This window comes from Triplophysa dalaica, chromosome 5, assembly GCF_015846415.1.
Source record: "Triplophysa dalaica isolate WHDGS20190420 chromosome 5, ASM1584641v1, whole genome shotgun sequence".
Taxonomy (NCBI): Eukaryota; Metazoa; Chordata; class Actinopteri; order Cypriniformes; family Nemacheilidae; genus Triplophysa; species Triplophysa dalaica.
The window spans coordinates 23,957,761-24,029,849 of record NC_079546.1 but is presented as its reverse complement, the minus strand read 5'-3'; the positions used below and the strand labels follow the sequence as shown (position 1 = coordinate 24,029,849).

The window sequence follows — 72,089 nt, the reverse complement described above, 5'->3', positions numbered from 1 at the left end:
TCGTCTGTATCCAGTTAACTCTAGCACGTGTACAACATTTTTACCTGTTCTGTCATTTTGCAGAAAATATGGAATACTTTTACAAAATATGGCCAAAGGTTCAGAGGATGACATATTATTTACATTGTCTTCTATTGACAAATCACTTCACTGTTTTATTTCCTTTATCATCTCTGGAAGTGGTTTTGGATAAAAGCATCTGTTAAATGTAAATGTTATTTGTGCAGTTGTGTACTGAATTGTGTTTCATGACCAGTTCTTATTGTTCTTTGGTTTTTAAACTTTTCTCGTCTTGTAAGATTATCTTCATCTACTTTACAGTAGTGTAATGTTTTACTTTTATTTCTTCCTAAAGCTCTTTCACTTTACTCTATCTGCACTCTTTTATGTCATATACTGTAATAGACACAGAGCTGTCAAATGACTCCATTCTTCAATCAAGAAAAGCTTTTAGTAACAGTGTTTTAAATTGATCTCACAGGTGTCTGGGAATGTGTTGTAGTGTGAAAATTGTATCTTGAGGGAACTGGGTGAGAAGTTATAGATTTGTGTTAAGAGTTCAGAGAAAAGGAGCCATAAAATGTGTTTAAGCAATCGAGAAATTGTAATTACTTATATAAATTAAGTAATATAAGTTTAGATAACAGTTCATCTGCTTATTATGAATGATAAACATTGAATAATTAAATAATAATACGACTTAATCAGAGAAAAGAAATTGTGATCTCCTGTTTCTGACCATTTGTAGGTCAGTTCAAGCTTCTCTGAATAAGTCATATTCAGTGTTTAATTATTCAATATTTATCATTCATAATAAGTAGATGAACTGTTGTCGGTTATATAAATTAATATTACTCCAATTTTATAAGTAATTAATATTGAGCAATATTAGGTAGACTTTATCTAATTTCTGTTTGTCTTTAGTGTGTCTTTTAGTGTGTAATATTACTAACACTCTTTTCAGTGTATGACATCGCGTATTGCTCCCTGAACTCACTATAAGTATCTTTGGATAAAAGCGTCTGCTAAATGACTGAATGTAAATCTATTATTTTCGACACAAATGGACGCATATTAAATGTATTAAAATTAAGGTTGAAATAAGGTTTATAATGCCTGCCTGGTTATAAAGTATTTTAAATATATTATAAATAGTTAACTAGCACTTGTGCCTAATGCCAAGCCCTTAACCCAAGATTCAGGTCTGTTGAGTATAGCCAGGGATTGAGAAAGGTGAGATGATTAAACCACAGACTTACTTTCCCCTTGGAAATCACAGCAACCAACCTGTGGCCTGAAATGGTTCTGTGGTTCAGCTCCAGTAGGTCAGTCCTCATAGTTGAGATGACTGTACCTTGGCAAAAGGCCATTAACAGGCTTGTATAATTATTGTATTATAATTATACAAGTATTCCAGCTTGGCAGCGGAGGCTGAACAGCGAAAGTGTTCTTAATTCAACTACAAGGCTGCTAAAGGAGGTGGGGATCAGAGGACAGGCCCAATGGACGGATGTTACTCCATATGGGACCGCCGGCACTGACCTTGCATTTACAATGGTAATGTGTTGTAAGTTTGTGGAAATTAACAAATTACTTTTACTTGAGTTGGTTTTTTGTGTACTTGTTCTTCTTCAAGTAGTTTTTAAAATATGTAATTTTACTTATGATATGTGTTCTGTATGGTACTTTGTTATATTTAAAATCACATCTGTTATTGAGTAAAAAGCAGTTTCACCGGAAATGACTCCATTGAATGATGGGCACGAGTATGAGTTATTTGGCAATACCAGAGGAGTGATGGAGACTCTAGTGAATCTGACTTAAAGGTGAAAGTCCATTGAACTCTGACAGATGAAGACAATGAAGTAAACCCCTGGCCATATTTAAGCAACCATTTCAGCTTCAAGACAGGATCTGCACCACATTTACACAGTGTGTATGGATCTGAACTGAACAACTTCTGCTTTAATAACTTTTTTAAATTATGTCATATGTCTCTTCTGGAAGAAAGTCGCATGAAAATATGATTGCAATTTTACACGTTTTGAAAAGCCTCACCAGTCCTGCTAGCAATAGGACAGTGTTTAAAAGAACAACAACAATGACAAGCCCAAAAAAACCTTACAAATCAGGTTGCCTGGTTGGCTCAAAAATGTTTTGACAGCACAAACATCTTCACGTCACCCAAGAAATGTGGCAGTTAGTTCCTAATTTTCTTTATGTAAAATCAACAAATGACATCAACTAAAACTAATAAGAGGAACTTAGAATTGTAAGGCGATGGTGAACAGACAAGTTGTATTCGTGTGCATATGAGCAAAACAAACAAACTTGGAGATGGTGGTCTAGTGGGTTAAACCACTGAACTGGTAAATCAAAGGTTGCTAGTTCGCTCCCAGCAGCCATCACCAGTGTGTCCTTGAGCAAGACACTTTACTCCATGTTGCTCCAGGGGGATTGTCCCTGTAATAAGTGCACTGTACGTCGCTTTGGATAAAAGCGTCTGCCAAATGACTAAATGTAAAATGTAAATGTAAACTTGACTGTTTGAAGACACAGCATTAAAGAATCTATAACCTGAGTGAAGTCACACAGAACATCAAGTGTAAATAAGATCTGAAGATCTCACCAGAGGAGAATAAAACACAAACATCATTCACATCTTCATTCTTTGACCCTTGACTTTCTTTTGCATTGTTTCCTTTTTCCTCTTACAGTAAGTGCATCCGTGTTTTGTAATGTCACTTACGCAATGATGTTGAAAGGAAATGAAGTTACATAAATGCAGCTTTATGCTCTTATGCTGAAGTTAGAAATGAGTTAATCAACAAAAAACTATTGTGGCATTTTTATTTTTTAAGTGTGAGAACAGCTGTTATAATGGAAAGATTTCAGAGATGTCAGAACTTTGTCTATTGAGACACACTTGACATTCTCCATGATGTGGAGAGTTTTAAAGGTTGTGGGGACGTTATGTGGTGGATCTTCACTGAACATCAGGACGTTCTCTGACTGTATAAAGGACCTTTACTATAGAACATTCTCATAACATTTCAGGGGATCAAAACTACAATATTGCCTTCCTACAAATGAAAACCAGCTCTGATATTTATTTCTCCTTTTGGTAATTATATGACTTAACATCTGGAAATGTAAATGACAGATAGACAATCAATATCAGATTAACACCTGAAGTTCATGTTAAAAACTGAAAGAACTTATTGTGATCAGTGTTTGCTTTAGTTGAGCAAAGCCTACCAAAAACACATGAAATTAATCAAATCAGCACAGTCACTGACTGAAGCCTAATATTGTGTGTTGATGTTGTTGTCTAGTCGTGTGATCTGTGTTATTATGTGTGTTTGTGTTTTATTTGCGAGTGGTTTTGTTCAGGGAGGTGCAAAGCTCTCTTCAGGCGTCTTCAGGCTCAGTTTTTCCTCCTCTGATGGCGGCATAAGTCACATCACCAGCAGACTGAACCTGAATGAACATTACAGAAACCATCACGCATGTTTTAACCCACAGATTTGATCATAGCAAGATGTGACAAGTACACATTTATGAGACTGTATATCATGAAGATAACGCAGTGCTTTAAATCATGTGTGTAGTTGGAGAGCTTAAGATGGAGGGCGGATGTGAATGTTGTAGTTTCTACTCACATTGCTGTTCTTCAGTTGTTTTTTACTGACAACAGTCACCTCAGAATAAACCACATCATCTTTCTGCTCCTAAACATCAACACAGATATAAATGTCTGAACAACTCTCCATCACTGTTTGTTAGACAGAATATACTGAGATAATACAGCTGATGTAGTGGTGACTTTTGAAATCATTGTGTTTTATAACTCCAGAGAACAAAGTCTTCAAGGATGGGTTTTAAAGATATGTTTAGAGAACTGTAAAGATAGAATAACACAAATCTGGTGAGGAGGTTTGGTGATAATGATACAGGCATGACTACGTGTGGACCGGAGAAAAATTCATCACGGTGACTGTAAATATTCACAAATCTCATGAACCTTTGGGTTTACTTACATTTGTGCTAGGAGTAGGAGGACCGATGTTGATGGTGTCGAATGTTCCATTATTGTCATTCTTACATGCAACCTAAAGGCAAAGGAATGTACAACAACACAATATATCCAACATGACTAAGACGCCAGTCCCAATGATGACATCTAACAGTTCTAGACGTTACTATACTCACCACAGGGTCATCAGACAATCTTCGATCTGAAAAATAAACAGGCCTTGTTTTATTTTAATCATTAAATAGGTCAGCAGAACAGAATGTTTTTAAGGCGAATATAGTATACATGGCCAGTCAGTGATTGAAATATTTCATCAGTAACAGCAGAATGTGATTGTAGATGAAGCACAATAAGTGAAAGTCATCAGCATAACAGTGTCAGACTATGACAGCAGATAATGTTACCGATGGGCAGCATGCATGTATGTAGAAGAGAAGTGGGCCAAGAACAGAACTCTGAGGAACACCTCATGTGAGAGAAGAAACTGAAGCATTGAAGCATTGAAGTTGTGCATTTGTAGCTGCTGTAATTAATCTGTCTTTTTTATTGTCATTTTTATTGTCCTTTTACTTTGTTCTTTATGATTTATTGTACTTTATTGTAATTTTCTCTGGATTTTATTTTTGAACTTCACAAAATGTTGTTCCTTGATTGTTAAAGTTGGTTAAGGTAACAGAACCTTTGTTTGGGAGAGAGAATTATCAGTGGAACACATTTGGGTTTTCTCCGTGTGCACCTCGCGACAGCCTCGGTCTATATGTTAGCGAGGCTGCAGAGCATGTACACTGGTTCACTCCTCCCATGAATAACTCTGTGTGTACCAGAGAGGGAGGAGTGTTTGCCACGGTCATCCACTGATCATTTCTCCTTGTTACATATTAAATACTAAATTCTGACATTGAGTGGTCGTGTGGTCCTTCTACATGTAAGAGTTCAGTCCAGACATGCTAGACATAGTAATGAAGAAAATTCTATCAGTGAGATGTAAACCATGAGAGACAGTGCCAGAGACACAAATACATCAGGGACGAGAAATGAGAAAGTGATAATAAAAACTCTGCTTAGGTTCAGTGCTGTGAGGAAAAGTAAGCTGCTATTAAGATTCTTTTTAATGATGCTCTGAAGAGAACAAAGCCAGATGTTAAAAATATAGTTTTTCCCCTTTCAAGTAGGATTTGATAGGACTGTGGTCTAGCTGAAACTAAAATAGCTGCCCGGAGGCGTTGCAAACATGGCCATCAAGCATCATCACTTCCCTAAATGCACTTTGGTCCTTCACAGCAGCAGAACTGCTGAGATTAAAGATAAACATTATCTGATGGAAGGAGAGCGACTGAAGACCAGTCTTTTTCTCAGATTCTTACAATCTCGATGGCCTTGTGAAAACTTTAAACTGTTACTGTAAGTGGGATATATAAACTCACCTGATCTTTTTCTATAAATCACACAAAGAACAGCAGCAGTAAGTAGAAGAAGTAATGAAGCGATCACAGCAAAAGTCACTGTATGAGAGCTGGTCACTGAGAAAGAAAAATAAGACAAATGACACATGAAAGGCAGTAAAAAGTGAACCATGACTTAACAACACGCAGAAAAACAGCTTTAATTTACAGAATATTTCTTTGGTGTAGAAGTACGGAGCCCTTTTAGGGACATGGTGGTGGGAAAAATATGAGAGGAAAGAGAAAAAGTATTTGTATAGCTTTTGCGTTCCCCCGAGAAACATTGCGTTATCTCGCAAACATATTTGCGTCATCACGCTAAACATTCAAATGTACTGTTATTCGCTCCGTACATTAACGATGCTGTGTTTCATACTAGATTCCCGAACCAATAACTTGTGAGCTAAACGTTCACTGTTAGATGTTTCTGTAGATTTAGCAGCACATTACTGTAAAAATCAACAGTTAAATACTGTATTTGTATATTACAGTAAGATACTGCAGTTCATAATACATTCTGGGTCATTTTGATTGAGCGGGAAACTTTTACAGTATATTTTGGTCTGGCTGTAACCTCGCTGTAGCCTTGCTGTAATGTGCAAGGCAAAAAGTGCGCCACAACGTCAAATCACACAGAGCACAACTCCTGGCTGCAGCAAGAGGAGGATATTCAATTTGATTTCGGGAAGTTCAGTAAGTTTGCAGTCTGGTTTATTTGATGTGTTTCATGCAAAGCTATTATTTAGTTTTAGCATTTTGCACAACAGTTTGTCACAATGTTATTTTAAACGTTGACTGAGAGAGAAAAGGTCGCCGTTGCAGTCTCTCTCAGAAATTAAACTAGATGTCCACCCACTGCTTCATCCCGATATACACAACGCACTTAATTAATCATGAGGGTTTTGTCTATCGAATTGTTTAAGTTCGTTTACAATGGCAAGGTAGGAAATGACTTGTATTTGGCAATAGATAAACTCCCGTTAACCAATTTACTCCCGTTAACAAATAACTAAGACTCCTCGCGAGCTCGGTCTTGGTGTCCCAGATTAGGGTCGCTTATCTTGGCTTTTCTCTGTTCGTTCACAGGCAGGGAGAAGCAGCAGCAGTATTCAGTTCGACCGTATGATAGGCCGACTCGTGAATTAGCTGTGCATGTGCTAAAACAACATTTTCATATCAACTCATCGCAATTTACGTCTTCTTTTAAATGTAAGAATACTGTTTGGATAAATGAATATCAACATTGTTTGTCTGTTAATAGATCAGACTCGACAGGTTCTATCTCACGCTCTCAACGGCCCAAATCGCATGTGAAGTAACAAAGACACTGTAAGTAGCCTACACAGCACCAAACTGCTCCACACGAAGTGAAACTTAATATTTTACTGAGATGAGTGCGATCTATACAGATTACTGCTGTTTTCATTAAGGTACTATGTGAATAAATGGATTTGCGGTGTTATTACTGCTTACGGTATATCAGTAAAAAGTAGAGATTATGTTCTTTCGAGTGATTTACATTCAGTCGGCCAATAAGTATTATACGCATATTATATATGGATATTTGCAGAAATTTTGCTTACAACACTTAAAACAAGTTTTCAAAGACTCAAATCATTGCACGTACTTTGGTAATGAGCGATACTGGCTCCGCCTTTACGTAATGACACTTTACGTCGGAGAGAGGAGCGCAATCAGCTTGAAAATGCATTTTCAAAACCACATTGAATTTCTCTACACCCATACTATTTCGGTATGTGACCAAAAATGCAACCCCAAATATCTAAACTCTTAATATAAATGCATAAAGGGGAAACATTTAAAATGATCATTTTGCTTCATTTTTGCTCGGCTATTTTAAATGTATTTAATGAACAGAATGGTTTCAAAATTTCAGCAGGTAACATATTTTTTTACTTGTCTTACAGCTCTAACGTGACAGTTTGGTACACTTTTGAATCCTGGGTTTATGGGTTTTCTGTAAGTATTGACCATAATAATATAACTTTTAATTCAAATTTGTTTTTGGTTTTACTAATGACTTTTTAGTAACACTTACAATAAGGTTACATAGGATGTTAATACATTTTAAAATTTGGCAATACACTTTTAAATCAATCAATTTATCTCTGTTCACATTAATAATATTTGATAATGCATTATGAATTAATTAATGTTGAAAAAGATATTGTTCATTGATAGTTCATATTAGCTGAACCATTAATACATGTTATGGAACAAAACCTTAAAGTAAAGTGTTACTGTATTCTCTTTCACCATTTAGTTCACAATTTGTACTTATTTCTATGGTTTACAGATTTTGTCATTTGTTTCTTTTTGTGTTACAGTCTCACCATTGATATTGTGGCTGGATTTGGTCATTTTTGAAACAGGAAAGTCATCCCAGGATGTCCAGTTACAACTGCAAGTCATGTAGTTTCTCGACTACAATATCAAATGCTTTTTACGTGTAGAAGTACACAGAAATGTGGCTAATCATCGCTTTATATGTGGCATACCTGAGTGCCCTTGCACTTTTGCGTAGTTTCAATCTTTTAAGTATGATATGTATCAATAAAGAATATGTTTGATGCAAACATTGCTTGTATTGTCTTTTGAAATATATTGTCAAGTATAGCAGTTTTGTAATATGAATAACTATAGATTTATATCTAAACTAGCTATGATGTATAATATTTTTGGAATTAAATAATAATAATGGGGCAATATAGGTATTACAGCAAATTACAGTATAATACAAATACATTAAAAATAGACTAAATTACAAAATATTGTAAAAATACAGTAAAATACTGTTTTGTAGCTATATAGTAATATGTTTTGTACTGTTATAACATATTACAGTACAGTACTGTACTGTCAAATTACAGTAATTTACTGGCGTCTGTGCTGCCAGTAACTTACTGTAAAAATACAAGGAAATCGTTAACAGTGTTGTTATAACACAAACAACACATTATTCCTTAGACAACCTAGTCTTCCTCAAAACAAGAATATAAATGTATCTCTATATGAGCAGGCGACATGGAGTAGTCCAAAGAGACCGTCTACAAAGTGACTGTAGATCCTAAAAAGCATTATGAAAAAAATTGTCATTAATAACATGTTACACACTGTAGTCTCACCAAATTCAGATTACACATTAATGGCCTCCTGCTGAATCTACACTGGTTTTGGTTATACTACATTATGTAGCACTGAAGTTTATTTCCGGGAATCTGCATCTATAAACCAATGTTTATGGAGCTAGTCTCAAACTCAGCCAGCAGAACATTAAACATGAAGTGTTTGTCCGAATTCAAAATGGTTTTGCGAGATAACGCAAATATGTTTGCGAGAGAACGCAAATGTTTGGCACTCCACTGTCCAGTGTCTGTTTGTGTTCCTAAATGTTACTTAATAAAAGAAAATAAATAAATAAATATTCTATGAAGTTTATAGATGTTGTATGCACTTATTTATATTTTATATATGTGTCTTATATTTTTAAATATATAAAGGTTTTGGGGGGAAAATGACCACAGACCGGCGAGGAACCATACATGGGAACTTTATTGACCTTGATTTTTGTAGTAACCCTCCAGCTTTGAAATTTTGAATTTCTAAGCATTTCAATTTGTGCCCTATAATTAAAATAGCCATCATCTTGCAGCTTGATTCACTGTTCTGATCGGGATTGGGTACTGAAAGAATGTTGTGACGTCAGGGAATTTACTTGCATTTTGATGTTTAAAAATATTTGTGAAAACAGGCTGTGACTTACAGACATGAAGAATCAGTGCATAAACCTCAATAATGCTGACCACTGACAAAAGACACATTTTTGAGGAATGTTTGTCTCCATTGTTGAGATTCATACACCAATTATTGATGTGTGTGTGTGTGTGTATGTGTGTATGATCCCAAACTCTGTCAAGGAAACATGACGCATGAGAGTCAAGAGCCCAACTCAAGGAAACACTGATCTCTATGATGGTGACGTCCCAATGAATTACTTGCAACAAAATAAACATTAAAGGGATAGTTCCCCCAAAAATTAAAGTTCTGTCATCATTTACTCAAACTCATGTCATTTCAGACCTTTAAAAAAAAGTTTGTTCTGATGAACACGGAGAAAGATATTTGTAAGAATGTTAGCAATTTTCAATTCTGTTTTCATCATTTTGGGTGAACTATCCCTTTAATTGTGATCCCGCCCATGGGCCATCTGCATGTTAAGTGTTTACATTCAATTTAGTATTTTGTCACTAGTATTTTGTAGTATTAAATACTGCCTATCCCTGTCATTAACTGTGAAATCACAGTACAGTATTGCTTTTACTTGTACTGTCAAATTAATATAACTAGTAGCCAGTTATATCCTGTAAAATCACACAGTATTTTTTAATGTGGGTTAGCGTACTGTCCCTACTGTAAAACCGAACAGTGAATTTCATGTAAATAAAGTAATTTTACTTATTTGGTTAATTTATTTACTTCATTATGACTTGGTTTGTAGTAACTTTGAGTTTTGTGGATACCATTGTTCAGAAGAGTGGTACATGTGCTTAGGATGTGGGATGTTCCGGCGCTGCAGTATTGCAAATACTAATGCTAATACCAATTCTAATAAATCTAGTTAAAAGTGGGGTGTCCAAATTCTCTTAGCCGATGTTGATGTTCAAATCACCAAAACAAACACAGCACTACCCCATCTCCCACTTTCATCAGCGCTCGGCTCAACTAATATCCGTCCTGTGAACCTTACTGCTGATTGGCTACAAGGTTGTTTTGGTACTAGGTCTGTCTAAACAAGTGTAATTCGGAAATCGGACACCCCGTCTTTGATGTGAAGTTACAGATACAATTTGGAAATTTAAACTTGAGTCAGTAAAGTAAGGCTTGCTCTAATTCTTTAATAAGTTAAACTTAAAATGGAGTTAATTCAATTTAGCTCAGCTTACTTGATTAAAGAACATTCAGGACTTCTTCTGAACATATAAGGGACCCCAGACAGCAAGCTAACAGATATAAACCATTGAATCAATGCTAACAATAGTTGATTTCTTAATGTTAATTAATGTTAAAATATTTTTGAATTTCAACAAACCATCATAACTGTGATCAGTGTTTGCTTTAGTTGGACTCTTGACTGGATTTCCATTGTTACAATTTAATTTTCTCTTTCAATGTGTATAATGTGTTTTTATGTGAACACTTGAATGTTGTCAAAGGATGAAATTATAAGACATGAAATCATAACACAGATCATGATAAAGGAACATCTCTTTCTTTGATGTTGAAAAGGGTTCTTCCTGAAACACCACCACATGCATGGAAAGAGGAACATTGACACAATGATATTAAAGAGTGAAGAGCTCAACTGAAGCAAACACTGATCACAATAATGCAGCTTTGATGACATTTCTTTCAGTTTTTAACATGAACTGCAGGTGTAAATCTGATATTGATTGTCTATTTGTCATTTCCATTTCCAGATGGTAAGTCATATAATTACCAAAAGGAGAAATAAATAACAGAACTGGTTTTCATTTGTTGGCAGGCAATATTGTAGTTTGATCCCCAGAAATGTTATAAGAATGTTCTATAGTAAAGGTCCTCTATACAGTCAGAGAACGTCCTGATGTTCAGTGAAGATCCACCACATAACGTCCCCACACCCTTTAAAACTGTCCACATCATGACCATATCAGAACATTCAGGGAATGTATTCAACACCAGCAGGTTGTTTTGAGTTCAGGACACTCCTGTCATAGTGATGTCTTACCTGTAAATCTGACAGTATATGTGACTGAGGTCTTGATGTCATTCTTGTGTTTGAGCACACATCTCAACTCTGTGTTGTCGTCTTCATTCACGAGTGTTGTAGTCAGAGAGATGATACAGAGTTTATCTGATCTAATCTGATATCTGGAGTCTGTCTGTAGATCAACATCAGCCTGATTCATCCACACCAGCTGATATCTATCATCACTGAACATATGATCACAGTTATATGAAAACAGCCGACAGGAGAGAGTGACAGATGTGTTTGCTCTTATCTCAGTCTGTGATGATGATGATGATGATGATGAAGACACTGAAACACAAATCACACAACACACTCTCAGTACTCATGAGTTTCAGTGAAAACACAAGAGATAAAGAGAACTGTGATCTGAAGTTAAACATGTGTTCATATAAATGAAGAGAAACACTGACCATGAAGAACATGTAGTGAAACACGTGAATAAGATCCATGTTGATGTCCATTCACATATTGTGTGCAGGTGTAAAGTCCACAATCATGTTGTGTTGTGTTACAGATCTTGAGAGAGCAGTCAGATGTCAGACTCAGTCTCTCAGATCTCTCTGTGTTATTCTTATTTATTCCTCCAGTAAACACTTCTACTGTAGATGATGTTGTATATTTACTGTAGGTCCATGTAGTTGAGGAGCATTGATGAAGAGCATCATTACAGGACAGAAACACACTTTCACCAGAACTGATGAACACATCAGAGTCTTCTGCTCCACTCTCACCTGAAACAGCAGATGACATCATTCATATTAATACATTACAATATAATCAAACAGTTTAATATTTATCTCTCAGTGACAGATAGAGTTTGATTATATTAACATCTCATAAATCAGAAGATTTGACAGAAGATCATGTGATCTAGTTCCTCTATCATTGACTATCAGACTGTTGAATGTGAGAATAAGACACATGTGGACACAATGTTCAGGTTTTCTAGTCTTGTGTCAAGATGGTGGCCATGCGAGGCTGCATGAACAGACAGAGACTTTGAGTTTAATTGCGTCAAACTAAATATATGCGATCCAAATGAAACCTGATGAAATAAATGTGTTGTATAGTTTACCTGTGAATAGTGAAGAGAGAAGGATCAGTCCCAGCAGACATATATCACTCTTCTCAGTCATGTTGTGTTTCTCTTACTGAGTCTCTTCTCATCATCTACTTCTTCTTCTTGAGAATATTTGTAGCTCTTCCTGTGGTTTCTCATTTCCTCTATTTTCATGACACTATTATAGACTAGAACACATTCTGTAGTTTAATGGTGATATTTTTAAATGACTTCTGTTGTCTTAAAATAATTGGACACAGTGCTCAGTGATGACTTTTGTTATCAGAGACTTTAACAGGACTAACATGATGAAGGTTTTCTCCAAATTCATTCAACACAAGACTTTCCTGCTCGAGCAGACGCACAGCCTTCATTACAGCTGATCACACCTCCGTTGTTCTTTTGTCTCCACACACACAAGCAGAACATGAGTGAGGTCATCTTCACACCTCTAAACCACAGATCGGAAGATTACCCATGATGCACTGAAAAAAATAATTTCTTACTTAATATGTTTGTCTTGTAATGAGTGAGTGTGTGTGCCCTGCGATGGGTTGGCACTCCATCCAGGGTGTATCCTGCCTTGATGCCCGATGACTCCTGAGATAGGCGCAGGCTCCCCGTGACCCGAGATAGTTCGGATAAAGCGGTAGAAAATGGATGGATGGATGGATGGATGTTTGTCTTGTTTTGCAGTTAAAATGTCAAAAAATTGTGGAATCAAGATGTATTTTCTTGATGCACAAAACAACCCAAGAAAATAAATGTTTCTTTTAGAAAAAAAAAATTGTATATATTTGAATTTCTACTTTTTTTGTAAGTTTAAATTTTTCTTAGTCATTAAATTCAATATTTTGTTTTTCTTAACCCATCGACATTTTTTTGTGCTTGTTTTAAGCACAAATTCACGGAAATTTCATACTTTTGTTCTAAAAACAAGACTTATTTTCTTAGGTCGTTTTGCTCATTTGCTAGAGAGGTTTAATGTCAAACAGTAAGACTATAAATCTTTGGTTGTCATCATTAAAAGAAAATGATGCATGTGCATTCCATCATGAAAAGACAGGTAACTGACAAAAGACATTCATGTTACATACAGATGGATAAATTAGGGCCATATCATTTTTACATTACTTAAATTTGTTTTGTTGATGTAGGGCACTATAATTTACAACAGCAAATTGTCACCATTTGGCCACCAGAGGTCGCCTGGGGGTCGTGTTCACCTTTGATATGATTATTGTTTGCACCTGTGCCTTGTTTTTTGAGGGTATTTATACACCCAGTTATTCCTCTAGACCCTCTCTCTAAGTTTGTATCTTGTTGCTCATTCCTTGTTACAGTGAGCTCAGATGGTCTCGTGTTATTTTGAGATTACCTCCTGTGGATTTATCCTTCTGTGGATTATATTTGGAACTGATTTTTGCTTGATGGATTATCTTTTTGTTTGACCATAAAAACTCTACGCAAGCATCGTTGTGTCTGCCTCACCTTTTGGGTTCAAACACATTCCATTGGCTCAGTCAGGAAAGTAACCACTTTCCACGCCGATGACCTGAGTTTGAAACCGGGCCCTGACAGCAAGTACTATACTTAAGTATTTTTCGTCACAGCGTTCAATTTAACAGGACTTTTATTTGACAGGTTTTTGGGAAGACAATTGTGTTTGTGATTGCTAATAGATTCACTCAACCAAACGCTCGTAAAATAAATTCATGTTTCTGCTGTGAATTGATTGGAAGAATAAAAACAGGATGTTCTCGTATTTTTACGGTAGTTTACTGGCAACTACAGCTGCCGGTATTTTTCCGTAAAAACTACGGAAATGTTCTTTTCTTTTCCTTTCTCTTTTCTTTTCTGATAAGAAATGTGTTGTGGGTCAGCACTATGCTGAAGAGTGGAGTCTGTTGTTAAGTCAAGGCCATGCACTGAGTTACTGATGTTATGTGCGTGTTGCTTTGTTTAACAGGGACTTTGATGTTTATTAATGATGAATTGCAAAGAAATAAAAGTAAATCTAATGTTTTCACTTTTATGCATTATGTCCATGTTTGCATTTTATAAAGCTGTTAAAAGTTCAAACACAGCTTGATGGTTTTGCCCTGAAATTTTAAACTGCAAAGCTGTTTACGTGCTTTTCCCGTATTTCTTACAGAATTCAAACACAGCTGCCGGTATTTTTCCATAAAAAGAGAGGAACATTTTTCAGTGTAGTTCTCCACTCCACATCAAGTGTCGCGTCCTGCAGGTTTATTGTGGCTTGTTTTATATGTATATAAACTTGTGCTTCTTATAAAAATAGTTTCGTTCAGTTTTTTTTTTTGTGGTGTGTACATGTCATTTATCGTGCTATCTCTACTGCATTAGTCTTAAGCGAGCACCCAGTTCATAAAAAAGCAGAAATCAAAAAAGCTAATCAGAAATACATTTGGAGTTTGAAGTTGTTAACCGCTGTAGTCCTGTTACTCCAATAGGACCACAAATAACACTTGTTTTCTTTCTCCTTATTCTAGAATTCCAGAAGAAAGTCCTTGAAATGCTTATTGATGTAAGAGATACAGTAGATATTGCTCTGAGAACCACTGATAGGACTGCATTTCATTTGAAGCCATCCAATAGTAAGGTGGAATTCCAAAAATAGAGACGTTTTGAAGACCAAAATGAAAGCACACACTTGGTAAGTTTTAGATCATCATTACAATTAATTGTAGTTTAAACAACAAATTACTATTCACAAATTTTATAAAGTTCTATCGTTGATGTATTTAACGCATTTTACCATTATCACTATGGTGAGCATTTAGTTGAAGCTGGAGGGTTAACAAGGTGAACACCTTTTATACATGCATATATACACCTTTAACATCTATCTATGCTAGTGTCCATGCTCATTTCACATTCAGATTGATTTCAAAATTTGTTGTGTACTTTTTGAATTATAAAAAAATGACATTAAAGAACAATATATTCAGTGTTAGTGGCAGTTTTTTAAAGATATTGATTTAGGCACCGGTACCGTTTTAAAAGTATAGATTTGGCACCAGTATCGAAAAAAACAAACCCTACCCAAAATGTCCCTTTGACTTGACCATAGTCATTTTTATTCCAACTATGGAAAGTCAATGGGGACTATTTTTTGGGGTGAACTATTACTTCAAAATCACTGCAAGCTTCAGCTAGACGGTCATGACAGAAATGTCTTAGGTTTGATAATCTGGCATGAAGAGCAGCCTGAAAAGCCATTTACTGTGTCCGACTTCTGTTGGTTCATGTAAATCTTTTTTTCAAGCAAGCATAACAGAAAAGACTTTGAGTTGTTGATAATGTTGATGTGGTGAAAAAAAAAATGTCTGCGTGAGTACACCAGATTTTAAATTCTTATACATAACTATTTTACTACTTTTGTTTACATAAGATACACACTGGTAAACAACCATCCATAACTTTCCTCAACTCTGGTAAATGCACGTATACTAATAATATTGATTAGCATTAATAAATACATAACATTGATTCCAGGTGTAAAACTAGAAATCAGACATTACTTAACACCTATTATTGAAGGTAATTATTACACTGCTCATTTGAATGCTTGATTCTGATTGGCCAGTCGCGACATTCAAAGGGTTGTTATTTTCAAATAACAACCGCTAAAAACTAATGCAACCCGGGTGCTGCAAATCATTTAAGGAGCACTTTAATATTACACAAAAAATAATTATAAATATGTCTGTAAATAACATGACATTATATTTACAAATGATTAAACCAATTTAATCATTATTACACAGGCAAATAATTTGCCTGTTTGTGACCTTTGAACAAAATTAAATGGCTTTTCCTCGCTGAAGGTCTGCATTCAGTAAAAATGAGCTGATAAAATAATTCACATTTCATGTCCATTTTTTTTTTCTCATGTGGCAAGTAGTCGTGTAATAAGGCTATTACTCCACTTTGTGTTGGGTCCTGATCACACTGTCGGGCTTATCCCTTACTAAATGTGTAAAAGCAGGCAACAATTGATTCTTTTGAAAATGTGATTATCCTGTAATATACATAAATATAAAATAAAAATAATTGCATTTTTATAGATTTATTAACAGTGATGAAAATGAAATGTGAAGATGAACGAAACGTGTCTGGAGTTTTCCTGTTTTACTCAGTGTTTAGGCAATGCATGTTTATTTATAAAGCGCATTTCATACACAAGAGCAATTCAAAGTGATTTACATAAAATAATTTACAGAGAAATAAGACGTATCTTTAAAATGCAAATGATTTAAGATCACAAATACAACTTTTGAGAAACAATAAAACGGCAATAAAATGGATATTAAAATGTGAGTGTGTGTGTGTGTATATATCAAAAGAATAAGAAATGAAAAAGAAATTGGAAATAGAAGTGCAGTTGATGTAAACCAGCACAGTGCTCAGGCTGTGAATGCAATGAAGTGTTTTTAATTTGGATTTAGAAGTATCTTCTGTTGGTGAACGTCTGATGTCTTCTGGAAGCAGATTCCAGCTACGGGTGGTGTGATGGCTAAACGCTGACTCGCCCTGTTTTGAGTGAACCCTTGTTATCTCTAACTGACTTGATCCTGATGATCTGAGAAGTCTGTTTGGTTTATATTCAATGAGCATATCTGAGATGTATTTAGGTCCTAGACCATTAAGTGATTTATAGACAATTAATAATACTTTGAAGTTGATTCTAAAAGTAACTGGTAACCAGTGTAAGGACCTGAGGATTGGAGTGATATGCTCAGAGTTTTTGGTTCTGGTCAGAATCCTGGCAGCAGCGTTCTGTATGAGCTGCAGTTGTCTGATGGTCTTTTTGGGAAGACCTGTAAGGAGCCCATTACAGTAATCCACCCTGCTGGTGATGAAAGCATGGACTAGTTTCTCTAAATCTTAGCTTGAGACAAAACATCTGATTCTGGCTATGTTTCTGAGATGGTAGTAGGCTGATTTGTTTATTGCTTTGACATGACTGCTGAAACTAAGGTAAGACTCCAAAATGACACCAAGATGTTTTACCTTACTTTGTGTCTTTAGACCTCTTAAGTCAAGGTGTGTGTTTACCTTGTTAGTTTCATCCTTGTTACCAAATTTGAGGATCAGTAAGCACGTCATGGTAAGGATTGGAGATGTATTTCATTGATGTTTTCTCAGACGTCTGCAGGCGGCAGTGGGGCTTCAGTCGGAGGATTCGGCTGATCGCTGATTATCAAATCTGGACAAAATAAAAGCGATTCATCACCAACACCCAGCCTGTACTGCCACAGATAAAAACTCTTGTGTGGCTTCAGCTCCAGTGTCAGTTCCTCTTCCACTTCAGTCACCTCGTCCCAGGTTTCCTTCACAGTGTTCACTTGTGATCCTCCATAATCTGCTGACAGAGAGAACTGGACCTTAGCGATTAATGCAGAGAGATCTCCAGATTCAATCGTGGCTAATGCTCCAAACTTCCAGTTGTTTGTGATCTGTGTCATCTTCTCCTTGTTGTATCCCACTTTCTTGATGATTTTCTTCCGCCAAGTCACTGGTGTGTCACTGTCGTTACTTATAGTTTTAATAGTCTCCCACCGGCCAAAGGCTGGACCTTGAGTTATGGACAGACCACCGGGCAGAAAGTTCACAACATCAGGGTGAACAGAATAGACTTGACCATCAGGTTTATCAGGATCTTTGCATGTGTAGTATTCCACTCCCCACTCTGAGACCGGCTTCAGGAAACAGCAGTCAGCTCCCAGACCCCAGTGATACAGGCCATTACTGTACTCGGGATGCAGCTTGAATTGTAATTTATACAAGTTGTAACTAAGATCTATTGCCATTGTATAAGTTCCCTTTGCTTGGAAGATGATGAGAAAACCGGTACTAAATGAGAGATAGTGATCTGCACCCTGAAAGTCGGGATGAAGGTCTTTTACTTCAGCATCAGCATCTGTTGACAGGTCTGAGACTCTGCGGTATGATTTACCCTTAATGATGTAAAATCCTCCAGGTGAAACAGCAAGATAATGGTCTCCATGTTGGCAGGAGGGATGCAGCTTGAACATAGTGAGGTCTGAACCTCCATGTAAATCACTCGCCCTCATATAACAGCCCAGATCAGAGCGGATTATATACGTGAAGCTCTCATCTCCACAGAAATCAACACCTTTAATTTTGTTCTTGGGGATAATGTCTCTCATTGTGCCTCTTTACCTGCAACACAGAAGTATTCACAGCTCATTATTTATGTATTTATGTACATGGAGAAGTGTGGATCACGGCAGTGAGAGTAAGTCAAAGGTGCCCCAAAACTGTTTGTGACTGCATGGTAGTTGATGATGTCAAGAAACTCAACATTTCTAACATTCTTACAAATATCTTTGGTTGTACTTTGATATAATTTAATTATTTCTAAATGTTGCTTTGATCAGAAGGCATTACATTGGTAGTGCACATGCATTGATTGGCTGTAGTTTTTATGACAACTTTGAGCATTGATCATAATTGAAACCTTGAGAAAAATGTATTACATTGCGTGTAACAACATAAGCTAAAGCTTCAGTTGGGTTTTAATAGTAAATGTTAGTGAAATGTTAAGATATTTCAAAACGAAAAGAAATGGCGTATGGTCTTCATAATTAATAGAGATGCAACGATTCACTCAGCTCACGATGCGATGTGATTCATCATACTGATCTCACGATATAGGATTTATTTTACCAAATTAGTTGGGACAAATTAGAATTGAACAACTGTCCTTTTATCATTTCTCCTAACGCAGCAAGTTTCTATTTCTATTCTCTATTTTTTGTCAAATAATAGAACTAAATTTCAATTTTAAAAACAAATTCCAAGTAAAAAAAAAATGAATAATACAAAGGTATCTTTGTAAAAAAAACAAAGAAAAGTCTTTTGTTATTCAAGAAACATCATCTTATCCATGTTTTCCAAGTTAGCTGTAAGCATGGCGACTCCTGCTGTTCAATACATGTATTGCAATTCATTTTACATTTCAACCGACTTGAATCATCGATGTTCAACTGGCTCAGGGAGAATCATTACATCTCTAATAATAAATCATACTTTTTACCTTTTTGACTTTGATGAAATATATGTTTTGATTAAAACTACATAAAAAAAAAACCCATGTCTCTATGATGTTCTGATGCACAGATATAGGTGTTGCGAAATGGTTGCTAGGCTAACATGTTTGGTTAATATGGGCGTTGCTTGGCATCTGAAATTGATATTACTCTAACCTATGAGTGAGTGAAACAAACCAACGGCCATGTATCTACGATGTTCTGATGCAGATAAATATGTAACCGGATCTACCTGCACCGCTCTAAGCGGGCCTCGGCATGGGAGTCGGGTGCTCTTACCAGGAGGCTAAAGACTGCAGTCTCTAGCTTCTGTCGCTAGAGCGTCCTTGAGTCCAGGGAGTGAGGTTTACATACTGCACAGCACTTTACAAGCTTGCCTCTTTACATATTTACAACATACGTTACAAATAAGTATTGCTAAATGGTTGCTACACAGCATATTGGCCTGTGCTAAATGAACACTGCTGGGTGTCTATATGTGACAACACTATAGGGTGTTCAAAGTAACACTGAAAATGTGTTGAAGAATATGAGAAAATTAAGTGATTAATTTAGAGCTGATTTATCATTAATGATGAACACCTGCTGATAACAATCACAATCAATAACAAGTAGTCACCCTGATGTTTAGTGAATCCTTTAGTTGGGATCTTGATCCTTGATTTCTAGTAATTAAAGTTATTACCATTATCCTGAAAAATGTTTTGGAGATCTTTAATTGGTCTTTTGACCCTGTGTAGTGTTACCCAATCATTGTTGAAGGGAACAAATGTTCTCAACCATTTAAACACACAGATGACATGTGAATGAATCTCAATAATGGTGACAATCAACAAGAAGAACAGCAGCAAGACATTCTGGGTAACATCATGCTACAGAACTCCTCTTTGACTCCAAGCATGCATTAAAATTATTTCATTGCTTAGATACTATCGTGTATTTTAACTTTACTATAGTACACAGTGTTTATCAATTTACTAAAAGGGCACTACAATATTCAAAGGCAAATACTATAGTTCACTAAAGTATTTTTTTGTCTGAGCGTTCAATTTAACGGGACGTTTATTTTGAAAGCATTTACGTTACGTCTCGTCTCGTTTTCGTCACATGGTAAAGGTTCATTGACGACTATATTTTGTCATGATTTTCATTGACGAAAGCAACACCAGTTTCAATGATATCCTCGCTCAGAGCTACGACCCGTCAAGGTTTGATGTAATGTTAAGTCAATGGAATTTTTCTGGTGTTTGTTTTCCCCTATCAAACACTTTTTCAAAAGAATCACTAATAAAAGTTTAAAGCTTGAAATAAAGCAAAAATATAACTTTAGATTAAAGTTATAAAATTGGTTCTAGCAAATGTCAGCATTTTTTTATGTTTATGATATGTAAGATGTGTAAGATATATATGCTCATATATAGGAGGCATACATAGTAATATGACACCAAATCAAGTGAGGGGTCGCCGATGATCACACTGGCAGGTTACTGTCGTTGATATTAAGAATTTTTATCTGTCATTTTTAAAGCTGATTTGTAAGGATGTTCCGATTGATCGGTCGTGATCATAATTGATAATATTCACTTTAAATACCTTGATTGCGATCTCTATAACAGCCGATCAAATGGCTCAAAACGTGTAGACTGAGCGTCGTATGAGGTCTGGACCGTTCGGCTCAGTCTCTCACTCAGCTGTCGCTCTTTTTTCACGCAGTCTGAAGTAAACTGATACACGAGCACACTGCAGATAAATTCAGTTTACCTGAGTGATAACTGCATACTACTATCGAATTAACCCAAGAAATGCAGATACTGACAACAGTATTTACCAAAACTATATGCCGTGTGTACGGAACCGACCTCAATAACTATGTGTTCATGGCGTATATAAACGCTCATGGTCTGGTGCTAGAAAACAGCAGTGAAAGAAGTCTTTACTTTCGCAGATTTGATACAGGTGAAGGGGGGATTAGGGCGACCACATCCGTGAGAAGCACACTGATGAGATCTGCGCCAGCCCCAAACAACGGCACAACAAAAATATTCATCAAATATGATGATTTTACTGTGTGGATCTTCATACAGTTCTAAACAAAGAGGAAACGTTTACATTCCCTTCAAAAGGCACTCTGAGGATAAATGGTTTCATTTCAAAGAACAACATGCATCAAGTGGAGCGCATTCTTTGTGACGAACATTGTTCCTTTCTCTCCTAACTGTTTAATAACAGTGGTGTTATATAGTAACATATAGTAACCATGGTTTTGGTGCTCTTTCTTAATTTTGAACATATTTTACATTTTTACACCAGACATTCAGGATATATCAGTTCAATATATAAGTTACAGGTCTACTTGATCTGTAATAATCGATATTGACATAGATCCTGAAAGACTCATATCTGTCGACTCCTACATCGGATTCATGCTCCAGGGTTTCTCTACTCCAGTCCTGCACTTTCTGCAAATATGTTTTTCAACCTCTAATAAAATAATGTTTTTAAACTGAAGGAAAAGTGAAATATGAAAGCTACAATAGTAACATAAACATGCCCGTTTAATTGTCATCAAAATCAGCTAATTGCCCATCAGTCCTTCTCTACAACCATCACTGGCAGCCTCTCTATCCTCAAGCAGACAATACACAACACAAGCCTTCACATTTTACCTCCTCATTTCTGGAAACTGTAAGTCGCTGTCAATTATATGGATTTAGATACTAGATCATTTTCTGCAGGTATAATTGTTTGATTTGGTTCTGTTTTTAGCTATTATCAATTTATTTGGGAATGTTTCAATTCAAACTTTATTGACATTAGTTCAAATCAATAAACACATGTGATATTAAATTACATCATGATGGATAATCAGTTGTAATATCATCACATTATGGTGGGTCAACTACTAAACAACTAAGGCTTAGCCTGATAGTTAGCCTGCCCTGGACCAGGTAAGTTTCCCAGCATAAGTTGCCATAGTAACGGAGTTCCAACTATTTTACGTTTGCTTTATGAAACAGAACCGACCAACAATAAGTCTGACTTCCCAAAATAAGCCTGAATTATTTATAGAACAGACCTCAGGTCATTGTATAGGTACCTTTAACTGTGATAAGTGTTTTAGAAAGGCTCAGCTGATAGAGTTCGCAGACTTCTTATCGGATCTATTGGTTAACGTCGATAAAGTACTGATTGTTGGAGATTTTAATATCCACGTAGACAGTGCTAACGATCCATTAGCTGTGGCGTTTAAAGAACTACTAGACTCTTGTGGTGTAACACAATACATCAATAGACCTACTCATCGCCTTAATCATACCCTAGACTTGATTATATCTCATGGAGCCGATCTAACCAATATCGATATTATACCTCAAAGCGACGATGTTTCCGATCACCATCTTATAATATGTACACTGCGCACTGCAGAAATCAGTTGTATATCTCGTTATCGACAAGGTAGAACAATCACCTCAACTACTAAAGATAGTTTCGTAAAGAACTTGCCAGATCTGACTTCTCTAATAACCTTTCCAACGAATATAAAATTGCTCGATGACATGACCAGCAACATGGGCACTATTTTCTCTAATACATTAGAAGCGGTCGCACCTATGAAGTCAAAAAGGATAAATGAAAAGAACATAGCACCATGGTATGATAACACCAATCGCGCCCTAAAAAGAGAAACGCGTAAACTGGAGCGAAAATGGAAACAAACCCAATTAGAGGTCTTTAAAATTGCATGGAAAGAGAGTGCAAGCTGTTACAAAAAGGCACTAAAAGCAGCAAAAGCCGAGCACTTCCGTAACCTCATAGAAAATAACAAAAACAATCCAAGGTTTTTATTTAGTACAATTGCTAAATTAACAAACAAACAGACTCCACCTGACCTGGGTATTCCGCCGCACCTTGGTAGCAATGAATTCATGAATTTTTTTACAGAGAAAATCGAAATAATACGAGACAACATAGCTAAAACCAAACCTCCAAGTTTGTCGGAAGAATTAGTTTCAACCGTCACCCAAAAAGAAAAGCTAGAGTGTTTTTCTCCTATAAATCAGGAAGATTTAATTAAAATTATTGCAACATCCAAACCGACGACATGCTTATTAGACCCCATTCCGACTACTTTATTAAAAGAGTTACTACCTGCTGTAATTGAGCCCATTTGTAACATAATCAACTCGTCTATTAATCTAGGACATGTCCCAGGACCCTTTAAACTGGCTGCAATTAAGCCTCTTATCAAAAAACCAAATTTAGACCCAAATGAACTTGGAAGCTATAGACCGATTTCAAATCTCCCGTACTTGTCTAAAATACTAGAAAAAGTAGTGTCAACTCAACTGTGTACCTTCCTACAAAATAATGACATGAACGAAAAGTTTCAGTCTGGCTTTAGACCGCATCACAGCACTGAAACTGCGCTCGTTAGAATTACAAATGACCTTCTTATTGCTTCAGATAAAGGTAACATCTCAGTCTTAGTCCTGCTTGACCTTAGTGCTGCTTTCCATACTGTAGACCATAAAATACTACTAGATCGTTTACACCATTATATCGGTATTCAGGGACAGGCACTGCAATGGTTCAGATCTTACTTAACAGACCGATATCAATACGTCCATTTAAATGGGAAATCGTCAAATCTTACGCAAGTCAATTATGGATTACCACAGGGATCGGTTTTAGGACCCTTGCTTTTCTCCATATACATGCTGCCCCTCGGCAACATTATTAGAAAACATGGAATTAGCTTCCACTGTTATGCAGATGATACTCAGCTATATATCTCATCAAGACCAGATGATTCCTTTAAGCTATCCAAACTGGCAGAGTGCATCGAGGACATAAAACATTGGATGACTAGTAATTTCCTCCTTTTAAACTCTAGCAAAACAGAAATATTACTTATAGCACCAAAATTAAGTAAACCGAATATCTCCGATTACAGCCTGCAAATTGAAAGCTGCACTGTTACTCCAACAAATACAGTTAAAGACCTAGGCGTTATATTAGACGGCAACCTGTCATTTAAAAATCACATCTCAAATATCACAAAAACAGCCTTCTTCCACCTTAGAAATGTTGCCAAATTACGAAATAGTTTATGTGTTGCAGACGCAGAAAAGCTTATTCATGCATTTGTGACCTCACGGCTTGACTATTGTAATGCTCTACTTAGTGGTTGTCCTGTATCATCGATAAACAAACTACAGTTAGTTCAGAATGCAGCTGCCAGAGTTCTTACTAGGTCAAGAAAATACGATCACATAACCCCAGTTTTATCATCGCTTCACTGGCTACCCATTAAGTATCGCATTGATTTTAAAATTATTTTAATTACTTACAAAGCCCTGAACGGTTTAGCACCTACTTACTTAACCGAGCTTTTATCACGTTACAACCCATCACGCTCGCTGAGATCTCAAAACTCAGGACTTTTGACAACACCTAGAATAACAAAATCCACCAAAGGTGGACGAGCTTTCTCATACGTAGCACCTAAACTCTGGAATAGCCTTCCTGATACTATTCGAGGGTCAGACACACTCCCAATTTAAATCTAGATTAAAGACACATCTTTTCAGCCAAGCTTTCACTTAATGCATAGTTAATGAACAGCAGCTACGCTAATTATTCTCTTTATTCTCTTTCCGTCTCTGCCTCGGGATGCCCATCCCGAGGTAGGAAGAAGTTCCACCATGTCCAGACGACCGACAGATGCCCATCCCGAGGTAGGAAGAAGTTCCACCATGTCCAGACGACCGACAGATGCCCATCCCCAATTTGAGATTACACCAGATACAGCTGCAGACTGACTGACCATCCCAGCTCCATCTAAGGCAATTCCACCAGCTGCCAAGAGAAATATGACCATCGGACCATCCCAGCTCAGACCACTACATCCCCAACCAAGAGCAAAGACGGACTATTTGTCTTATTAATGCTGAAGTTACAATATTTGGTATTAAATGCTAAACTAAAATCACATGTCACCAGTCTGAGTGCAGCTATGACACGTCAGAGGGGATCTGGCCCTCCCGGTTGAGCCTGGTTTCTCCCGAGGTTTTTTTCTCCATTAATCAATCATTGGAGTTTGGGTTCCTCGCCACAGCAGGGCAGTGTTGGCCTGCTCACCGGGAGACTGCATTCATTCATTTATTTATTCAGAAATTAGATGTTATTTATTAGAATGAACTTACTCGTTGTATAAATACCATGCACTGTGCTGTGTTTTAACTTTTCTGTTTTTCCTGTTTGCCCCTGTAAAGCTGCTTTGAAACAATACACATTGTGAAAAGCGCTATATAAATAAACTTGAATTGAATTGAATTGAATTCAGCTTATCCCAACCACAGATTCAGGTTTACAAGCCACTTTTCTCAGTCGATACTCACATTTCCCCCTTCATGAACATCAACTTTTGCCACACAATAAAAACACCTTTCTTTGGATGATCATCAAAAACGCTCCAAAACAAACAGGTATTTTGTGTTTTCCTGTGAAGAAAATAACTTTACGCTCTCCATCAGCACTCGCACAGTGCCGTGATGTCATTTTCAAACAACCTATTGGGGATGGGTCTCTGTCAGTCGTTCTAGAATGGAATCATGCTGACATGTTAAATTAAGATCTTACAATTAAATTCTATTCGTTTAAATAACATTTTTAGATTTAATTGTTGCTATATTCAAGTTAATGTTTTGAAATACGATTGTTGCCATATAGCCTATTTTTTATTGTTTGTTTAAAACATTGTCTAATCATGTGAAGTTATAGTGTAGACACCATCTAGTCAGTATTGTATTGTTGCTGTGGGTCAATGTTAGAGACACCTATTAAATTCAATATTTCATATATCAATATATTATTATTGTAAATATATCATTACAATACTGGAACAATAAAACACAATAGAATAGTTCAGAACTTTACTGTTTATTGAACAGACCACAATTGGTTAACAAATAAGTATAAAAGTAAATATACGCTTTAAGGATATGAACCAACTTCACACCTGCTAGAAACACACTGTAATGAAATACTTATTTATCTAGTTTCTTACAAAAGTTAACAGTTTAATAACAAGAAGTGTTGACTGCTTTCCAGTATGATAGCGGAATGTTAGTTCATGCATACTTTAAATTACATTTCAGGAGACGGAATATTGAATTACTCGCAGTTATCGTTTGACAGTAATGTCTGGCAGTATTTAGGCTCGAGTGTGGCTAGCGAAATTTAACTCAGTTATTCAATTCATCTCATGATTTATCAAGGGGGCAATTACTATTTCACATAGGGGCAGAAATGTTTGGATTGTTTTTTCCCTTAATAAATAAAAACATCATATAAAAACTGCATTTTGTATTCACTCTGGTACTCTGATCTGAATCATTTAGCCATGACAAATATGCAAAAAACATCCTGAAGGGGGCAAATACTTTTTCACAACACTATATATCTTTATTGTGTTTTAAAACTACATGTGACATACAGTTTTGTTCACAAAAGTGACTAAACAGTGAACCCATTTCTGTTTCTGCTGTGTGCTCAAACTGACAAGTTCGACTACTTCATGTAGGATGTTGGAGGGCCTAATTTTCCCGGTTTCATGCGAGCAAGTTTTTAAAAGTAATGTGTTATAGAACTTTACCACTTACATATAAACATCCGTGGACAGAAAATGTGCATTTGACATCCAGAGTTGCATAGACCGATCGGCACTAAACGCGAGAGAGATCAAACTGCTCCATAAGCTTCTGAATAATTCTCGCAGTGCTTTAGTGTCATTTGCAATAGATAAGGTCATTGTGATAAACACCAAAATACACTGATGTAGTATCATATGAAAATCTGTCATGTTAACTTGACGTCAGCTGACTGCAGGTGCAGATTTAACATCTTAGTGAGAATGTAAAAATGTGAAACAAAGAAGCTACCTACAAATGTGTCCATTTGCTGTGGGTAACATTTGTTCCTTTCATTGCACATTATATGACACTTGAGTTTGCATGAAATACTTGTAATTTGTAAGCCTTGGAAATATTTTCAATAAATTCACTTTCACTATAATGATAGCATTTAAAATTAAATACATTTAATTCAATTAATGATTTAGAAATGTTTATGTTTGGCCTAAACTCAGTCCATATACTGTTATCATCTTTGGGTAGGATATTAATTCTCTAATAATCTTATCATGGTCATATCGGAGCCCAAAATGTAAGAGGATTAAAAATAAATACATCTACATTGTAATGTGTGTTTATTCTTGTAAGAAGATTGTTTTGTTTTCATTGCCTAAACTATTAATGACAAACCTTATACTATATGGAAGCACACACATTTAGGCCAGTAAACCTACTTTAAACATGTATAAGTTTGTCATTGTGTGTAAGGTCAATATAAGCAGCTTTTTAGGTTTTTATGATGCATTTAGGCGAGTATTGAAACTAAGTTTAAACATTCTACTTCACATCATTTTTGCTCTTTGTGAAAGTATAGTTCTATTCCAACTGGCCACTGAAATCTGTTATTTGACTTTCAGTGACATGTTTTTTATTCATTTATTTTTAGTGGCATTTCACGTGACTAAATAAATATACATTTAAAAATTAATTTATTATTATTAATATGAAGACATATAACTAATTATTTGTATGGGGGCATCTGGAAAATGGATAGGGGGTACCAGCCCAAAAAAGGTTGAGAACCACTACTATACAGTCAGAAATTGTTTATCTCTCCATCTGTGCACTACATGATGGGTGCGCGCACAGTCAGCGGACACGACAGATGCGTCCCAGCTAACACAGTTACGTTGTGACGACGTACCTGGACTGGACCATATTTGTTGCCACGACGTACCATAATAATGTTCCAGCGACGTAACTTTGTGATTCTGGACGTTGTTGGAACATGGTGATCACCTCCTGAAGACATATCTGGAACGTACCATATTCCTCGCATGCAGCGACGTACCAAATAACGTTTCTGTGACCTGTTGAGCACGTCCTAACCACCAAACAGTCACGTTATTATTATTATTTTTAATTGAATTTAAAGAATTATCATCCCTCACCTGGAGAATTATATTAATTTGCGATTTAATCTGTGCGTTAAAGATTTCATTTTCTGCATAATTGGAGTACTTTTCTATTCAAACATGAATAAATCACGATTATAAAACTCAACACAGCACAGTACATCACAATCAGATCTTTGATAATTTATGTACTTCAGTATAAAACAACGACCTCAACACAATACAGAGGATTTAAAGCAGATATTCATTGACAGAGAAGAATGAATGTTATGTTTAATCTTAAATGTTATATTCCTGTTTTAGCACACAAGTTTAGCAGGTTGTCCATTTTTAAGAACAACAATCAAAAGCTTCTTTAGTCACAAACATCGGGGTCCGTTCATCTAAATGCGTCAAATCGATCGAAAATCACTCAAATGTGTGTTTACTCTCACATCTCTAAGGTATAAAGTAAATAAAGAACATTAATAAACCGCTAAAGTAAAATCAGGCTGTGAGGTAAAATAAATGACCGTTAATGTTTAAGTGCGCGGCTCTTTGAATAAAGGCGTGTGCGTGTTAAAGGCGCGTACGCACATACCAGACGCGCGTGCGCACATACCAGACGCGCGTGCACAAAATAAATAGTTGTAATTGTGGTATCGAATTAAACTTCAATAGCTGTCAGAGTCGGATTAATAGAATTCGTCTTGACATTATAAAAGATTTTACTCCGATCCTACATTTTCCTTACAATAAAATAATAAACAGAAATGATGATCACATTCTTTAATCAAATGACCAGTGACGGCTGTGATGTTATTGTCTGCGTCACGAGCAACAGAATATCGGCTTGGAATCAGAAAGACGTGAGTGACGTGCACCGCTAGTGAGCGATTGGGAATAGGATCGGTCACAAACACGAACCCTGCACGATCTAATGTGTTGTGTCTTATGAACTCACTGTCATTCAATTTTATTTGATTTCATTTTACTTTACATTACAGCGCTTTTACAATGGGCATTGCATCAAAAAACAAGAAAAACTAAAGTTGAACACACAATAAAAAAATCTGATATGGAAGTAATATGGAAATTGTCATGCATTACAACACATTTATTCTTACTTTTAGTGTTTCGTCCATTTTCTCTGCTGCTAAAGACACTCTTAACTGTCTGAGAAGTTCACCTCTCTACACCTAACAATTTTGGACCTTAAAGTCTGAGTAACGTGACATTGAAATACGTGTTCCCAGTTTGTCACACAACAGTAAAGTGTGTTATTAACCACTAAGTGCAAATAAATAACATCCAATAAAATAATTGATCTTGGAAAAGTAAGCAGTTCTCTCTCATCTCAAACGCTCTGGGTCCGCTGTTGGCGCTGAAGCACAGTAGGCCGTATGTGAATTATGTGAATACATTTTATAGGAGGATTTGAATTTAAACACAAGTCAATGCGTGCAATATTCATCAATAGATAATTCACGAGTTCGCCTATGCACATAATAATGCAGGTTGATATGTTGCTATGGAAACGAACAAGTCTTGTCATTGGTCAGCTGTGAAAAAGGTGCATGACAGGTCGTTTTTTCAGAAAAAGTTGAACTTTTTTCAACCTCAAATGAAGCTCAGGACTTTTAAACACGGTTTACTTCATAGTATTATAATTTAAAACCGATGCTTGCATCTTCAGAATAGAAGTCAAGTGTGAACAGACAGCTTTGTCTATTTGTAGTTGTTCTCTCTTGAGCTGATAAGGTAGATGCTTAGATCATCTGCTCGTGCTCGTCTCGAAATGAAACGTCATTCACTGAAGCACGTCACGATCTCGTGCAATGATCCTCCTCAAATTTGCGTTATTCTCCTCCGTTCATTAGCACCTGTGTTACCATTTGCTTGTTATTTCACCCTTCTGATGGGATCAGGATGATACTGTTTTTTTTTAATCAAATAGATCCCAAACCGAGTCAAAAGTTTTGAAAAACCCAAAGGGCATTTGATCCAGATCAAATGTTGGATCGGATTACATGATCTGATTTTAGTTCGGAATCCCTCTTTTGCTTTAAAAAACCCATTTCCAAGATTTGTCACTGGATTACTTTTGAAAAACAGGGCCCTGATGATAGGCGCTCTAGTGATAGGGGAGGGGCCATGCATGCTCGGACGGTCCGTTACGTCATTGATAGCCCCGCCCAAAGACATCATTAGTTGGTAGAAAAATGACTTAAATTTATGCATTTTTGCAGATGCTTTTATCCAAAGCGACTTACATTGTGTAACCTATTAATTTATACTTAGGTATGTGCAATCCCCTGGGATCGAACCCACAACCTTGCGTTGTTAACGTAATGCTCTTAGCACTGAGCTACAGGAAAGCCATGTCTTATGTATTACAATTAACCGTGCAATCCATGCAGTTGTTCAGATCCGAGCAAGGTCGTCGATTTGGATAGGGACGTGTCCCTACCAATATTGAGTGAACACTAGGGGTGTATTCAGACCCGTCTTGTTTGGTTAATTGAATCATATCAAATTCGTTTCCCTCTTGAGTTCAGATCTTTTGCACAGGTGTGAATATAGCAATCGCACTCCGGTCCGGATCAAACAACCGTACCGAGACCCAGCTGAGGAGGTGGACTTTAGTCGAATATACGATTTGAAAATATTATTTGAAAATTAAAAAACGTGCTGAAATAATTCCCTACAGGGTTAAGTTACCTCCACAGAAGAAACTTTTAGAATGTTCATTATCATTCAACGCTTTTTCGCTTCATCTGTAAAGACTTCATGAGACAAATCAAACATTTTAATCTTCTTGGGTCTGAGTTAACAAAGATTAAGGAACACATACAAATTCAATTTTAAGTTACACACCGCAGCTCACATCACCATGTAATTTTTCTTTAAATACTTATCTGCTGAGCCACAGAATTCAGTAACATTACTTAATACATTAGGTATAAATATACCAACGTAATATAACTTTATTAATATTAGTTTATGTTTTACCATAACTTCAGAGCGGCTTTTATTTCCAAATGTATGTTCATTTGTTGAAAATACATCAACGAATGCTAATTTAAGCTTGAAACATGTAGATTTAACTAGTGGCTTTAAAATAAGATTGGTACCCTTTTCAGCACCTAAAAGTCTGTATTTTCCACCCTAGAACAATGATGGGGTCGTCGCCTTCAAGTTCTAGCCTGCATATTAATTTCTAACTGAGGTTTACGCAGATGTTTTTCATTTTAAAAACACGCTGTATTGTTACCCTGCAGAGCTCAATAAGTCAGACACTGACAATAAAACGGGGAAGATAACAACATTTATATACGGTAGGGATCAGAAGAATTAGTAAATATCTTCCTCAAATGATGGTCACATAATAAATATGGAAACAAGCACTACAATGGCTCAGTGTGTGTTGCGGGGTATTTTCAGGATCTTAACTCATACAGTCGGCATGGCGGTATCAAGCCGGTTAACTTTATTTATTATCAACATTATAAATGATAAAAACAGATATTCTTGTCAGTTCTGGCTATTTTACACGAAGAGCAGCACGTCATCTTTCTTTTTTACCGGCTGAGGAACATACTCTTACCAGAGAAAAAAAAAAAAACATATACATTCTGTTTTGAATGTTCTGTTTTGATGCGTTTGCTCCGCATGGGTTTGAACGCCGTTTTTATGTAGGCCCTACTTTTTATATCATATTTTCCTTTTCCAACGTTGATAATCTTTTCAACTTAAACACACAAATACCAGATATAAACAGGACACAATATTAGTGTGTTATGAATATTTAATGATAATCAAGCTAATTGCGAAATTTTGACATAATAAAAACGTTAAAATTAGGTCTTAATAAACTTATTTGAAATAAACGAATATTCTAATATTCGTTTTTAAGAGCTGGAATACCTCTTGTTTGCTCATTTCAGTTGGATTAAATGACGTGGCCCATTTAATTCCTTTTGTACTCATTTTTTTAAATACAAATTAACAGCCAAACATACAATCATTTATTAAATTGAGAATCTAAGTAATCCAGAATTTTATTAGAATAAAATAAACATGGGGCTGAGCGATATATATCGTAATTCAGGCTAATTCATGAAATGAAATCAATTCAATGTTTTCTGCACAGCTCTTCCATGAACTACGGCTGTTTGATCAGAAGGAAATACTGCTCGAACTAAAACCACTTCAAGATTGAGTCGTTTATAAAGCGTATTTGAACACTCATCTATCATCATTACTATAAATCAACTTTATAATCATGAAAATACCTGAAAAGGTTTGATCAACAGCGATACAATATGAGCACTGACATTTCCTGAAACTAATTGATCTTCTTCTGTTTCCCATATTCTGAGTTTCTGCGCAGGAGCGACTCTGGCTTTCAGATGTGGTGGCATTTAACAGTAAGTCATTGAGAAAATGAGAGCATAATAATCTTAGGTAACACTTTAAAATAACTGCACGCTATGAATCATTAGTTAAGCATCAGTACATAGTTAATTAATCATTTATGAAGCATTGGCCCCACATTAATAGACATTAGTAAGCAGTTTATAAATACAGCTATAAATGCTTTGTTCTTGATTTATAAGCATGTATATAATATGCTTAATAATCAAATTTTCATACTTTATTAAGGATGAATTCATCATTTCTAAATTAAGGATTACATTACAAAACAGTTAGTTAGGAGTTGTCAGTGGTTCATGAGATCATTTAGAAAGTGTTAGTAAATGATTAATAAACTCTTTGAATGCACATTTATACATCTTATTATTCTGATATATAGTAACAGTAACACTTAATTTGTTAATAAATGCTTTTTTAACACACATTCCTTCTGTAATTCATGATTAATTAAGGTAGTTATAAAACATTTACTAGTTGTTAGAGAACTATTTTTTGTGAGCTCATCTGAAGTGAGGACTATGTATGCCTTGTAAAGCATTTTGGCTATTGTCCAATGAGAGGATGACCTTAGCACACATGTGGCTTTCTTTACAGTTTTGGTTCACATGCAAAATGTTCAGTGTTAAAGCAAACCACACACACACACATAAATCAACATTCCATTTTGTCCGGATCAAAGCAAGTGAACTAACGGACTAACCAGGTGTGAATACACCCTAGATTGTCCCTACCAATAGTTTCGATCAAACAATTAATCTATATTTATATATGACCATCTGTATCTTGTACTTTATTTTATTTTCAACATTTATTAATCATTGAATTGAAATTACAACCGCGTTCTGGAAAAATAGCGCAGTTTGTGTTACACAAATGGTAAAGTTTCGTTTTCCCGCCTTCCTAGCTAACGTCACTAATAGTTTGACCACTCATGAGTCCCGCCTAATCAACGATGCTTTATGATTGGTTTGCCTTCACTCTCTAGCCTGTGACGTAGGCTGCAGCTGATTCGGTTCTGTTGTAAGCGCCGCAAAAGCTCCGTCAACAACTCGCGATGAGCATGATGGTGACCCGATAAGAAAACATTATTAAATGTATTCAGCAGGTTTCCTTTAGAGATATGTGACAGTAAAACACTCACCTGACATGACTTTTGATACATTAAAGTGTGAACGCACGCGCGTCTGAACTTTAACTAAAGTAAGAATCTAATTGTACTTGGGGATACATGAGAGATGAGGGGGCATCGCTCGAGCAACTTCCGGCTGGGACGAAATCATCGCTCGAGCAACTTCCGGCTGCCGAGTTTAAATTCTCGGCTAAACAAGCCCTTAATCTACATTGTAACACAATACCAATAACATTTTGAAAATTATACTTTCTTTCTTTCTACTTGCCTATATGTGGGGAACCAGAGAGCCGGTGCAGCCTTGCGTCCTCCTCAGACCGTGCGCGAGATGATTTCCCGCCAGAAATAACGGAAATACTGAGACCACACGTGGCCGCGCGTCACTTTCACTTTCATTTTTGAGATTCGGATGTTTGAATCTCATTCAGCAAAATAAACTCATCTTTTTTCGTTCAATTAATATGTTAATAGCCAAATTATCCCATAACGATTATTTATTCTAGTTTTGATCCGATATATAATAAGAAAAAACTAATATTGTATTTAGGGACAAGTTATGAGAGACAGTTATTCAATTATTTCCTGACAGCCATAAACTCTGAAATCTGTACTAGTAACAAAAAGCTCAATTCACTCGTTATTTTGTTCATATATTCTGTATTTACATAAATCTTTAACGGGTCTGAGTCACTCATTCTTTTGTCACGTGACCACCCTCTATGCAGACTGTGCCGGAAACAGAAATGATTCATCTCACGAGTCTTTGGGTTTGAGTCTTTTGTTTGTCACGTGATATGACAGATCCGTGTTTTATGTATTACAAACAAAAATAACTTCTTCCTTACGAATATGCATGCAGTTTTTAACTCATTTCTGTAAAGTGATGTGTTTATAATTCATTAACAATTTTGAGTCACTCAGGAATGTAATAAAGTTTACAGGTTGTTTTTATTAAAAAGTCTCATGCAGTTAGCAAAGTATATAAAAATAGGCTATTAAAATCATTATTTAATGAGAGATCGCTTGTGTAATATATGCACTATACACACTGAATTAACTTGTGTTGCTTGTGCTTGTGCACTTATCTTTTGATCATTTTATAATATTTCTTCCTTTAATAAAATATTAACATATAACAAGTATAACATACATTTGACTGATGATCAGGGAAGCGTGACGTCATTAAACACTCAGACTCGAAGACTCCTGTGCAGGCTGCAGAAAGAACTCGGACCCGATGACTCGAGAGACGAACTAATAATTTCTCTTTCCGGTGTTAAAAAATGAAAGTACTCGCACACTTCCGCCAGTCTCGTTTGTTGACTCGGATGTGCGTCATTTCTGACGTTGCACGAGTGCCTCATACTGGCGGAACTCTTTAAAGATGTTGAAATGAAACTCACTCCTCCCTTGATCACATGTATTCACCCTGAAGATTTATTATGAAATATACTCTATTCACTTATGAATTTGTTTCATGCACTGTTCTATATACATACCAGTTGTCGTATAGATAGCTGTATAAACTATCGGAATAGTATATACTTTTGCTGTAAAGTATTATGCAAATAAAACTCACAATAATATGTATTATACGTTAATATGCGTTTCAATCACAAAAAAATGAATCCAGTGTAGTGTACATTTGAGCGATCTGGTGTGACGGCACATCAAGTTGATTTGTGGGATGTAGAGCAGCTTGAAGTGTACACATTTTAGGCATTTGGCAGACGCACATGAACATCACTCGCGGCCTCGGTGGTCTGTCTATGTTAACTTCCCTTGTTCACTTCACATGTGGAATTCACTTCAAAATGGAGGCGGGGATTCCCATGATGGGAAGTGCTTAGGGAAGTTCACGAGGGTCAGTCTAAAAGTGAATTGGGACGCACCCCTGATGACTCGAGAGACAAATTTATCATTATGGAAGGCCAAGTGGGTGCCTTCCATCATTCGTTACTGTTTCTGGTGCAATTTTGCACATGCGTGATCAACACAAAATGAAGAAATCACTCTCTGAGTCACTTGTTACTCCTCGCTACGTCATGTTAAAGATTCAATATCAATCATGAAGTGTGCATGAAAGCTCTATTATATATCAGTATCAAACCAGCAGTTTCCCAGAATCTTTTGTTCACTTTGCAGATAAAACTGGTGTTCAGTGTGAACTGTTCAATGAGGTTTAGTTCTTCTAGATGTAACAAACATGATCATGATCGACAACCATATTAGATATTGTGCAACATTTGTTCACATTTATGATTTCATCAACGTTTTCTGCATGATTGAAAAACATTTTGGTTTCATGGTTTAATCTAGTTGAACAACCAAAAACAACATAGCTAATTTGAATTTGTGATAGGATTCAAATAAAGAAACACTTCCTCCATTCTGTGTCCCCCCACTTCTCAAACCACAGTTAGACCCTTCGGGCAGTGTAAAAATAATGATCGTTTGATTTCATAGGCCCCATTCTTTTTCTGTTTTTGAGGCTTTGATGATGTTTTTTGGATGTTCATGCTTCTATTTTCAAAAAACGCTTTATAGTTCACTTATTACAAGTCTATTGTTCACTGCTGTCTCTCTTCTCACGAAACGACTGGATTTCTTCTTGTCTATATAAAGTTCCTTCTTTCTAAACGCTCTGATTGGTAAAGTTGACCAGGTCTATTGTGATTGGTTCCCCTCTTAGAGTGTTTGTGTGTAACAGGTACAGAATGTACCTTGTTTATTTGTTATATTAGACTTACACTCTTAAAAGAGTATTTATTATGTTTACCTGAGATTCTGTCTGTGTGCACCTTACCCTTTAAATATTCTGTGAACGGTGTTTTCAATAACTTCTCTTCCCTATTCGCACTGGGTGTTCATGGGAGAGTTAGGTTCCTGTTGAGCTCCGTCTAATTTGTGTTATATTTGGTTAAGTCATTATTTTGTGCTCCGTTTTAGTTATACTGGTGATATTGTCTTACATGTATATTTTATCTTGGTTTTGTATACTTTCATTTAGTTTAATATATTGTTTGTATAACCGGTGCATGTGGAGCACAAGGGCTAAATGTTGCGCATATTTTCTGTTAACAGAGGGACAAAAGGGCAAGACACACTGTAAGGCTGTTTTATTATTTTCCATTATTTGTGTTAGAATTGTCATTTGTTATATTTATGTTTTCTGATATTTTGTCTTGCTGTCCGTAACTTCTCTTGCCCCTTTTTGCACTGGCTGTGCATGGGAGAGATGGACAAAAGGGAAAGACACACTGTAAGACGGTTTTATTATTTTCCATCGGTGATTAAATGAAGAGTCGAAGCGCTATCTGATGTCCGAGTGGTTACTACCCATAAAAGAAAAACACAAGGCAGATTACGTGAAGATGTCCCACCCATACCATATCAGCAAGCTTCCTCTTCTCAGGCTGTTGTGATTGGTCGGTGCCCCTCTCAGTGCACATTAATTAATAAGCGTTGGCTTTTAGCAATAAACAGTAACTAAGGCATCAACTTCACTTCATCATTTAAACAAATGCGGATCAAATGAAGTGTAATGGAGGTCTAATAGTGCAAACGTCAATCTTTGTCAGAGTTCACATTTTTTCCTACTATGGCGAGGGAAATGACACCTGACTGAATGGCGTCAGACCGGTTATATTAATGAACACTACTAACAGAAGCCTTAGTTTTGCCTTTTTATATTGGACCTGAATTGGATAATAACACAAGCAGATTGACCAGCAGATATTAGCAAGCAGGACTTCAGAGGGCGTTTCATAGAAGTGTTATAGAGGTGAGCGCACACACACACAATATCAGTGTATTATACAGAACAGCTTTCACAGCCGATGTTAAAGTCATGAAGCTGTTATTTGAGCGCTGGTTATCTTAGAATATGTGTCTCTGAATTCTTGTTAGCAGCTGTATGACAGTGATGAAAGTGAAAGTAGTTTAACGCGTAGCTCAGTCAAATGTTTACAATCTCTGAGAACCAAACACTACTCCAGCAGCTCTTCCTCTTCTCTAAGGAAGACCTCAACCCTTATGTGACGTATTCCTTTAGACGGAGGTTATTAAATCACTTGGAATGGTGACATGTACACAGGAAGTAGAGGGCCGTAGTCTGATCTAGCTGTTCTCTGTAGTCCTTAAAATATGAATTCTGTTAAAGACAATCTCTCGCTTGGCACTGAACATTACACACTAACTAAAGGTTGAAAAATGGTATTGCAGGGAACGTTGCCTTTTTTTTTTTTACTGCTTATGGGGTTTTAGATAAACATCCTAATGTACAGCACTTTGGTCAGTCTTGTGGCTGTTTTAAATGTGTTTTATAAATAAATGAACTTGACAAGAACTTGAACAATCAGTGGGTTTTATTGTATTTATGTCGTGTGATCATATGCTTGAGTGACTTAACTCAAAGACATTGAACATTCGGTCTGTTTTTATCATTTATATTTACTCTATATCCTTCATGCATTTTAAAATGGCATTAATCAGAACACCATCATATGATTTTGGTTTAAATAGGTTCATGGCACATTTATGGATGAGTAAGCATGTCATGCTAAGGACTAGAACTGTATTTAACTGATGTCTGATGATGTTTCCTCATGCGTCTGCAGGCGGCAGTGGAGCATCAGTCGGAGGATTCGGCTGATCACTGATTATTAAATCACGACAGAACAGCATCGGTTCATCACCAACACCCAGCCTGTACTGCCACAGATATAAACTCTTGTGTGGCTTCAGCTCAAATGATAGTTGCTCTTCCTCTTCTGTCGCCTCGTCCCAGGTTTCATTCACAATGTTCACTTGTGATCCTCCATATTCTGCTGACAGAGAGAACTGGACCTTAGCGATTAATGACGCGAGCGCTCGAGATTCAATGGTGAATGATGCTCCAATCTTCCAGTTGTTTGTGATCTGTGTCATCTTCTCCTTGTTGTATCCCACTTTCCTAATGATTTTCTTCCGCCAAGTCACTGGTGTGTCACTGTCGTTAGTTATGGTTTTAATAGTCTCCCACCGGCCAAATGCTGGAACTTGAGTTATGGACAGACCACCGGGCAGAAAGTTCACAACATCAGGGTGAACAGAATAGACTTGACCAATACCATTTTCAAGATCGGTGCCTTTGAAGTATTGCACTCCCCACTCTGAGACCGGCTTCAGGAAACAGATTTGATCTGACACACACCAGTAATACAGACCATCCGTGCACGTGGAATTAAGGTGGATTTCTGTTGGTTGGTCAAACATGTGTTTTTTTGTTCTATGGGTGATGAGTTTGAAAAACAAGAGCATAAGTCCACCCCCCATATAACTGATGTAGTGATCTGCACCCTGACAGTTAGAATTTAGGGTCCAAACGTCAGCATCAGCGTCTGTTGACAGGTCTGAGACACTGCGGTATGATTGACCCTTAATGATGATAAATTGTCCAAACCTATTAGTGCAATAATGGTCTCCATGTTGGCAGGAGGGATGCAGCTTGAACATAGTGAGGTCTGAACCTTTCTGTAAATCACTCGCCCTCATATAACAGCCCAGATCAGAGCGGATTATATACGTGAAGCTCTCATCTCCACAGAAATCAACACCTTTAATTTTGTTCTTGGGGATAATGTCTCTCATTGTGCCTCTTTACCTGCAACACAGAAGTATTCACAGCTCATTATTTATGTACACTGTGAAAAATGTTCTGTAGTTAACGGAAAAATACCGGCATCTGTGGTTGCCAGTAAAAACAGCTTTGCAGTTTAAAACTTCAGGGCAATAACTTCATGGTGTGTATGAACTTAATACATTTGAGTCTTTTATATTACCAGTGTTGGGGAAGCTACTCTGAAACTGTAGTTTGACAAGCTACAAGCTACTCGTAAGTTAAATTGGTTAAACTAAAGTCAAGCTACCCTTTTGGAAAAGTAGTTAGCAACACTACAAGTTACTATCAAAAAGTAGCTAGCTACATTGAAACTACTTTTGATTTTTTTGAACAACGTATATTATAAATAACTGAATAAGTGTCTGAGGAATGTTTTAAGTAAAATATTTAGTGTTTAAAACAATGCAATACAATTATGATTTCAAAGAGTATTGTTTTATTACACACAACACTCAAATATCTCAGACTGTTTGTCAAAAGTGCAAAATTGCAACAAATACAACATTGCAAGAACAAAATATACATCCAACGTAAATTGCATGTAGAACATTTTCTCAAAAATACCGATTGTGAGATGGTTGCATTTTGGCAAGAAAATACATTGAACAACCGCTCACATGTGGCACTGGCAGGGAAAGAACTATCTGGTGTAGTTGCAGTAGACTGAAACCTCATCCAAAACATTAACCTCCAAAGGGTCAAAATGTTATAATTTGTAATGTTACAAAAGCCTCAACTGAAGAGTAAGAACGCTTGGAAAATATTAAGTATTTTAGCTGAACTGGCATAGTTAGTCACTGTTATTGTTATACCACTCAAGCAAAACAGGAATGGTTTCACACCATCAGTCGAGAATTGAGGTGCAGTGTCCTTCTAATAAGAGCAGGCAATAACAAAATGTGTAGGCAACTCAATTTGTTCTCTTAACTAAACTGAAGCAGAAGTGCCTGACCTGTTAATTCGACACAAGAGAAGTTTCTCAAAATGACTGTCGGAAAGACGGTTGCGTTTTGGCAGGAAATTGTCCTTTCCAACACTAAACAACCGCTCACATGCGGCACTGGCAGGGACACCAGTATTGCACTTAATGAAGACTCTCTTCATTTTTGATAGATGCTGGAAAGCACTATCTGGTGTGTTGCTGTAGACTGTAGATAAATGTTCAATTCATCAAAAACATTCTCCTGGTTTCTCGAGAAGTAGTCTGTGATCTCATCGCTTTCATTTTCTGGCTTCCTTGAAACAATTGTCTGTGCAACATTTGGACTGTGTGCTGCTGAAAGCTCCTGTTTTATTCTTAAGATGATGTCATCTTTTTGTTCATTTGGTATGTAAGACAAAACATAGGATGTGAAGCCGTTGCCATGAGATACTTTTTGCCGGAAAGGTAACTGAATTACCTGAAGCTTCTGTTCACACCACTTATGATGGCATTAACTAATGGCCCACAATATTGGAGGTTTTCTTGCTTGAGTGACTGCAACTTCTCAACAAGAATGTTGATTGTGGGGACCAAGATTCTGAGGTATGCCATTTTGTCCGACTGGAGAACATCTAGGGCCTTGGACACTGGTGCCATCACCTGTGAAATTACACATAAAACATGGCTGTATGCATGAGTGCAAAAATACATGATGAAAATCACAGGATGCATAAGTCATGTTGATTATTATATTCTAAAGAGTTATTAATAGGTAATTAACTTTAAAATAATTTACTAAAGAATTAGGCTACTAAAGTCATTGGTTTTAATACAATTTGTATTTAACGTACAGTATATACCAAAAATATTTTATTTTACAAATATGGGATTCTATGAAACACTAAAAATATTTACATAAAATGATTGATTCAATACATCTTGGACAGTTCAAACTCACCATGACATATTCTTTGATGAATGTAATCTCTCATGGCTTCAGTCGTGGAATGTCCATTTTCTCACAAACATCATTGAGCTCCTGAGGTTTCTCTTCAATGCAAGTTTTCAAACGATCCATTGCATTATATGTAGAGTTCCAACGTGTTACATTAGGCACAACCAGCATGCATCCAAGTCTGTCTTTAATGTTGTCAGAAGCTTGGGTGCTTCTACTCTGCTTATTCCAAAGGCTTTGACATTTGGCGAAAGCTGCCCTTGAAATCTTTTTAAATGAAGAATCTTCCACAGCTGCCTCAGCATCTTTGGTTGCAACCAAGTAGAGAGAATGGCAGGCACAGCGTTGATGGGCTGGCAAGTGGTAGTCATCCTTTTTGGTCTCTTGTAGAAATGCTGCACCATCAGTGAACTCAACATCTGCCTCTTCATCATTTTCTTCATCATCTTCAGTCACTTTTTCTTCAGCTGCGAACACACTAAATGCTTTTACAAAATTTGAACCGTTGTCTGTAGTGGTTAACACAACTTTGTTTTGAATGCTGAATTCCATGTGGACACTTTCAAGCATCTCTGCCTGAGTGTCATAAGTGTGCCTTCCCTTGATCCTACGGCAAGCTAAAGCCCCGGAAGAGATGGTAAGTGTGTCTGAATCTATCCAATGGACAGTGACTCCCAGATAGCTCTTGTGATTTGTAGACCATGCATCTGTGGTTGTTGCTACAAATTCCTGCTCAGACAAAACTTTATACATATCTGTCTTCATGGAAATGTATTGATCCTCTAGCATTCTGACTAATGTCTTTCTAGACATCACATGTCTTGAAGGCAGTACCTGCTTGAATAATTCTTTAAATTCTGCCCTTTCAACAATGCTGAGGGGATGAAGCCCCTGAATAACCATATTTAGAACCAGCTTGTTGAATTTTTCCTGGGAAACTGGTGCCACCTCCCTCATGAAATACTGAATTGGTCTTGATGAGCTTGAGGAACTCTGTTCTTGAATGGAGGGTGTCGTTATCTTTTTACTGAATTGTTGCTGCATTCTCAGTAACTCATTCAGTTTAGTTGGGTGCAGTCTCTGATAGGCATAGGATAAAGGGGAAAAAAAATTAGAAAGAAAAACACATTTTAAATACCATACTTCTAAATTATTATTATGCAAGACAGAAATATATAAGCCTACTAATAATACAACTGCGCAACAACATAAAGGAATGTTTCCTTTCTATATTAATTTCAGGGGTGGTAAAAGTACTCAAAAGTTATACTCGAGTAAGAGTATATATCCCTAAATAAAAAATGACTCCAGTAAAAGTAGAAAGTCCACCATTCAAACATCACTTGAGTAAAAGTAGAAAAGTATCCGATTTAAAACGTAGTTAAGTACCGAAAGTAAAAAGTAAATATTACTGTAACAAATCTCAATAAAATGGAAGGAAGGAGGCGGGAACCGGCAAACATTTAAACAAACATTTAATAAAGTAATAATAGCCGGCGGCCCCTCACGGACGACCGCCGGCGCAATAACATTAACATAAACATAAATACAAATACAAATACAAACACAAGTTCGGGCCCGGTCCTCTCTCTTCGACGGTCCGGTCGCTCGTTCCTTTTATGCTCCCATCTCCTACGTGATTCGAGCCCGGTGTGCGCACAGCTGGCGCTAATTCACAATTACTCACCGGACTCGAACCACGGTCTCGCCCCGCCTACTCTACTACAATTACAATTAACTGTATTGCAATAATTAAGCAGTTCAATTGTTTTGGGAGTGATATGCGATGTTTTTATTGAACAAATGATAAGATTAGATACTGCAATTAAGAATTTGTTAGATTTGCAATCATAAAGACAATGAAGCACCTAACGCAGTAATCCATATTCCATATTCGTGAAAGAAAAAAGTTTGGGAAACACTGAGCAATATGCGTTACCGTTAGCTAACTTGACTAATGTTAGCTAGCCGTTTACAACGCACGTTTCAATGTGAAATCACTTGGCTAAAAATAGTAACAACATTAACGTCAACTCACTTCAATGTGTTCTCTCAGATTTGAAGGTGAAGTTTTGAATGCTGAAATTTGATTCACTCGTGGCAGGCAAAGAAGACATTTCAGCCGATAGGAATCGCCCTTGACTTCAATGAATTCTAACATATCCTTAAGATATGGCCATGGGTGATCCCTGTCGGCAATTTCGGGATCATTGCTGGCAGCGCGCACTTCACCGGTTTCTGCTGCGGTCATCATCTTCCACTTTGCAATGGCGAACTGACTGCTTAGCGTATGCTGGCAATATCAAAAAGCTTGCGGGCATTCTTTTTTTTTTTCAATAGATAACCCAGTTTTTCATTGGTTTGGAAAGCCAGTGTAATAAATACTTGCAGCAGGCATGGGGAAATGTATCGGAGTAAAAAGTAAACTTTGTCTTTAATATTGTAGTGGAGTAAGAGTGAAAGTAGATGCAAATAAAAAATACTCAAGTAAAGTACATCCCCGAAAAAGATACTTAAGTAAAGTAACGAAGTATTTTTACTTCGTTACTTACCACCACTGATTAATTTTCATTTTACACTAAGGTAGCTAAATGATAACACTTGTCTTAATTTCTCCACTTGAAAGGATTAAACACTTGAGCTTTTATTTTGGCGGAAAACTGTGACCTTTACGTTTCTATAACATTAAAAACGCTTTTATATGACAAATCGAGTGAAATGCTGTAATTATCTGGCTGCCTATTAAAATGTTGGAAGTTATGTGAACGTTAAACAGCATAACTGGTATTTGAAAAATGCACGTTAAACTCGCTCACATGCTGTGATGGAACTCGCAGAATTTACTGTGAAAGAAGAACGTGAATCACAAGCTGCTTGTGAGCACAGTTCGGTTCGCTCTGAAACCAGTCACAACAAATCTATACAGCAATTTAATTAGATCAAAGCCTTTGTCGTGCAATAAACAAACTAAGATTACATTTTTTTGTTCAACTGACAAACGATGGCGCAAACGTTAGTGGTCCTTTATGTTCATTACCACACTGGCGGACAGATCATGGCGGGTCATTGTAATTAAATCAGAAATAGAAATTTGATGTAACATAGAGAGCAATAAAGCAGGATAATTAATACATTTAAAATGGCCATTACTCACCTGTATGTGTGTCCTTAAATTTGTGCTTGAGGTCTTCGACGTAGACAGCGTTTTAAACTTCGGTTTGCAAAGATTGCATACAAATGTGTAACCTTTACTTGTCGTTTCTTTGAGAGACATGAACTTGGACAAATAAGGCCATGGGTAATTAACGTTAATTGTTTCTCCATCCTCCAAATCTGCCGCCACGTCTTGCTCCATCATGGATAATATGGGTGTGTCAACCCACTTCTGTACGTCAGTGAACCGTTAGCCGCAAGATGCGTGATTAAACAACAGGTGGCGGTAATGGCAAAAAATGAGTTTGTAATCTAACAAGAAGAATATCCTTGCATCGCGCTGATTCGCGCAGGCTCGACAAAACGCAATGTAGCTTTTGCTCGCGCTACACCGCTACTTGCTGCAAAAAGTAGTTAGCTACTGGAAAAGCTACACTGTTTAAAAAGCAGCTGAGCTACTGCCAAGCTACTGAAAAATGTAGTTAAGTTAGCAGCGTCGCTACTTGTAGTTAACGACTCCCCAACACTGTATATTACCAGCATGTATTTATAATTGTATATATAAATAAAAATAATATTATAAAAGTGAAACCATGACATTTATTTATTTCATTTCTTTGCAATTCATCATTAATAAACTTCAAAGTCACTTTCAAACTAAACATCATGCAGCATAACATCAGAATACATGAGACAATCACCACTTCTCCTTCACAGGGACTGCAGCATAAGGTCCATGACTTGATGTTTTATTGTTGTTTAAGGTCAACGTTATTGTGATCAGTGTTTGCTTTAGTTGGGCTCTTTCATTCGTCATATTTTGACTGCTATTACAGTGTTTTTTATAAAACATAGTTTTTCTAGCAAATAATATCATAAGATTACTTTTAATGATTCTCAATGAGCTCACATCGGAGACCCACATGTCCTGCAAAAATCCACATAACTCAACTCAACTTTATTTATAAAGCGCTTTTTACAATTTTCATTGTTACAAAGCAGCTGTACATGAGACACATTGAATACAAGTCTGAATTCTAAAGCAGCCCCCCCGGCCAGGCAGATAGTGCAAAACAAAATGCAAACGGTGGTGAGGAACCCAAAACTCCAATCGAGAAAAATAACCTCAGGAGAACCCAGGCCCAACCAGGGGATTCCAGTTCCCCTCTGGCAACAGCTGCTGCCTCTGCACAAGCTCAACAGCTAGCACAACAAGGCTTAATAAAAATATAAAAACTAAGGACTTAAGATTATCATTAACAATCTAATAGCATTTGAAATGTTGTAGGAAAAACAAAGTTGTCGCGTCCTTTATCCAGCTCCATCTTCTTAGCACTTGTCAGGTCACCGCTTCCCATTCTCAGCTCTGCCATCAGGTCTGGGCATGAACTGCATCCTGCGGTAACCTTGGAACAAAGAGACAAGACTGGCTGAGAGTAGAGTACTGTTCTGCACTCTTTGATGCAACAAGTACATCATTTGTTGTTGGATGTGTTCCTGGTTCCGGTTGATCTAAATAATGCAGCCTAAATCCTCTGAGGATTAATATTATGGAAGTGTAGTGTATGCAAGATTAAAAAGATGCGTCTTTAGTCTAGATTTAAACTGACAGAGTGTGTCTGCCTGCCGGACAGTGCAGGGAAGAATATTCCAAAGTTTAGGCGCTAGATAAGAAAAGGATCTACCACCTGCACTTGATTTAGAAATTCTAGGTATTACCAACTGACAGGACGCCTGAGAGCGTAATGCACGTGGAGGTCTGTAATACAATAGAAGTTCATTCAAATACTGCGGCGCTAGACCATGTAGGGCTTTATAGGTAATAAGCAAGATCTTAAAGTTAATGCGATGCTTTATAGGTAACCAGTGCAAGGTTGACAGAACCGGGGTTATATGCTCATACTTTTTTGTACGTGTAAGAACTCGAGCTGCCGCGTTTTGAACCAGTTGCAGTTTTTGTAACAGGCCCGCAGGGCAACCACCTAGAAGTGCATTACAGTAATCTAGTCTTGATGTCATGAATGCATGAATTAATTTCTCTGCATCTGACAGTGACAGCATATGACGTAATTTAGATATATTCTTAAAATGGAAAAATGCAATTTTACAGGTGTTGGCGACATGGCTTAAAATGACAGAGTACTATCGAATACAACGCCAAGATTCTTAGCTGATGACGAGGATTTTATGGAGCATCCGTCAATCGTTAAGCAGTATTCTTGGTTGTTACCTATAGCAGTTTTCGGTCCAGTAAGTAACAATTCTGTTTTGTCCGAGTTTAGTAATAAAAAATTGTTACTCATCCACATTTTTAAGTCAACAATGCATTCCTTTATTCGATGAAATTGCTGAGTTTCATGAGGCTTCGAGGAAATATAAAGTTGAGTATCATCAGCATAACAGTGAAAGCTAATTCCGTGTCGCTTTATTATATCTCCTAGAGGTAGCATGTATAATGAGAAGAGCAGAGGCCCCAATACTGAGCCCTGTGGTACACCGTACTGGACTTGTGATTTGCGGGACACCTCATTGTTTATTGCTACAAATTGAAAACGGTCAGATAAATAAGACTTAAACCATTTCAATGCTATTCCATTAATGCCGACTTACTTTTCGAGTCTATGTAGAAGTATGCTGTGGTCAATGGTGTCAAATGCAGCCCTTAGGTCTAGCAGCACCAATAATAAAATACAGCCACAGACAGACGCTAAAAGCAGATCATTTGTAACTCTGATCAAAGCAGTCTCTGTACTGTGACATGTTTGAAATCCAGACTGGAATTCATCATTAATGTCATTCCTTTGGAGGAAGGAGCATAACTGAGTTGAAACTACTTTTTCCAGAACTTTAGATATAAAAGGTAAATTCGATATAGGCCTGTAATTCCCTAGTTCTTCAGGGTTGAATCTTTTTTTTTTAAAAGAGGCCTTATAACAGCCACCTTAAATGCTTTAGGCACATGCCCTAGGCTTAGGATGGCGGCGCGTGAACATCGCGAGGCTCAGCATCTCTCCAGTTTTAGCAATTACACTGTATATCCTGCACTTGCTAATTGCACTTCTGGTTAGACCTAAACTACATTTCGTTACACTTTACTTGTATATGTGTAATGACAATAAAGTTGAATCTAATCTAATCTAATCTAATGTCAGAGATGAGTTAATAATACTGAGAAGAGGATCTATAATTTCTGGGAGCATTTCTTTCAGTAGTTTTGTAGGTATAGGGTCTAGCATGCATGTTGTTGATTTAGATGATCTAATGATTTTAGACAGTTCATCGTGATCTACTGTAGAAAATAATTGCAATTTCTCCTTAGGGGTGCTGTAGTTAGTTTGTTCAGCGGATTTCACTACAGGTTGCATTGTTATCATTTTTTCTCTTATATCTTGGATTTTACTAGTGAAGTAGTTCATAAATTCATCACTGTTATGCTGATAATCAGAATCTGACGTCGATGACGACTTATTTTTTATTAATTTAGCCACGGTGTTAAATAAAAACCCAGGGTTGTGATGGTTTTCCTCTATAAGTGTTGAAAAGTAGGCGGATCTAGACGTTTTTATGGCATTCCTGTCATTTCGAGTACTATCCTTCCATGCTATACGAAATACCTCTAAATTCGTTTTCTTAAAGTTCCTCTCCATTTTACGGGACGCTTTCTTTAGAGTCTGAGTGTGTTCATTATACCACGGTGTCGGGCTGCCATTTTTAATCTTTTTTAAACACAGAGGAGCAACTGTGTCTAATATTTCCGAGAAGGTAGAGTTAAAATTTTCAAAAGTAATGTCAAGATCATCATTTTTACTCATGCTAGATATTTGAGAGAATTCAGGCAGATTATCGAGAAACGCATCTTTGGTAGTTGAAGTAATCGTTCTACCATATTTGTAACAAGGAGTTTGATTTGCAGCCGTAGGCCATTGAAGCAAATATAATATCAGATAATGATCCGAAATATCTTCACTCTGCTGAACGTTTTTAACATCGTCCACATTTATACCGTAAAATAGTACTAAATCTAAAGTATGATTACGAAGACACATGTTGACTAACGCCCATGGAGTTAAGAGTGTCTTTGAAAGCCAGTCCCAAGGCATTTGTATCATTGTCTACATGGATATTAAAGTCACCGACGACAAGGACTCTATCTACGGCAAGTTCTAGTTCTGATAAGAGCCCACCAAAATCTTTAACAAAATCTATTTGGTGCCCTGGAGGCCTATATACAATAGCTAGAATAAATTTAAAAAATGTTTTGTCCTTTAGTATTAGGTGTCGATACGTGAAGTACCATGACTTCAAAAGAATTGTATTTAAAGTTAGACTTCTGAGAGATGATAAAATATTATTGTAAAGTGCAGCGACACCTCCCCCTCTATCGTTTAGACGAGGCTTGTGTTTATAGTAATAATCTTGATAAACAGATTCATTTAGAGTAATATAATCATCTGGCTTTAGACATGTTTCTGTCAAACCAAGCGTGTCTATTTTATGATCGGTTCTCATATCGTTAACAAAAAGTGCTTTATTTGAGAGAGATCTAATATTAAGCAATCCGAGTCGTAACAGTTGATTATCTGTATTTTGTTCATGTTTGATTTGTTTAACGTTTATTAAATTACTTTCAAGAGGTTTATGCAATATCTTATGTTTGCTAATCCGGGGGACAGACACAGTCTCTATTTGATGTTGTTTGTAAGAAGGGATTATTACATGTTGTATATTTTGTGTATTCTGTAACGCGAGACGGCAAGCAGACAGTTGGTTAAGCCATTCCGTCTCCTTCCTGACCTGGGCCCTAGGTAGTCAGCCTTTAGCATTATTAAGACTGTGTGCCAAATTTCTAGAGAGGAGGGAAACCCCATCCCAGGAGGGATGGAGACCATCTCGTTTCAACAGGTCAGGTCTGCCCTCAAAACTCTTCCAGTTATTTATAAAATATATATTATTCTGCAGGCACCACTCAGACAACCAGCCATTTAGTGATGATAATCTGCTATAAATCTCATCACCACGGTAAGAAGTAAGGGGGCCAGAGAATATTACAGTGTCTGACATCGTTTTTGCGAGCTCACACACCTCTTTAATATTATCTTTAGTGATCTCCGATTGACGGAGTCTAACATCATTTGTGCCGACATGAATAACAATCTTACTGTATTTACGATTAGTCTTAGCCAGCACATTTAAATTTGACTTGATGTCAGGCGCTCTGGCTCCCGGTAAACATTTGACTATGGTGGCAGGTGTCTCTATGTTAACGTTCCGGACAATAGAATCACCGATCACTAGGGCACTTTCAGCAGGTTTCTCAGTCGGTGCGTCACTGAGCGGGGCAAACCTGTTCGAGACTTTAATCGGAACGGTTGAGTGATGTTTTGTCTTGCGACTATGCCGTCTCACCGTGACAAAGTTTCCCAGCTGCAGGGGATTTTCAACCGGAACCGAGCTGTGTGCGCTAACATTGCTCGCATCCGAAGTGTTTTCTACAGTCCTAACACTCTTACTATCCTCAAATAAAGATTGGATGTGAGACTCTAATTCTAAGATCTTGTCCTTCAGCCTAACTACTTCCCTGCATTTATCACATGTAAAACCCTCGCCGCTGACAGAGAAGGCTAAGCTAAACATATGACATGAGGTGCAAGTAACAGCAATAGGAATGGAAGCCATAACTCACCGGGTATGAAGTGCAATCCTAACTTACCAAGGTTGCTTGATGAGTCTTAGTATATATGGCTAAAAAGAGAAACAGTTAGCACACAAGACAAATAGGGGGAGATGATATTCCACAATGTAAACAGAAGGCAAGCTAACACGCTAATATGCTAGCGGCGTTACGCTTCAATTAATATAGATTTAGAAAATAAAGTTATAAATAATTCGGCAAAGACAATGATAGGTAACTATAGTAAAATACACTAATATTAAGACCAGGAACAAATGTGAGGTGAAGCAATTATCAGAGGATACAAACTAGCCACCGGCAGCAATGCTAGTTTGCCACAAGGAATATCTGGCAAACAACACAACCTAACTATATAAGCAAAAACTGCTTACCTTGGCCAAATTTTGTTGTGTTGCTCGTCCAGATGGCCAAATTTTGTTGTGTTGCTCGTCCAGATGTTGCCCGCTGTGGTTCACCTCCGTGTTGTTTCCAATTGTGTCCTGCCGGTGTCGCCAAATCTGTTGTGACTTTTCTTTGCGTGTTCTGAAGAATTATTCTTGAGTCTCGAGTTTTGATACAAAAACCACTTTATTAATGGAGTAGGATTGCAATGTCACTCCTTCTCCGTTTTTGGAGAAGCCCTTATATAGTGTGCTTAACATACACACATTCACACACACACATCCTCTGAGCCCCCCAATATAATGTAAAACAGATGTGCTTCCCTCCCCCAGCTTACCTAGGGTCCTTTGTGTCAGCTAGCATTCGGCACCCCAAATGGGACACTCTTAAAATGATTTTATAATAGTTAACAATTGTAGACATTATTCTTCTATATTTTAGCCAAAAATATCTTCTACAACTTCTGCCTCCACTATGGTGGTGGCCCATACGTATGGGAAACACCAGAACCACCTTTAAGGACAGAGACAGATCATTTCCGCCATGCAATGCTGGAAACCCCTGAGAAGCCAATAATGGGTGTGAAAGGCCCATCCCCTCTCATTGAACTTGAGACTTTTAACATGATCAATGGATTTGTTCCAGACTACCAGCACTGTGTTTGCCTTGGTGTTACTAAACAGATTACATCTCTGTGGTTAGAAAGTAAGCACCATAAAGAGGAATGGTACTTGGGCTCCAAGATCAGTGACATAGACAAGGCCCTGTTGGCCATTAGGCCACCTGTGGAGGTCACAAGGGCACCAAGATCAGTTAAGGACAGACAATTCTGGAAGGCATCTGAATGGAGGTCATTTTTGTTTTTTTATGGTTTGTCTGTTTTGAATGGCATTTTAAAAAAGAAGTACTGGAGTCATCTTTTTTTATTTGTTTTTGCAATTCACACTCTTCTGCAGGATGCAATCAAAGTGACCCATGTGGATAAAGCAGAACAAGCTCTTCGAAAGTTTGTGCGTAATTTTGAGAAACTTTATGGTGCTAGAAATGTCTCTTTCAATGTACATTTGTTAATGCACTTGGCAGCAAGTGTGCACAACTGGGGACCACTGTGGGCAACATCCACATTTCCTTTTGAATCATTCAATGGGACTTTACTTATTTTTTTTAATGGAACAACATATGTGTCTGATCAAATAGTAAATAGTAAAGAGCAAATAGTAAAGAGATTCCTTAGGTGGAGGGGTCTTTCAACAAAAGCACAGACTATAATGGCAAATGCTAATGACAACATAAGAAAATTATTTGACAAACTCTAAGGTAGACCTGGCTCAACAAAAATGTCAAAGGAGTTTCCAAATAATGTCAAAGCTTTTGGTTGCCCAAAGAAAGCCAAAACAACTGTGCTGCAGAGGATGGCTATTCAACATTTCACAGGAGACATTGTACATTTAGGTTTATTTTATGACCGTTTCGTTTGTAGCAGTGTTATTTATCATTCATAAAATAAAACGACTCTTAAAAAGAGAAATAATTCTGTTGTACAGTTAAGTGATGGAGCATTCTGTGAAAAATTATGACACTGGTGGCTTACACATCTGTGGATGAGCACTCTTCTGCATCTACTACAAATAGATTCTGTGTTTTAGTTAAGGATTATAGAGATGTTCAGTTAAATATACCCTGTACATTTCTTACTGAAGTGTTTCACACTAATAATGTATTTGCTGTACATCCTCAGTCATTACAGCGTCAATGTGTAATTATTTATGTCAGTCCTCTGCCGAACAATATTGAAAGAGACTAAAAACAGATTCCTGTACAAACATTTACCAGTGAAAAAGAGGTAACTGTTAATGATCCCAAACATGTTTCCATAATTCACGGTGTTTCTTATACTGTATATGGCATACCATTTCAATGTTTCTTTTTTTTTGTATGTTACATACTTTACGTAAGTACTGTTATATTGTGTTTAATGACAAAAGTTGTATTAATGTATTTCTGTATATGACACTGTGCACAATACAGTATTAAAATTGGCAACTTTCTATGGAAGGATTAATGAATCTAACATGATTCTTTGACAGTATTAGCAAAATAAACATTACTCAACTTAAAACGCCATTACACGAAACATTTGTACAATACATATATTTAATTGAAAATACAGTATATTGTAAAGGCAGGCTTTCAAACTTTTTAACACTTTTTGAAATATAAGATATGAAGTGAGTTCCTAACATAAATAACTTCAAAATTGATTTTAAATATACTCCATCTTCAAAATATATTCAATAAAGTATTTTTAAAATATGCTGTAAGTGTATTGTGACAATGATCATTTCAAACATACAGTTACAATGTACCTAAAATATATTTTAAAATAAAACTCAAATTAATACATTTATAAAATTGTACAAAACTTTTACTTTCAGTATATTTTTCTAAACTGTGTTTTTTTTAAATATACTAAATTAGATTTGAAGTTTAATGGTAAAAATTAAGTAAAAGTATGTTACTAATAAACTTTTAATTTATTAAAAAAGTGCGCTATATTTTGTTAGTATATTTACAGTGTATTGTTTAAAAATAAAATATATTTTTTTTTTCACCAGGGTAGGCAAGATGAAAAAGATGATGAGAACTCTGCACCATCCACTAGCCCAAGTTATTCGTTGAATCTCTGAAATGGATTCTTGTACAGAGAATGATGAAGTTTCACATGGAAAAATAAAGCTTGTTATGGAAGGTTACTAAAATGAATGTGTCAAGTGAAGGAGACAGATGTGTTAAGATTGGTGGCTGCATTGCTTTGATTGACAATATCCTTCAGTCCCAAGACAAAATATATATTGTGTCAATTTTTTGACTATCCTCTGAATTCACTGCAGTTGGGAATCTACCTGGTTGGCCAAATCTGGTCATGCCTAAAAACAATTCAGTTATTTGAACATGTTGAGAAATATGTGAGGCTTCCAAAAGAAGACAAATTTGTTGCGATGCCGCAACTGCACTTGTGCCAGTGATTTAATTAATACCTTTATATATGCACAACTTAATAAATTCTGCTGTGTCTCTTCTTTTATGTTAAAAGCTTCAAAATTCTTCATTTTTTACAGTCCTTGACAATTTTCTTTACATTCTTGTCATTTACATGTTCTTTGTTGTTTTAAACAGCCTACAGGCGTAGTTTACCCAAAAATAAAAATTCTGCTATCATTTGTCATTTGCCATGTATGACTTTTTCTTCTTCATAACACAACAGAAGATATTTTGAAGAATGCGTGTAGAAGAAAACCGTAGGTCCCCATTGACTTGTATTGGTTTTGTGTCAGTAGAAATTAATGGGTACCACCATTTTTTGGCTACCAACATTCTTCAAAATGTCTTCTCATATGAAAGTTATGCAGGTTTGAAATTACAAGAGGGTGAGTAAATGATGACAGAGTGTTCAGTTTTGGGTGAAATACCCCACACGATGTCATATTATAAATGAAATTTCTGATTATTTCAACTGTAAGTCTTTCTTCAGTTGAAAAATTTAGGTTTTTATCGCTTTTTTTATTCCATTAATGTTCTCCATGTAATGCAATTCAGCTGAGGCCATTGTGTTTGAAGATCAAAAATACAGTTTCAGTGCAGTCTTCAGTAAATGACTCAGTTGATGACTGGTATAATAGTAGACAGCGATTAAAAAGCTGAGCTGAAACTCTAGTTTGGACTTTCAAAATAATACTCCCTTTAAAAAGGAATCCATAAACTTTCATTTATTAAATATTATGTGACATTGGGATGAGTAAATAATCAGCTAAATTTGGCAGAGTAATCCATTATTCAAACATGTTTGGGTGTTACTTTAATAGTAAAAAAACAAAGATATGTTTATACAGTGTATGTACCTGTAAACATTGTTTTATATAACAGATATGTTCACGGTTGTCGAATTTATTGAAACGATTTGGAGCTGGTCACAGCCATGTGGGTGGAGAATGGAGAGTGCTGTTGGCCTAATTCTCTAAGAGGCATGACCCTACACCAGGCCATCAAAAACCAGATGGCTCCTCATCTTGACTGGGACCGATGGGATGTCAGAACAATGTTTTCAACAGGTAAATTTGACTTTAATCCTAGGTTTCTCTTATTCTGAGGCATTGTATATTGATGACTATTTGATAAGGTACATTATTGCTCATTTGAAATGTGTTACTCTGCTTGCTTAATCTCTGCTTTCTGTGTCATTAGAATATAGGCTGTTTGCTCAGCAGTATAACTGATGTTAGGCTGATGTGTTTCCTATAGTCATTGTTTTTGAAATTCATAATCTACGGTAGCAGTCAAAAGTGTAGACACACTTGACAAAAATGTCTCTTTTGATCTCACAGATTTCATCAAATCAGAAGGTGTATATTTCATTATTGAATTACTTCTATCAAGTAATGTCCAGCATAGACATGAATTATTCCCAGGTTAAGACCTTAAGTAGCTGAATGATAAAATGCCAAGAGTACTATTTTGCAAATTCAAATGAAATGGTTACAACTCTGAAGACGCTAAAATGTAACAGTGTTAATTTAATAGTTTCCAAACCTTTGAATGGTAGTGTAAGTCTGACCAATTCAATAAAGTAAAATGAAGCTTTGTTTTAAGTTAACTTAATTGTATTTTACAGACAGCTATGAGGAGGGCAGGAAGAAGGCCAAAGAGGCGGAGACCTGTTCAGACCTCCACTCAGATGCAGAAGTATCTGGGCAAAGACTACCAAGGCTTAAAACGTAACTGTTTGCCAGATGACTATTGGTATTTTCTGATGTTTTGTGGCCATATTTAATGTCGTTAAGTTTTCGTTAAATATTGTAGAATTTGGCTATAGTGCACGTTTTTATTCATTTAGATAAATTCAGTTTTTTTATTAAAATAGGAAGAGTGTACGGATTGGCCCTCCTGGAAGTCAGGCTCGTTGTTCCTTGGACTCAAGAGGATGAGTATGTCCCACCACCTAAACAAATCCATCCACCGGCCCCCATCATAAACTTTCCTACAGTCACCCCAGCCACCACTTTACCAGCAGAAGCACCAGCAACACCACATGACTCCTTCACAGAGATGCTGCAGAACTGGGAGCCAATGGACGAAACTCCACGTGACTATATTCTTTTGTGGTTTGGTTTGAGGTTTAACTTCTTTGGTAGGTATTTATTTTCTACAACTGGTCCTAAATCCATTTAACACAGTTTTCTCCTGTTGCAAGGGTGTCAGACATCCCGAGGAACGCCCCAGCAATCTTCAGAAACAGGTAAAGCCAATGGTTATTTCACTCAGTTTTATTCCTAATCTATAAAAATTATATTCCTATGAAATACGTTTTATTGTTTTAAAGTGTGTGTATAATTGTTTTATATTTTTATCTTCTTTGTCATAGCCATGCAGAGGGAGGTATTAACTAAATTGAAGATGGTTTTGGACCAACAAACAACTATCCTGAGATTGCTGCAGCTGCGGGAGGTTCAAGTGCAGCCTTTCGATATTGAGGAAAGTTCTCTGCCCCTCAAAGACCTTCCTCAGCTGCATAGTCTGGAGGAAAGAGTGCCGCAGAGCCCAGAATACAAGCAAAAACTGGTAAAATACAACTTAATTTATTTAAAAAAAGTATTTTTATTACTTAAATTGACACACAAATCCTTGATGTGAAGAAATGACTACTGTAATAACTATAACCAACCTTGAAAACTGTTAAAGGTGAACTGGTTGGGGCTAATTGGCGGGACAGATGTGCGTGACTGAACCTGGCACATACTGAAAAGGGTGATAGCCAACTCACTGGCTGTAAACCTCAATTGGAGGGGAGTCAATGTAAAGACATCACTTGCCACCCTCCAACTCAGAGACGCAGTGATTAGTAAGTATATAAGTTTAGAAATATTATTACTCTCTCAGATGTTTAACGTAGTAAATGATTACGATGTCATAACAATATGTCTGTAAGGTGCAGTTCGGAGAAACCCTCTCACGGCTAATGCTGCTGAAACTGAGGTGGAGGGGACCATGAAGAGGTGGCTCCAGCTGGCAGCGGACCGAGAGGGTGGACGCAAGAGACGTCTTTTGTTAAAGGAAAAAACTGTGTCTGTGCATCTGTGTTTGTGACTGTAATGACTAATGTTTTTTTAATGTAAAAAGAAGGATTTTGGTGGGTGGGTCATTTTTTTATTTAACTGTTCTGAAAAATTGTAAATAAATGTGCTTATCTTGTTGTTTTCATTTTAATTGTTCAACTGTTTTAATACCTTTTTAACAGGTTGTGTGTGTGTGTGTGTGTGTGTGTGTGTGTGTGTGTGTGTGTGTGTCTGGCGTGCGTGCATTCGATGAAACGTGCATTTGTAGCTGAATAGGTTCATGTTTTGTAGACAAAAATAGATTTTTCTTGTGAAATTAGTTTGTGTGTGTGTGCCTTTGTGTAGTGTATTTGTAAAGTGTGTTGTATTTGTTTATTGTTAACATATGTTCAGATTACAATGTATTTTGTTAATGTTTAGTACATGGTCATATGTTTTTGTTTAATGTGCTCATATTGTTCTGTGTTACATTTTAATAAAGCCCTTACTCTTTTTACACAGTTAAATTTGTCTTTTTTATGAAAGCTTGGCTGAAAAGATGTGTCTTTAATCTAGATTTAAATTGGGAGAGTGTGTCTGACCCTCGAATAGTATCAGGAAAGCTATTCCAGAGTTTAGGTGCTACGTATGAGAAAGCTCGACCCCCTTTGGTGGATTTAGTTATTCTAGGTGTTGTCAAAAGTCCTAAGTTTTGAGATCTTAGAGAGTGTGATGGGTTGTAACGTGATAAAAGCTCGGTTAAGTAAGTAAGGTCTTTATGTTACAAATGGGCTGAATTGCAACAGGTAGTAGCTCTTTTAATAAAGTAGTCGGAATGGGGTCTAATAAGCATGTCGTCGGTTTGGATGTTTAGTTATCTAATATTAAGTAGCCCAAACTTTAGGCGTTGGTTTTGCTCATTAAATATATTGTCTTTTGGTTTAATAATGATAAGATTTTTTCTCTGACTTTTAAATAAATTATTATTTGGTTGTATTATTCGGGGGACAGACACAGTCTCTATGCATTTGAAAGCAGTAACACTCTTAACAGTTGGGTTAGAGGAACACAGAGTATGGTTAAAATTTGTACTTACTAGTCAAATGGTGCGTAGCGTCTTTGAGATGTTGTCAGACAGAATTTCCGCTCCAATGCTGCTGGGGTGGACCCCGTCGGGGCGGAAGAGCCTTGGTCGCTCCCAGAACAGATCAAAATTATTTACAAAGAGCAGCTTCTGTTCAATACACCATGACATTAACCAATTATTAAGCGAAAATAGTCTACTGAACGTTTCGTTCTGAACCTATCAAACTCTGACATGACCTTTGACATTTTGTGAAAGTGATTCTCTCTCAACTCTTTAAACTGATCACAATGAAGGAGAATGTGTGTCTCTGTGTCATCTCTCTCTCTCTCTCTCTCTCTCTCTCTCTCTCTCAAGTTCAAGTCGCTTTATTGGCATGACATTTCAAATATAGTATTGCCAAAGCATTTTGCAAATAAAATATGACAATAACACGGTTGACTTAAATCACTACAATAACTACAAATAAACAGTCTGTAAATCTATAAAAATAAATAAAAGTACATGAAGTTTAAAGTACAATGTAAATAAGTAAAATACATTGTTTTCATAAAATAAAACACATTTTATGAATTAGCCTTTTCGTATAAGGTGAATAGTATATAGATATTTTGCAGCTAGTTTGGCTGCCCTATCATCTTGTAGTGTATTTCGGGGAAACTATGAGTTTGATCACAGTAACATACGCATAATTAATGATGATTAACTATACCTATCTTATACACCTTTTATCGGATTCAGCAGACCTAATAATAGCGACAAACTAGATTCACTCCTTCAGCGAGTGATCAGCAGATCGTACATCAAATCTAAGAAATATTACTTTCCTGGCCTTGGAAACATAACAATCTTACTGTAGCGTAGTACAGTACCGCTCCAGATATTATAACGAAATCAAGCAGTTTAAGTGACGTTAATTTGTAATAAAGAGACACAGCAACAGTTCAACTGTAGATAACAAAATGCGGGTTTATTTACTATACTAAAGGGAAAACAAACCGACTGACTAACGAAATAACAAATGCTAACAAACAAAACATGAAACATAAATGCAGTAAAGGAAGGTAAGAAAAAGACAAAGTAAAGAGTGGCAGTCTTACAAACATCTATTCACATCTGCATGAACCATCGAGGATAAATCTCCTTGTAAGAAAGGGGTAAAAGCTTAAACGCGGCTATTCAGGATATAGTTGGATACTTGCATTGGTTCCCTGAGTGTGCTGGGACAAGTTCTGTGCGCGTTGAAAAGGTTCTCAGAGTCCTGATGGTTTCAAAGCAAGCGGGTGAGTCCGTCTACTTCTTTCTTGGAGCCGGATTGGCTGACGAAGGTAGGACGAAATTAGCCGATGTAAACTGCCGGAGGAAACTGTCTCCAAAGAGAGAGAGACAGGTCTCAATGACGTGCCGGGCAGGAGCGCGAGGACACGAGAAGAGCCGAGCACTGTTTGCTTCGTTCAGAGAGGTTTTAAGCTTAAAAGATTCACGCCCCTCAAAACTGAGTTATCCAATGTGATGGGTTGATTTTGGAGGGGAATCCAGGGTTCTTTGTTCTGGACATTAGCTCATTTGCATTTAGGATCACTTAGGAGTTTGGTGCTGTAAAACTTTTAGAATGACATAACAGGAGTATTGTAAACAATACATTTCTGTGCTATACATAATCTTTCAAGGAATGAAGAGAGAAACATTTAGATATAAAACATGCCAGGATTATAAGTACATTGACCTGAAGTTTGTACAAGAATGAGAATATAAGCAGAATACAACTAAACACACATGCTTTTGAGGTTAAAGGCGAGGCCGCATAACATGGGGACAAAGATACAATGTGGAGATGTAGGTTTAAACCCGTTTTAAACTATTCTTGTGTGGTTAAAAAGAGGGAGATTTTCAAGATCCTCCCTGTTGGAAGTTACTGAAGTCCACGGGTGTTGTTGGGATTTAGCCTGGTCAATTGATGGATGTGTTACAAGAAGGCAGTTGGGTCAGACTTGCTGGCGTCGGTTAAAGTTCCACTGAGAGGTCATGGTCTTAACGACCCTCAATGGTCCTATGTGTTTCAACACAGATCTCCTGATCACTGGTTAGACCCCTATTGAGAGGCCAGAGTATTTTACGATGCCCCACAATGGTTTTCTCTGTTTCGACACCCGGATCTCTAATCACGGGTGCGACCCCTAATGAGAGGTCAGGATGTTTTACAATGTTCCAAATAGTCACCTTTGTCGGGGTAAGATCCTACAATCTTCTCCAAGTAGATAGTGGAGTTTCTCTGAATCAATAATAATATTAAATGAACGATTCAATGCCTCAAATTGTGGAAAAAAAAATTCTCTTCTAGTGGTGTATTTAGGACAAACAAGAAGAAAGTGTATCTCATCCTCTATTTTGATTTAGATGTTTGTCAATCTCTTTGTATATGTCAGGGTTGTGTTTCGAGTCAGATTTAGTTTGAGTTTCATTTATTAGCTGTGCTGTGAGTATGTTTAGAGGATGAGATATTGTGGGGCTTTCATTAGCAAGTAAGGCTTTATATTGAATGGATTCTGAATGGGATTGGTTGAGATGATGTCAGAACTGAAGAGCTCTTTTTTGTATCTCAATGTTTAGGGGGTATAGGCCTATTTCAGCTCTACAGGCATGGTTATGTGTGCCTTTGTTCACTCTTAGGATTCTTAACAAATTCCAAATGGGTTTTTTCTAACACCCTTTTATCCCAAGTTTGAAAATGTAATGTTGTTCCCCAGACTTCACTTCCATACAAGAGAATTGGCTTAATGATTGCGTGATATCATTTTAACCATGTTTTAATTGGTAAGCTTAATTGGCATAAAATGCCCCACGAGCTTTTTCACTTAAAGCTTTTACTGCCAGAGCAAAAGACCCGGATGCTGACACATCAATGCCCAGGTACGTGTAGCTGGTGGTGTGTTGGAGGACTTCTCCTCTGTAGATGAACTGGTGTTTGTTTCCCTGAGATCTGGCCTTCTTTTGGAACACCATGACTCTGGTTTTGTCTAGATTGACTTTCAGAGCCCATTCCTCACAGTATTGTTCCAGCAGGGACAGGCTCTTCTGAAGTCCCTCTGCTGTTGGGGATAACAGCACCAGATCATCTGCATAGAGCAGACATTTAACCTCAGAGTCATGCAGAGTAAGTCCTGGGACACTGGAGCGCTCCAGAGTTTCAGCCAGATCATTTATGTAGATATTAAACAGGGTTGGGCTCAGAGCGCATCCCTGTCTCACTCCACGACCCTGCTGGAAGAAAAAGCTTCTGAAATCTCCAAGTTTGACCGCACATCCACTGTTCTCATACATGGACTGAATAATGTCAAATGTTTTTCCACCCATTCCAATTTTTTATATTTTGTATAATAAACCATCATGCCAAATAGAGTCGAAAGCTTGTTTTAAATCAGCGAAACATGAAAATATCTTTCTTTGTTTGCCCTTAAGATTTTTGTTGATTAGAGTATGGAGAGAGTAGATGTGGTCTGATGTCCGTTGTTTTGGAAGAAAGCCAATTTGTGATTTATTTAGGATGTTGTATTTTGTCAGAAATGTAACTATTCGGCTGTTTATTATATTATATTTGATATTTTCTTATTGTTTTCTTTAGATCTTATTTCTCCTTTGTTTCTATTTGGGGCTGATTGAGGTCTGAAGGTTTAATTTTTTGATAAAGGTTTTTAAAGTAAGAGCTCCAAATTGTGCTGCTCTGATATGGGGCTTTCAGATTTTTTAAAGAGATTCCAAAAATTGTTTTGGTCAATGGATTCTTCAATTTCCTCAATTCTAGCTTCATAATATTTATCTTTTTTGTTACAAATAAGTTTTTTATGGTTTCAATTCGAGTAGTTGAGCCGAAGAATCTGATTGGTTGGTTCTCTATGTTTCTTATTAGCAAGCTGGCGAAGCTCTTTTCTGGCACATTTGCATTCTTTATCGAACCAAACATCTTCTTTAATTCTCTTTTATGTATTTTATGATTGTTTTGTTGTTTCATGTTAGATATAGTCGCCAATGTTTGCAATATATAATTAAGATCGTGTGTACCTGAGTTCATACCATTGGTATCTGGAGTGAACTCTCTGGACATAAATTCATCCAGCAGTTTTAGTATTTCAGAACTGCTCATGTTTTCCTTGAAATGTTCGACATTAGATTGATTCCCAACGAACTTGGGTTTTAAAGGGAACCGTTTGTCCTGTTTGTTTGATGTTCTGACTCCATCAAACGACTGCTTCAGGTAAAGCAGTGTTTGGCAGTGGTCAGAAACCGGAAGTTGAGGTCTGACTGTGAATGCATTAATAAAATGTATAGGATAAAGCAATGTAAGTCGCTTTGGATATAAGCGTCTGCCAAATGCCTAAATATAAACATATAAATATAAATAAAGTTTGGCTCAATATCTGTCAATGAGTAATCAACCACACTGGCTCCTAGTTTGGAGCAGTAAGTAAATCTACCAAAAGAATCTCCTCTGGTTCTGCCATTTATGATGTACAGCCCTAGACCTTTACAAAGCTTTAACAACTGCTTCCCAGTTCTGTTGATGACATTGTCACAGCTGTTTCTTGAAGTAAAGACAGGTGTTGACTGGCGCATGATGTCCCCAAATATATGATCATTACCTGAGGTATAAATTTGTATATGCTCCCACTTGGCCAAATAATGAAAAAGTACCAAATTGCCTACCACAGCTATGCAGACGACACTCAGATCTACCTAGCCCTCTCACCCAATGACTACAGCCCTATTGACTCTCTTTGCCAATGCATTGATGAAATTAACAGCTGGATGTGTCAAAACTTCCTTCAGTTAAATAAAAACAAAACTGAAGTCATTGTTTTTGGCAACAAGGATGAAACTAACAAGGTAAACGCATACCTTGACTTAAGAGGTCTAAAGACACAAAGCAAGGTAAAAAATCTTGGGGTCATTTTGGAGTCTGACCTTAGTTTCAGCAGTCATGTCAAAGCAATAAGCAAATCAGCGTACTACCATCTCAGAAACATAGCCAGAATCAAGGGTTCACTCTAAACAGGGCGAGTCAGTGTTTAGCCATTACGCCCCGTAACTGGAATCTGCTTCCAGAAGACATCAGACGTTCATCAACAGAAGCTTCCTTTAAATCCAGATTAAAAACACACTTGTTTCACAACCTGAGCACTGTGCTGGTTTACATCAACTGCACTTCTATTTATCATTTATTTTTATTTTGCTCTTATTCTTTTCATATATTCACTCACATTTTTAATCAATTTTATTGCTGTTTTATTGTTTCTTAAAAATCTAAAGTTTTTGTGATCTTAAATCATTTGCATTTTAAAGATAAGACTTATTTCTTTCTGTCAATCATTTTATGTAAAGCACTTTGAATTGCACTTGTGTATGAAATGTGCTATAGAAATAAACTTGCCTTGCCTTGCCTACTTAAAACAAGAAACTTGACCTTTAATGACAGACATACTCAATACTTTTGTCACTTTACATTGTTTATTAAGTACAACTTACTTATATTTTCAACACAACATTCTTGCTCTATTCCTGTTCTTCTAAAAAATCATTGAAAGGTTTGACATTCCCCTTACAAATGACAACTGCAGTTTTATAGAAGTAACACTTTAGTTTTTTTGTACGTTTTTTGGACACAAAAAAGTGCAATTTTGCAGTATATAGTAATAAAGGTTATTTGAAGAGTTATAATTTAATTACTCCAATACATTTGAAGCACAACTAAAATAAAACTGCAATAGTACTACAATACATTTGAATCACAACAAAAATACAACTGCAATAGTACTACAATACATTTGAAGCACATCTGCAATAGTACTAAAATACATTTGAAGCACAACTAAAATACAACTGCAATAGTACTACAATACATTTGAAGCTCAACTAAAATACAACTGCAATAGTACTACAATACATTTGAAGCTCAACTAAAATACAACTGCAATAGTACTACAATACATTTGAAGCACAACTAAAATACAACTGCAATAGTACTACAATACATTTGAAGCACAACTAAAATACAACTGCAATAGTACTACAATACATTTGAAGCACATCTGCAATAGTACTAAAATACATTTGAAGCACAACTAAAATACAACTGCAATAGTACTACAATACATTTGAAGCTCAACTAAAATACAACTGCAATAGTACTACAATACATTTGAAGCTCAACTAAAATACAACTGCAATAGTACTACAATACATTTGAAGCACAACTAAAATACAACTGCAATAGTACTACAATACATTTGAAGCACAACTAAAATACAACTGCAATAGTACTACAATACATTTGAAGCTCAACTAAAACACAACTGCAATAGTACTACAATACATTTGAAGCACATCTGCAATAGTACTACAATACATTTGAAGTACAACTAAAATACAACTGCAATAGTACTAAAATACATTTGAAGCACAACTAAAATACAACTGCAATAGTACTACAATACATTTGAAGCACATCTGCAATAGTACTACAATACATTTGAAGCACAACTAAAATACAACTGCAATAGTACTACAATACATTTGAAGCACAACTAAAATACAACTGCAATAGTACTGCAATACATTTGAAGCACAACTAAAATACAACTGCAATAGTACTGCAATACATTTGAAGCACAACTAAAATACAACTGCAATAGTACTGCAATACATTTGAAGCACATCTGCAATAGTACTACAATACATTTGAAGCACAACTAAAATACAACTGCAATAGTACTGCAATACATTTGAAGCACAACTAAAATACAACTGCAATAGTACTGCAATACATTTGAAGCACAACTAAAATACAACTGCAATAGTACTGCAATACATTTGAAGCACAACTAAAATACAACTGCAATAGTACTACAATACATTTGAAGCACATCTGCAATAGTACTACAATACATTTGAAGCACAACTAAAATACAACTGCAATAGTACTGCAATACATTTGAAGCACAACTAAAATACAACTGCAATAGTACTGCAATACATTTGAAGCACAACTAAAATACAACTGCAATAGTACTACAATACATTTGAAGCACATCTGCAATAGTACTACAATACATTTGAAGCACAACTAAAATACAACTGCAATAGTACTACAATACATTTGAAGCACAACTAAAATACAACTGCAATAGTACTGCAATACATTTGAAGCACAACTAAAATACAACTGCAATAGTACTACAATACATTTGAAGCACAACTAAAATACAACTGCAATAGTACTACAATACATTTGAAGCACATCTGCAATAGTACTAAAATACATTTGAAGCACAACTAAAATACAACTGCAATAGTACTACAATACATTTGAAGCTCAACTAAAATACAACTGCAATAGTACTACAATACATTTGAAGCTCAACTAAAATACAACTGCAATAGTACTACAATACATTTGAAGCACAACTAAAATACAACTGCAATAGTACTACAATACATTTGAAGCACAACTAAAATACAACTGCAATAGTACTACAATACATTTGAAGCTCAACTAAAACACAACTGCAATAGTACTACAATACATTTGAAGCACATCTGCAATAGTACTACAATACATTTGAAGTACAACTAAAATACAACTGCAATAGTACTAAAATACATTTGAAGCACAACTAAAATACAACTGCAATAGTACTACAATACATTTGAAGCACATCTGCAATAGTACTACAATACATTTGAAGCACAACTAAAATACAACTGCAATAGTACTGCAATACATTTGAAGCACAACTAAAATACAACTGCAATAGTACTGCAATACATTTGAAGCACAACTAAAATACAACTGCAATAGTACTACAACACATTTGAAGCACATCTGCAATAGTACTACAATACATTTGAAGCACAACTAAAATACAACTGCAATAGTACTACAATACATTTGAAGCACATCTGCAATAGTACTACAATACATTTGAAGTACAACTAAAATACAACTGCAATAGTACTACAATACATTTGAAGCACATCTGCAATAGTACTACAATACATTTGAAGTACAACTAAAATACAACTGCAATAGTACTGCAATACATTTGAAGCACAACTAAAATACAACTGCAATAGTACTGCAATACATTTGAAGCACAACTAAAATACAACTGCAATAGTACTGCAATACATTTGAAGCACATCTGCAATAGTACTACAATACATTTGAAGCACAACTAAAATACAACTGCAATAGTACTGCAATACATTTGAAGCACAACTAAAATACAACTGCAATAGTACTGCAATACATTTGAAGCACAACTAAAATACAACTGCAATAGTACTGCAATACATTTGAAGCACAACTAAAATACAACTGCAATAGTACTACAATACATTTGAAGCACATCTGCAATAGTACTACAATACATTTGAAGCACAACTAAAATACAACTGCAATAGTACTGCAATACATTTGAAGCACAACTAAAATACAACTGCAATAGTACTGCAATACATTTGAAGCACAACTAAAATACAACTGCAATAGTACTGCAATACATTTGAAGCACAACTAAAATACAACTGCAATAGTACTACAATACATTTGAAGCACATCTGCAATAGTACTACAATACATTTGAAGTACAACTAAAATACAACTGCAATAGTACTAAAATACATTTGAAGCACAACTAAAATACAACTGCAATAGTACTACAATACATTTGAAGCACATCTGCAATAGTACTACAATACATTTGAAGCACAACTAAAATACAACTGCAATAGTACTGCAATACGTTTGAAGTACAACTAAAATACAACTGCAATAGTACTACAATACATTTGAAGTACAACTAAAATACAACTGCAATAGTACTACAATACATTTGAAGTACAACTAAAATACAACTGCAATAGTACTACAATACATTTGAAGCACAACTAAAATACAACTGCAATAGTACTAAAATACATTTGAAGCACAACTAAAATACAACTGCAATAGTACTACAATACATTTGAAGCACAACTAAAATACAACTGCAATAGTACTGCAATACATTTGAAGCACAACTAAAATACAACTGCAATAGTACTACAATACATTTGAAGCACATCTGCAATAGTACTACAATACATTTGAAGCACAACTAAAATACAACTGCAATAGTACTACAATACATTTGAAGTACAACTAAAATACAACTGCAATAGTACTACAATACATTTGAAGCACAACTAAAATACAACTGCAATAGTACTAAAATACATTTGAAGCACAACTAAAATACAACTGCAATAGTACTACAATACATTTGAAGTACAACTAAAATACAACTGCAATAGTACTACAATACATTTGAAGCACAACTAAAATACAACTGCAATAGTACTACAATACATTTGAAGCACAACTAAAATACAAGTGCAATAGTACTACAATACATTTGAAGCACAACTAAAATACAACTGCAATAGTACTGCAATACATTTGAAGCACAACTAAAATACAACTGCAATAGTACTGCAATACATTTGAAGCACAACTAAAATACAACTGCAATAGTACTACAATACATTTGAAGCACAACTAAAATACAACTGCAATAGTACTGCAATACATTTGAAGCACAACTAAAATACAACTGCAATAGTACTACAATACATTTGAAGCACAACTAAAATACAACTGCAATAGTACTACAATACATTTGAAGCACAACTAAAATACAACTGCAATAGTACTGCAATACATTTGAAGCACAACTAAAATACAACTGCAATAGTACTACAATACATTTGAAGCACAACTAAAATACAACTGCAATAGTACTACAATACATTTGAAGCACAACTAAAATACAAGTGCAATAGTACTACAATACATTTGAAGCACAACTAAAATACAACTGCAATAGTACTGCAATACATTTGAAGCACAACTAAAATACAACTGCAATAGTACTACAATACATTTGAAGCACAACTAAAATACAACTGCAATAGTACTACAATACATTTGAAGCACAACTAAAATACAACTGCAATAGTACTGCAATACATTTGAAGCACAACTAAAATACAACTGCAATAGTACTACAATACATTTGAAGCACAACTAAAATACAACTGCAATAGTACTACAATACATTTGAAGCACAACTAAAATACAACTGCAATAGTACTGCAATACATTTGAAGCACAACTAAAATACAACTGCAATAGTACTACAATACATTTGAAGCACAACTAAAATACAACTGCAATAGTACTACAATACGTTTGAAGTACAACTAAAATACAACTGCAATAGTACTACAATACATTTGAAGCACAACTAAAATACAACTGCAATAGTACTACAATACATTTGAAGCACAACTAAAATACAAGTGCAATAGTACTACAATACATTTGAAGCACAACTAAAATACAAGTGCAATAGTACTACAATACATTTGAAGCACAACTAAAATACAACTGCAATAGTACTACAATACATTTGAAGCACATCTGCAATAGTACTACAATAAATTTGAAGCACAACTAAAATACAACTGCAATAGTACTACAACACATTTGAAGCACAACTAAAACACAACTGCAATAGTACTACAATACATTTGAAGCACATCTGCAATAGTACTACAATACATTTGAAGCACAACTAAAATACAACTGCAATAGTACTACAATACATTTGAAGCACATCTGCAATAGTACTACAATACATTTGAAGCACAACTAAAATACAACTGCAATAGTACTACAATACATTTGAAGCACAACTAAAATACAACTGCAATAGTACTACAATACATTTGAAGCACAACTAAAATACAACTGCAATAGTACTGCAATACAGCTGCAATGCTATTACACTGCTAGTGAAGTAAAAAGTTAGTTAAGTGCTTTATAATTGAAATACAACCATTGAGTGCAGAAGCAGTTTTATTAAACACACACTATACTGTATATAATGAAGTGAAAATACAACAATAAATGTGAGTGAATTTTATTAAACCTTAAATAACAAACTATGACTTACTTCATGCATTACATAACAGTGTTTATCAACAACTTGTGCATGTTTGTTTTCTTGCATCATTCAGAGAGGTTTCATTTTTTTAAGAGCTTGACCTCATTGTTCAGCTTGGTTCTTATGACTGCCTTTATCTCCCATGTGGAAACACAAAACCCTTTTTGGATGTATCCTGTAAAAAAAAAGAAACTGAAAGAAACTGAATCAACAAATAATAGCCCATTTATTCTGAAAGAAATAAACCCAGAAGTCACCTACTAAGACAGACACTTTGTTAGCTGAAGTGCCTCATGCTGGTATCTGCATTGGGTTCCTTTCTTCTGTTTAGAGAGTGTGTGGCAAGAGTTTATCTCCCAAAGGTCACCAAGCGAAGCTCACTTGTAAATGTTTTAAAATCTCAGGTGTTGATCCTCTCAAATGGGCTTTTCTTTATTCTCACCCCTCTCATAAGTTGATGTTTTACATATTTTAAGCTTGAGTCTTACATTAAACTGTTTTTATAAATAATATATGAAAAAAACTAAAAATATGCATGTTATATATTTTGTGTAACATTTTAAATGTTATCTAAATATTATCCTCGTATGGACTTCTAAAGCTGTGTTTTTTTCTAGATGATCTGTCAGAAATGTGTCTCTGCAAGATGGGACAAAGCCGAAAAGTATGAGTAAGACGAATAAACATGACTCCACCATCAACTGGGTAAGATTGCATTCTTCATTAAGTTTGAGCTCTTTTCTTTCTTAGACAAATTTATACAAAGAATTTCTATTCTAGAGCATCACTACTGATGCACAATATCTTTAAAGGAGCAGTTTACACCACAAAATTAAAAAAAATGTAATTATTTACTTCCTCAAGTTGTTCCAAATCTGTATAAATGTCTTTGTTCTGATGAACACAGAAACATATTTGAAAGAATGTTAGAAATGTTCAGTTCTGGGACATCATAAACTACCAAAGTGAAAAAACTAAATTAGATTCAAACTGTTCTAGGGGACCTTTGACTAAAGTTTTAATGTGTCCTACTATAGTAGTCATTGATGTCCCAGAACTGAAAATTCATAACAGTCTTCCAAAATATATTTGTGTGAACATTTATACAGGTTGTGAGTAAATGATGACAGAATTCAAACTTTTGGATGAACTGTCCCTTTATTTTCTCCTTTTACCAGATACAATGTGAACATTGCTGCAGGTGGTTCCATCAGGAATGTGTTGGGAATGAGGAGGACTTCCTTTGCCCAGCATGCACTTACTGTAACCTTTAACCTTTACCTTAAATAGCCAGAGGAAAAAACATAAAGAATTTTTGAAACAAACAACAAGCGTCATGATAATACAGAATGTACTCGGGTCTTTTAAATGAAAGAGCATGTTGTGCACTATTGAGTCTGCGCTTCTGTTTCTCCAGAAGTCTTCTTCACACATAAGATACACACACACAAGAGCGCGAGGCAACATGACGTCATCGTGGAGTGAGCGGTCATGTAAATAGTTAAGAAACTCTCCTTCCTCGCTCGCGATAACGTCCCCCAGGCACTTTCTCACGCGAATAATTACGAAACAGTGCCAATAATTTTGTTCTGCCCATTTTGGAGTTTTGTGTGACGTTGTGTCAAATTTGCTTTTTTCCCTCCTCTTTTTTGTTTTGTTCCAATACACACAATAAGAATAAACATTTGTATAGCAAAACATGTGTAAATGCAATAGAGAAATTTTGTGAGAAATACTTGATTTTCTAGAAAAATTTCAGGGGTGCCAACAACTTTGGCCATGACTGTAATTGAAATAAAATGACCTTTACAACACTTACTATGTGGCTTTTTTTACCCTCAACTAGAAATATTTATTATTAATATCAGTCTAAGTAAATAAAACGCAGTGTATACCTCGGTATATTTAATGCACTCCATGAGCTTGGTGCCAGTTTTATTGTTTCCACTAAACATTTGACATATTCTTGAAGATTTCTATAGATCTTGTTTCAGACCTCTTGTTCTAGGACTTGGACTTGACTCAGAATCGACCCTCCCTGTACTCGGTCTTGACTCGATCTCCACCTACTTTCAGTCTTAACTCAGACTTGACTGAAGCTACAGTCAAATGCTTTTAAAGGCACGACCTGTATATTAAGAGTGTCATTATCTTATATGTGACGTGCCTGTGATAATATTAAAGTGACATTAAAGGGAGAATACATTTTTGACGTTTATATTGGTCATCATTATGGAAATGAAGCTCCTCCAGTAAACCCACCGTATTGAAGCTACAGTCAAATGCTTTTATAGACACGCTCTCAGTTGGGGCCGATTCTGAGCTTGGTGAACTCTCAGATAATGTTATAACATTTACATTTACATTTAGGCATTTGGCAGACGCGACTTACATTGCTTTATCCTATACATTTTACATAGGTATCTGCAATCCCCTGGGATCGAACCCACAACCTTGCGTTGTTAACACAATGCTCTTTTAGCTCAGCTTATTATCTCCATAAACCAACTTGTGAATCAACTACACTGATGCAAGACTGAGCGTTCAGCAGTGGAGGAATATTGTGCTCCGTGGGTTTGGCCTTGAACACTTAAAATAATAAGACAACTGATCACAAGCACATTTATGAGTTCATAACAAATGTGCTCTGAAGTCCAAAACTCAAAATATTTTGTTGATAAAAAAGATGTCAAAACATACAATTTCAAGTTGACCTACTGAACAACAGAAACAAATATGTTTTGGTGGCCGAACATAAATAGAGAATATATGATTATCTATAAATAAACACATTAATTATCTTTTACTATAATCGCACATGTTTTCTGACTCAAAAAGGCCAAAACATTGATGGAATATCTGTGTAACAGTTTGTGTTGAATCCATTCATACTTGTTTTCATGTTGTGTAATACACAGTGTTGAACACACAAACCTCTACCATGATAACAAATCAAAACCATCATTCATTGAAGAAACTCTAAACACAAAAGATAACTAACAGTAACAGTAATATTAAAGTATAAATGAAGCCAACAAGAACACAAACACTAATCTTTAAAAGAA

General features: G+C 36.2%; 3 protein-coding genes across 3 annotated transcripts; all 3 read right to left on the bottom strand.

The window, feature by feature from the left end:
- Window positions 1-3,411: 3,411 nt before the first annotated feature.
- LOC130420440 (uncharacterized) lies at window positions 3,412-12,437 on the bottom strand. The gene is made up of 6 exons (XM_056747726.1): window positions 12,366-12,437; window positions 11,701-12,021; window positions 11,304-11,578; window positions 4,041-4,112; window positions 3,663-3,731; window positions 3,412-3,480 (listed from the first exon to the last, which is right to left on the bottom strand). Exons 1-6 carry the CDS (start codon window positions 12,424-12,426, stop codon window positions 3,412-3,414), a joined length of 867 nt encoding a protein of 288 aa, XP_056603704.1. The 5' UTR covers window positions 12,427-12,437.
- Window positions 12,438-16,725: 4,288 nt separating this feature from the next.
- On the bottom strand, window positions 16,726-35,298 carry LOC130421043 (uncharacterized). Its single transcript, XM_056748701.1, has 2 exons — window positions 35,195-35,298; window positions 16,726-18,560 (listed from the first exon to the last, which is right to left on the bottom strand). Exon 2 carries the CDS (start codon window positions 18,545-18,547, stop codon window positions 17,519-17,521), a length of 1,029 nt encoding a protein of 342 aa, XP_056604679.1. The 5' UTR covers window positions 18,548-18,560; window positions 35,195-35,298; the 3' UTR covers window positions 16,726-17,518.
- Window positions 35,299-49,298: 14,000 nt separating this feature from the next.
- LOC130420439 (uncharacterized) lies at window positions 49,299-51,403 on the bottom strand. The gene is made up of 2 exons (XM_056747725.1): window positions 51,301-51,403; window positions 49,299-50,213 (listed from the first exon to the last, which is right to left on the bottom strand). The coding sequence occupies exons 1-2, from the start codon at window positions 51,401-51,403 to the stop codon at window positions 49,546-49,548; spliced, it is 771 nt and encodes a 256-aa protein (XP_056603703.1). The 3' UTR covers window positions 49,299-49,545.
- Between the last annotated feature and the right edge of the window lie 20,686 nt (window positions 51,404-72,089).

Bases quoted from the DNA above. Each gene is read 5' to 3' on its own strand.
- LOC130420439 (XM_056747725.1), bottom strand. From the start codon at position 51,403: ATGGGCCTTTCACACCCATTATTGGCTTCTCAGGGGTTTCCAGCATTG. The intron at 50,214-51,300 runs GTATGGGCCACC...AAAACACTTCGG, and splicing joins GGTTCTGGTGTTTCCCATAC to ATGCGAGCAATGTTAGCGCA.
- LOC130420440 (XM_056747726.1), bottom strand. From the start codon at position 12,426: ATGACTGAGAAGAGTGATATATGTCTGCTGGGACTGATCCTTCTCTCT. The intron at 12,022-12,365 runs GTAAACTATACA...CTGCTGTTTCAG, and splicing joins TCTCTCTTCACTATTCACAG to GTGAGAGTGGAGCAGAAGAC. The intron at 4,113-11,303 runs ATCAAGACCTCA...CTTTGCCTTTAG, and splicing joins TGCTCAAACACAAGAATGAC to GTTGCATGTAAGAATGACAA.
- LOC130421043 (XM_056748701.1), bottom strand. From the start codon at position 18,547: ATGAGAGACATTATCCCCAAGAACAAAATTAAAGGTGTTGATTTCTGT.